Below are 60,948 nucleotides of genomic sequence, written 5' to 3' on the forward strand. Positions count from 1 at the left end.
CCGGCCGGAGCGCTGCCGCAGGGGCGAGAGCTGCAGTCGTTCGCTGCCGCGGCCGGTGGGCTCTGGAGGACGAGGGCCACCGTGTCCCGAAGACGGGACTCAGGATACTCAGCCGGGTCTGGTGTCCCGGGTCTGTTGTCCCTACAAGTGCCCGGCTTTGGGCAACCCCAGGGACCCCCGGCCCGGGGCTAGGGCTGTGCTGGCTGTCCTGGGGGTTGAGCCGAGGTGGCCCGGGCCAGAAATGGGGAATAGTCACAGCAGGAAGCTGAGTCAGCCGGGAGGCATGTCTGCTAGAACAGGAAAGAGTCGGGATGCCGGCGGGAAGTGAGGGCCATGGAGTGGGTCCGCACGAGGGCTGCTCCCGGCTGAGCCTTCTGTCCTGCAGCCCTCAGCCAGCTTTGAGTGACGACACGTCCGTGGTTCGAGCTGAGGGGCCCACTTGCTTCTCGTGGGGTGATGTCGGGGCCAATGGACCATCCATCCAGAGGCATGGAGATGGGTGGTCAAAGTGTCTTCCCATCTTGTCAGTGCTCCAGCTCTGCCATGTCCCAGCCAAAGTCTCTGATCTGAGATGGAGCTCCAGGAGCAGTGGGTTCCTGGTGTCTGGCCAGCCCAGGGACTTCATCGTGCAGCAAGCACTGCTTTTATGGATGCTTTTTCTTTGACATGCTGAGGCTTTGCCTCACCAGAGCACTGTGCTTGTGACCCACATTTCCCTGTGCTTTGTGACACAAGCTGGGGAAAGCCTCATCTGAGCTGGCGTGAGGCAGGGAAGGAATTATTTTTCTTCTGGTTAGGTTTTTGGCTCCACTCAGCTGGAAGAGGATTAGTCCATATAAGGGAAAACTGCCTCTCCCACTGCTTCCTCCCTTCTTCTGTACTCTCCCCAGCTCTCCACTCTGCCTTGCTTCTCCTCATTTCTCTCAAGTGACACCTAGGCAGCAGCATCTGATGTTCTGAGGGAAACTGAAAGAAGGAGGCTGGGGGACTTGAGGAGGTTCGTGCAGCCCCCTCACTCCTGTGCTGGCTGGGTTGGGAGCTGCCAGGAAACCTCTGCCCTGCAACTCCCGCCTTAGTCATCTGTATGATTCCCTCCCCAGCTTCCCATTGGGATCCCAGTCCCAGGGAGGCTGGTTGTGTTGAACCAATGGTGCAGCATAAAGGTGACCAAGGGCTTGGAGAAGCTGGAGGAGGAAGCTGTGGGGGATGGGGTGGGTGCTACTGGAGGGTGGCCCTTAGGTGGATGTCCAGAAACAAGAGATTGTTTGAGTGCTCACAGCTGTACTGAGCTCCAGGCTGAGGTCTGCCAGCTTTGGGCTGGGGAATGCTTCCCTCTCCCAGCCTCTCCAAGTCTTAGTTTGCTTGACTAAGGAGGATATAAATACCTTTGGAGACAGAGGCAGGGCAGGCTTGAGCTAGGAAAGTTGCTGCCATGAGATCCCCGTCTTGTTATACCCTGTAGCCTTTGGCAAATCTTCAATGGCCCTGAGAAGCCCTGCATCCTTGCCATATCCGTGTCATCCAGCATCCTTCCTGCTTTCCTCTGCTGAGGGAGCAGCCATGCTCTCCATGGCTCTTTCCAAAGGTGACAGTGAAGCTTTGGGCTGTAGGAGGTGCTCAATGTGCCAGGCTCATTGGATGTCCCAAAGCGGTTTCCCTGTGGCCAGGCTCCAGCCTCCAAATTGCTGTGTGCTACAGCACTCCAAAGAGCCGGATGGATGCCAGGCTAATTGCAACCCTTCTGGAGGAGCTGCCCACTGCACCAGAGCTCTGAGCGCTGCTGTGTTGGGCACCAGTGGGGAAGCAGCCTATGGGTGCTGTGCCAGTGCCCTTTCACAAAGGCACTCTCTGAGGAGGGTGTTTGCTTGGAACCATTAATTTGCTGGCAGCTGGGCAGGGCCCATGGGGCCCCGGCATATGCTGATCCCTGAGCCTTCCTGTGCTGGCAGGGCTGGGCCCCTTGGTCCTTCACAGCTGTTGTGGTTTCCGTCATGCTTTCCCTTGCTACTGGTTACGGAGCTTTCAAAGCTGCTCATTTGCCTCATTCCAGCTCCCTGCTGACCTGGGCTTGGAATAAGGCATTTTCTCCTGCCCTGCCTTTTCTCCTGTATGGAGAAGCCTTCCAGGACCTGGGTGCATGTCAGCTCCCAGCTGGAGCCTCCTGGGTAGGGCAGACCCCAGAGCTGGCAGGTGGGTGCCACAGAGCACACCCTGGTGCTAGCTTGTTTCCTGCACCAGCATCTGCAGGGCTGGTGTCCTATTGTGTCCTCCTTTCCTGGCACTTGTGACTTTTGCAGCTGCTGTGCACATGCCCCTTCTCCTCTCTCCCCCAACTTCCCCACTGCCCTGACCCAGCTGCTGGGGCCAAGCCACTCACTGCCAGTAGCTTATTTAGGGAAGGGCCAAGGCCTTGGCCACCCAATATGCAGTTGAGGATTGTTTTCCTGTCCTCAAAGCCTTTGGATGGCTGCAGGGAGAGCTGTCCTTACCACAAAGCTCTGCCTCCAGCCCCTGATTTTGAGCTGAACCAAATTCCACCGCTTGCCAGCCCATTGATGCTGCCCTGTTTGCACGGAGCCAGGCTTCCTGGCTGGCCGCCACTGCTGCTGGACCATGCCTTTGTCCTGGTAGTAGCTGTCCCCACAGTAGTGGCATCCTTGGGATGCCAGCAGCCATCTAGGGCAGATGGGAAATGAGAGGCCCATGAGGATGGAGGTGCTGATTTTCTCTCCAACACTCTCCACTGCTCTGGCAGTGCCATGGCTCCTGCTCTTCCCAGCTGCTTCCCTGGCCTTGTGGTGGCAGACATGCCTGCCCTGGATAAAAGCCCAAAGTGGGCTGCAGGCCTCAGGTCTGGCCAGGTTGCTGGAAGGGATGGTACTGCCTGCTGGCATGGTGGGGGCTGCTGGGGTGGGAAGGAAAGAGCATCTTGGCCCAAGGCAGCTCCTCCAAAGGTTATGTGTGGTTTTAGAGTTGATTTGCCTTGGGGGTTGGTAGTCTTGGCCACCAGTATCTTCCCAGTTGGGGAAAGATAATGCTCCCTCTTGGGCTTTGTGGCTGGCAAGGGTTGGAGGACAACAGTTTTGGCTGCTGCTGGGATGGCACATGGCATCTCTGTACCTGCTCTGTGCTTCCTGGCTTCACTAAGATGGGAATACCCTCCCATATCACCAAACTCCAAGCAGAGAGGGCAAAGGGTGATAGCTTCTCCGGAGAGATAGCTTCTCTGCAGAGAAGTCTTCCCCAGTGTGGCTCAATTCACGTCCAGTCAAGGGACTAACCCTGGATCCCTGCTGCAGCAGAACCCAGAGAGCCTGGATGGGTGGCCTGTCAGTGGCCCATGGAATAGGAAGAGAAGAGACTGATGCACTTGTCCTGTGGCACAGCCATGGCTCCTCCCAGCATGATGGGGCTTGATGCTGACAGCAGTTGCTGTTGGTCACTGGGTTTATTTTTAACAAGATCCATGGGAAAACACCTCCCGGGTTCCTGATGTCAGGGCAATGTGAGGATAGTGGGGCCATGCCTGCCCTGACTGGCCTTTCACTGCAGATCTGGCTGCCTTCTGCCTCTTGAACATCAGGAGGTGTGTTCATAGCACTCTGGAAAAACTGCAGCTGGTAGTGAGGCTGACCTGATCTGGAAGAGGGGAAGCAGGTGTGCATGCCCATGCCAGGGCTGGCCTTGGGTGGGCTGAGGAGCACTTGGAGTCCCTATGAGATCTTCATGAGGGGCATTTGTGGGGGAGTTGTGGCTGTGCTTCCCACACATAAAGGGTTGGACTTGGATTTAGGACAGATCCCACTCATGGATTTGGTTCCAAGAGCCACCTGCCATCGCTAGCAGTGAATGAGGGTGGGGAGGGCTGCAGGGTGGACAAGATGACTCCTTGGTGGGATGCTGGAGTCCTTTCAACCAGCACCTCCTGGGGAACAGCAGATGAGAAGAGAATGGGCTCTCCTGTCCCTTTGCTGCTGGAGGGGCTGGCGTGGGTAGGAGGACTCATTCCAGAGCTGGTGGTACTGGGAGGGGCAGAGCTGCAGGGTACCAACCCTTGCAGGCAGCAGGACCACTGGTGGGTGTTCATTTCCCATGCTTGTCCCTTTGACCTTTACATACCTGGAGGTCTCACTGCCACCATGACAGCCCCTCTTCACTATGGCTGGTTCCAGCATCCTGTCCTGGGGTGGGGGGGGGGGGGCATGCCCACTTCCTGCAGGACCTGGCAGTGCCAGGCAGCGTGCACTGGGCACGTGGGTGCCACACACAGACAGTGCCTTTGTCCAGAGCATGGGCAGCTCATGGCAGTGTGGGAGAGGGCGGCACCAGGGCGGAGATGGGGACTCAGTGGCCAGAGCCGGTGCTGAATCCTGCCCTGTGCACCCAGCTGGAGGCCACACTGGACCTGGCTGAGCGGCGCCGCATCCGCTCAGCTATCCGGGAGCTGCAGCGGCAGGAGTTGGAGCGGGACGAGGAGACATTGGCATCCAAGCGTTTCCGCCCAGAACGTAGCAGCCACCGACAGGACAACAAGGAGAATTGTCCACAGTGAGTCCTGTTGTGAGCTGGGATCATTCCCTGCCTCTGCCCTGGGAGATGGGGGATGTGGTACCTCGTCCCACTATGGCTGGGACAGATTTGAGTGAACGTGAGGGTGGGAGCAGTGTGGCACAGAGCAGCTTGGCGCATGGTGGGGCCTGTTGCCTGGATCTGCCAGCTGCCTACAAGGGGACTTTGCTCGCAAACGCCCATGACGCCTCCCAGATGGCCACCCCTCTCACCCTGCTCAGGTCCCGGTGCCTGGAAGAGGAGCAGCAGGCAGCCCTGGCTGCCTTGTCTGAGCAGCTCGAAGCCATCACCAACGTGGAGGAACTGACAAAACTGGTGAGCAACCGTGTGCCGGGACAGACTGTTTGCTGGGATGGAATTTGTGCTGCGGCTGACCATGGGTCACCCTGTGCCGGGGCTTCCTGGGTCCTTCCCTCTTGCAGCTACGGGCAGCAGGTGAGTATGAGGAGCGCAAGCTGATCCGAGCTGCCATCCGTAAGCTGCGGGCTGAAGAGATTGAAGGTGAGGTACCATTCTCATGTTCTGGGGGGAAGCCCTGGAAAGTGTGAGATGTGGGCAGTTCCTTCCTGAACACCGTTTTTGTTCCCACCCAGCTGCGACCCTGGCTGGGAAGGTGCAGAGCAGCCAAAAGGATGGCAGCAAGCCCCCCACTGTGCCTGGGGAAATGAAAATTTTCCGGAGGGACAATGCTGAAACACCAGCCCTTACTGAGAGTGAAGAAAGCTGTGGTGAGGGCAGCACCAAGCCTCCAAGCACAGACAAGAGTGGGGAGAGCAGTCAGCAGGATGATGCAGAGCCACCACTGGCTGGGCCAGAGGAGAGTGGGTATGGGGAGGCTGTGAAACAGGCCCCTGCTCAGCAGCCCAAAGGCTCAGCGGTGAGTGTGTAGAGTACTGCAGAGGATGGGACTGTTCAAGATTTCACCTTTTTCTGGGATTCCTTTGCCAGCCTGTCTGGAGCACAGAGCCCTGGGCAAGCTGTGGTTGCCTGCCTGAAGGGATTGAGACAGGTGCGGCTGGGGTCTTTGGGAACAGGGAAGACACAGCTGGGCTGTGCCAGCGTGGCCCGAGCAGTGGTCAGCTGGGACTGGGTCCTCAGGCCAGGGTGCCCCTTGGGCTTCTCCCAAGGATGCTACCTGATGGGGCTCTGGGAGCCCCTTGGTGCATGTGGTGCATCCATCTTTGCTCCAGTTCTTGGGAATGGGGCTCTTTGGAGGCAACTGCTATTCATCTCTCCTGCAGCAGTTCCCCTGCAGGGGTAGAAACATCAATTCCTTGTCCCCCTCCTCGTAATGGCTGCTCCTGCTAGCCTTTGAGGGGCCAGGGCTCATTCTGGATTGAAGCTACTGAGAGCTTTCTTCATGGGGGAGGGATAAACTGGTGGGGCAGAGCTGCAAGGAATGAGCAGAAACTGGGGTTTTGAGAGCAGCAGGAATGACACTGCAGAGACTCTGTGGTGGTAGGAGATGTCTGCATCCAACCCTGTGGGGTTGCCCTGTGAGGGTGGGTAGAGGAGAAGCAACATGTACCTGTAGCCAGGTAAGAAGGAGTGGGTTCTCCCATCTGCCTCTGTCCAGCCCTGCTTCTTCCTCTGCCTGCCCCAGGGCTGTAGCAGGAGACTGCCAAAGGCACGTAGCCTTGTGCCACCTTTCAGCACTGTCTCCCTCCTCATCTGGATGTGCTGGCATGCTGCCCCCAAGCCCTGGCTGGGCTGGGACATCACTGAGCAGCTGAGAGGGCTGTTCCACTCGATCTGGCTGATTTCAATCTGGCCATTTCCACTCTTGGGTTTGGGGCCTGGCTCTCCTGTGCCTCCTCAGGGTACGGGCCCCTCTTCATCTCCCCCTGCCCTAGAGTTATGGTGCTGCTAGAGGCACTGGCACAGCCAGGACTGGCACCTTGTTCCCTAGCTGACACCAGGACACCCTAGCCCTACTCAGACTTATGTCAGAGACAGATCTGTCACCTGTGTGTGGTCCTATGTTCGAAATATTTCATCATTTGCCAAGCAGAGCTGCAGGTGCTACAGACAAGGACAGGGTATTGTAAAACTGGATGTTCCCTGCATCACAGAGCCCTAGAATGCCTGGGCTGGAGGCATGGGGCAGGTTTGGGGTCCCCCTTCACTAGACACTGTCTCTCTCCCTGCCCACAGGATGCAGCAGGGTGTGGGGACACTTGTCCCCCTGTGAGCCTCTTGTTCTGGCCCCTGTGCAGGCATTGGCTTGTCGATTCCCAGCAGCATGCAGGCAGGGACCTGGAGTCCACAACCTATGCATCCCTGGCTGGAATGGGCCATGGTGGCCCAGTGAGAGACTGAAGCGGGGCTGGTTCTACTCCCCCCAGGCCCACAAGCAAGAGGATGTGGTGGAGCAGGAGCATATCCCAGCCGGGATGCAGGAGCTGTGCAGCCAGCAAGCGGGAGACCCCCAGAAACCTAGTCCTCAGGGTGAGTCCCCACAAATATCCATGGCAAAATCCTGTCTGTGTTGCATGCCTGGGGCCAGAGCTGTGCCTGGCCAGCTGCAGGATGTTGGAGGGTATACTATCTCACAATGGTGGGCAGGGCAGACGGGTGACTGGAGGGGCTGCAGGCATCTCAGGCAGCTGCAAGGTACCTGAGTAGAGTCTCTTCTCATGCGCAGCTGTGGTTTCGGGGACCCTGGTCCTCCTGGAGCTGCAGCCAGCCCCAGAACCCAGTCCAGAGCCTGAGGATGGTGGTGAGGACCTGCAGCAGGGTCAGCCTCAGGCAGCCTGGAAGGAAGGGAACCTGGGCATCCCTGCCAGCGCCCCAGAGCCCAGTGTGGCACAAAGCTCCAGAGGAGAGCAACTCATCCTGGGCCAGCCCAGTGCTGGCAGCAAGGTACAAAACCGGTGGCAGCTGCCGCTGCCCTCCTTGCCCAGGGCTGGCAGTCTGTGGGTGAAGCCAACTTGATGGGTAGACTGCATGTAACCCCCAGCTGAGTGCTCTCCCCCTCTACTCCGACAGCTTCATGTTGGGGTACACTGCCAGGTGCTGGGGCCAGGTGGGAGACACGAGAGGCCATCAGTGGGTAAGTGTAGCCTTGAGGGGGATGACATGAGAGGTGTGGTCCCTGCCAGCTGGGCAGTGCCACCCCAAGGCCCCCCTGCTCCCCTGTCCTGTAGCATGTACATCCCAGGCAGCCCTGGGCACATGACTCCAGCCCATGTGTGCTGGGCCAGGAATGTGAGTGCAGGACACAGCCAGGCCAAAGGCCACCCCTAGCTGGGGGCCGATTGCTGCCTAGCCAAGTGGTGGCAATGCCCACCCCAGCCAGTGAACTGGGTGCCAGGCAGGCTGTTTACTGGGGTTCCCACTCTGGCCGGGTTACTGCAGGGCCATGAAAGGGAATCGGTGCCAGTAGCAAACCCTGGCCTTTTGCATTCTTTGTCCCAATAAGGCTGGGAGCTGTGCATGGCTGGCTTTGACTACCCCCACCCTGGGCCCAGCACCCTTCAGGGCCTCCCCACAGCCCTGAGGGATTCCAGTGGCCAGCAATTGCCCTCTTCCTACTGCTGGGAAAACCATCCCCATGGCTCTGCTAAGAGGAAATGGGGAAAAACCAAAAAGCAGTTCTCTGCTTCCAGGGTCAGGGGTGCTGCCCTGACAGGCGGAGGTTGCTGTCCTGAGGAGCCCCTGGAGGCTGCTGGCTCCTGGGAAGGAAGAAGCCGTGGGAAGATGCTAGGGTTGATGGGTTGCGGCATGGCACAGCCCTGGGGTAGAGGCAAGTGTGCAGGATCTGACTCCCCCACCCTTGACTCACAGGGGGCTCAAACCTGGATTCTGAGGAGAAGCTGAGCCCCTTCCCTCCTTAGGCATCAATGACTCCAGCCCAAGGGCAGAGCTCTGCCTGCACCCTTGAAGGCTGAGCCACCTGGCCCCTTCAAGGTCTCTCTCTCCAGAGGCGATGGTATGCCAGGGCCTGGTGAGGACATGGGTGATCCCAAGCTTTCAACACAGATCCCAGGGACCCCCACTGCACTGCTGTGCACAGAGCCTACCCTCCACAGTGTGGTTTTGCATTGCAGGACAGCGCCCATGCCTGGGGTGCAGGGCAGCCCACAAGTGCTGATGGATTTTGGCACTAAGCTCTGGGGAGTATGGAGTGATGGGGGGGGAGACTGCAAGGGTGCTGTGCTGGGGGGGGGGGGGGGGCTGCCGTGCTCACCCTCTGCGCCCTTTGCATCATTCTTTCCCTGGCCTTTCTCTTTCCAAGCATCAGTGCCCACCCAGGAGGTCATAGGGACCCCGGCTCGCCTGAATACTCACCGGTGGGAGCTGGTGCCCTCCTCCCTTTCCCTGTCAGGCCCCACGGGTAAGGTGCTAGTGGTGGCTGCCTCCATTCTCTGCTTCTCGGTGGCGGGATGTCCCTAGTGGAGCCCGGGCAGGTGTGGAGCTCCGCAGTGCCAGGATGCCGCAGGATGCTGCTGGCTGCCCACCTGCCCCTTTTGCTTCCTGCCCAGAATCCCTCCCTCCCTCCCTCCCTCGTATCCATGTGCAGTGGAGGGAGGGAGCAGAGGCTTTGAGGGGCTGCAGCCGCCCTGGGAAATGCTGGCTGTATGATGGGATCTCTGGGGGACAGCAGTACCTCCCGTGAGCACGTGAGGGATTGCATGCTTGGTCAGGCACTCCGGGGACATTGTGCGTCGTGTGGGCAACCTGAGGGGGGGGGGGGGGGCGGGGGGGGGGGGGCTGCATGCGCAGTGGGCATCCTGGGGCGGGGCCAGCATGCATCGCAGGGGGCACCCCAGGATGGGGGGCAGCGTGTATCGCAGGGGGCACCGCGGGGCGCTGCATGCACACTGCGGGGCCAGGCCGGCGGGGACACGCGCGGGCGACCGCAGTCCGGTGACTCCGCGCCCATGCCCGCAGGGCCGCTCCCCGGGGGACCGCTGGCTTCCCCCGCCGCTGGCTCGGTGCGGGAGCGCGCGCAGCGGTTCGGGCCGGCGGGGGCGGGCGGCGCGGGGGGGCGGGCCGGGACCGGGGCCGGGGCCGCCCAATGGCAGCGGGGGCCCCGCACGGCCCCGCCAGCGCCCGCTCAAAACGCGCGGGGCAGCGGCGGCGTAGAGCAGCGCCCGGCCCCGCGCCCAGCCGGCTCCCGCCTCGACGCCATGAAGACCTTCTTCACCATCGAGATCAAGGATGGGCGCGTGCAGCCCCTGGCGCCCCGCATCACGGCCGCCCCCGGCAGCCAGCGGGCAGGTGGGCACTGATGGGATACGGGGTGTGCAGGACAGGTCCAGTGGGCAGATGGCATCTGTCATAAGGCTTGACACTGTAGGGGTGATGGGCATGGGTGTCATGCAGGGAGGTGGGACTGGAAAAGGTGCGGATCTCTCAGGAAGGTGGGCACCACAGGGGAATGAACATCCACCGGGCTGTAAGCACTACAGGACTGTGCCCTAATACGACAGTGTGCACAGCTGGGCAGTGGAGCAGGTGGGTGCCAGTGGGCCATCGGGCACTGACATTTGGTGGGCACAAATGGGCAGGTGGAGGCAGGCAGGCTGAGCCAGCCTGGGTGGGTGCTGATCGGCAGCAGGGTGGCAGCAGGGGTATTTGAGTGCTGCCAGAAGAGCAAAGCATGCCTGGTAGCCCTCATTCTTTGGCATGTACTCTCATCATGCTTGGGCATCTCAGTTCGGGGAGACCATCTGGCCCTGCAGCCTGTCCCCAGCCCCACCGTCTTACTGTATTTATGTTTGGGGTCATTCCCCAATCCCTGCCCTGCCCCTGCAGCCCTGCCCCATCCTCTCCCCACTGACCTGCTGGTTCAGGGGAGCCCACGTGATCCTGCTCTGTCCCATCCCACAGCTGTACCATATCTATTCCAGCTCTTCCCCAACCCTGCTTGCCCGCAGATATGGCTGGCTCAGAATGTTCCTGCGGCCATCCCTCTCATTGGGGGATCTTGGCTCCAGCTGAAACACTGGCAAAAATGCCCTTCCTTGGGAAGGATGATGAGCCAGGGCAGCGAGGGGGTCTCAGTTGCCCCATCTCTTGCTTTCCCCCAAAACCCTTTCCTTGTGCCAGAGCTCAGTGTTCACTGTCAGGGCAGAATGTGTGGGGCAGGCAGACAGCCCAGCCAGGGCCACTCCCCAGCTGTGGGGCTGAGCCTGTGGACTGGGTCAGACCCCACATGCCTCTTGCTCCCCTTGCAGAGGTGACTCTGGATCTGCGGAGTGCCCCCATCCGTATCACCACCATCCCCAGCAGCGTCTGCAACATCAGCAGTGTCAGCAGCAATGTCACCAAGGTGAGTGCCCAGGGGGTCTGTGGGGCTGTGCCCCACCTGGCCATTACCTGGCAGCTCCAGGGCTTGGGATGGGGACCAGGTACCAATGAGTTAGTGTAGGCATCATGCCCCAGAGGCTCTGTCTGGTTTTGGTTGGTGCTTTTGTTTTGATAGGGTTTTTTTCAAGAGACCCTGGACTTAGTGTGTGGTTGCACAGCCCTAAATGAGTCTCCTGCACACTGGACTGTGCCAGCATGTACTCAGACACTTGGGGAGGTGGGCAGAGGGGGACAAGGAATCTTTTGTGGGTCTTGCTTTGTTTTAAACACCTTTAAGGGTGGCAGCAGCTCAGGGAAAAACCCATTGCCAACCACCCCTCTGTTTTTCTTCATGGGGATGGACCTTGGCCATGCATCTGGGGAGCCTGCCTTGGAGGGGGGCTACTCCTCAAAGGTCTCTAAAGCACCCTGGAGCTGTGGGTTGTGGTCTTTCATGTTTCTGCCGTGCCGTCCTGAGTGGAGAGTGCCCAAAGCCCCAGCCTGCTGAGGAGGGATTCTTGGGTGCAACTGGAGAAAAAAAACCTGAAAAAACAACCCCTCTGCAGTGTCTTTATGTGGAGAGCAGGCTGTGGCCATCCTGGGGCTGGGTGCACACAGGAGACAGCCCTTCAAGTGCTTTAATCTGCTCCTGCCCATCTAGGGTAATGCAAGGCGTCTGTGTGCCGCCTTGGCAGGAGGCAGGATGTCAAACGTGGCTCTGTTTCACTCATGGCCCTGTGCACGCCTGGCTGCCTCTGCAGAAACAGCGCTGTGGGTGGCCTGTGTCACTGCCAGTGGCTGTGGCACCACCCATGACCTGGGGCATACTGGTAGCTGTGGTGCCACTGGCTTCACCCCATCCTCAGCCCAGTCCTTGCCAGCATGAGGCAGGCAGTGCCCACAGGTGCTGCCCACACCTGCCAGCAGGTCCTGCCTGTGGGCAGCTGGCTGTGCTGGGGTGACTTCCCTGTGCTGATGCACTTTGGCATGCTTGGCCTGAGCACTTGTCAGCCCTCATTAAGGTATTAGTGGGTATGTCTGCTGAGGTGGAGGGCCTGAGACCCATCGGCTGCCTGGCAGGAGATGCAGCCTCCAGGTATGCTCCCGGTGGGCAGTGAGGAGGAGGATGAGGCGGTGGTGCTGGCAGCCCTGCCACACAGGGCTTGGTTGGAGGACCAGCAGGCTGTAGGGACCTGGGGGCAGTAGCCACGGTGGCATTGTCTTCTTGTTGGTGGGCTGCTGCCTGTACCTGTGCAGGGACCTGCTCCCCCTGGGGCAGGCATTGGGGAACACAGGGGTATGAAGACCTAGAATCCATGCTGTGACCAAGGCCCTTGCACCAATACCAGCCTGGGGCTGGAGATGTGCTGTGGGTGATGTTAGCCCAGAGTGGGAAAGCGCTTGGACAGAAGAACACAACAGTGGTTGGCTTTTTCATTCACCCAGCACTGCTGTGGTCAGCCCCTATGCTGGTATCTGGCCTTGGAAGCCTCCAGGGGCGGGGGGGCCACTTGCAGGGCTCCTCTTGCTGAGCCACCTGGTCCCACAGTCAAATGTGCTGCCAAGTGTGGCGCCTGGCTCAGCACCCCTGCACGGGACCCCCGGCTGCTGGGACTAGAATAGCCCACAGGCAGGGAGCGGGCCAGCCTCCAGCTGGGGGGGGTGCCTGGGCTCCTATAAAGGGCAGCAGGACAGCTGAGCGGGGCTCGCTGCAGCGCCTGCACCGCGACCATGCCAGGGCTCAGCTTGGAGGGCCTGGCGCAGGCTGGGGTGGTGGAGCTGGCAGAGCTGCGGCAGGAGCTGGTGGCGTTCCGGGGGGCAGCAGAGGGGCAACTGGAGCAGGCTCTGCAGCGAGTGCAGGCGCTGGCGCAGGCACTGCAGACATTGGAACAGGAGCACCTGGAGTTACAGGCAGAGCTGGGGCGCCTGGGCCGCCGCCTCGATCTGCTGTCACCAGGGCTGCAGGTGCCCCCCGGGGAGGACATCAGCACCCTCTTTCTGGAAGCACAGGACCCTTGTGCTCACTTTGAGGGCACTGAGGAGCCCAGTGGTCCTGTGGCCCATCCACCCACTTTCTCCAGTATGCGCCAGCAATCGACCCTGCATCTGTCTCGAAGCAACAGCAGCGTGAGTGTGGGCAGCCCTGCCCCATGACAGGGGGAAGGGAGGGGGTCACCAGCCCCCAGGGCTCTTGGGGATATCTCTAGCCCTGGCACAAGGGCGTGACTGTGGCAGTGGTGCATGGGGACACGGCACCATGGGGATCTGCCACTCCTTGGGCTCACTGTGGTGGGGTGGTGCACCTACCTGTTTCACATTCCCAGTGGGCCAGGTGGAAGGCCCCAGGCAGCAGTCTTGCCTCCACCACAGCACCAGGCACAGGTGGTGGCATGGGTACATGTGGCCAGTGTTAACTCCGGCTGATGGCTTTGCCACGGATTAGTTTACCAGGTCACGGGATGCAGGATGGGGCCAGGTGTGTGCATGGCTGCTCTGGCCCCACTCTGTCATCTCTGGTGCCCTGTGCCCTATTCTGGGCCTGGCCCATTGCCTGCTATGCATTGCTGGGGGGTTGTGCTGAAAGGGACTTGGCGTCCTGGCTGTGCTTGGGCAGGGGGTGAATTGGCCAAGATCCTGGCACAGATGCAGAGGAAGGCTCTTGACCTGCAGCAGGTCAAGCTCTTCTCTACACTAAGTTCCTTAATTCCATGGAAATCCCTGTGCTGCTAAAGGTGTGCACTGGTCTTGCCAACACCTTGCCCACTGCTGGGTAACAGCGACTGCCCAGCCCAGAGCTGTGGGCAACTCCTGCCTGCTGGGGGACCCAGCCACCTCCTACCAGGGACCAGAGAGGCTTTGAAGATATTATGGCAACCAGACTTAAGGAAGAGAGGGACTGCTGGGCCTTCCTGGGGCATGGGGCGCTGCAGATTGTCATGTTCTCCTGCCTGCCTTGCAGATGCTTGCAGCACCCACCAGCTGAAAGCACTTGGGCCCCATGTGGCACATCCTCTCTAGGGTTCTCACTGCCTGTAGCACTAGGCAGTTGTCAGGGTGATGAGGGCCTGCACCCTGAGAAGAGGTAGGGGTGTGGCCAAGCTGGCAGGGGGCTCAGCTGCATGGTGATGTTCTTGCAGATGGAGCCAGAGGTGGTGGAGCAGCAGCAGGCACCAAGGCGAGAACCAGAGCTGCCCAATGGCATGGAGAAGGTGCAAGTGAAGGAGGTGGAAAGAAGGAGCAAGCTGAATGTCGAAGAGCTGAGCAAGATTGAGGATGAGGATGTTCTGGATAAGATGGTACTTCTTCCTCTGGTTTGGTGTCCTGCAAGAAGGTAAAGGGACCTCAAGGTGATGGCAGAAGACTAATGATGATTTCCCCCTCCTGCAGTTGGATCAGACAACAGACTTTGAGGAACGACGGCTGATTCGAAATGCTATGCGGGAGCTGCGCCAGCGTAAGCGAGGTACTTGGAGATGGTGATCCCTGCTGGGGTCAGTGTGGTGGTGGTGGCAATATAGGGTGCTGAAGTGTGGCTGTCCAGCTGTGGGGAAGCAGTAGGAGCCAGTGTGTGGTGGCTCCTCTGTTGCCCCCTTAGCTTTGTGATGCCAAGGACATCATCCTTCCCACAAACTAGTTGTGGGCCAGCAGCAGCTGCAGGACTCCTGGTGTGGCAGGAACCATGCCCACCACCCCACTTCCCTGCTGATGCTATCTCCCACTCATGTTTGCAGACCAGCGGGAGAAGGAGCGGGACCAGCGGCTGCAGGAGGCTAGGAGCCAATCTGTGACAGGAAGGGCTGGCCATGCCACAGAGACCACCACCATGCAGAGCACTCAGTCAGCCGATGGCTCGGCATGCAGCACCGTCACCAAGACTGAGCGTCTCATCCAGTCTAGTATGGGCTGGAGCAGGAGGGGCTGTGCCAGCCCTTTGGGGGACTTGCAGAATCCTTCCCAGTGCTCTGCCATCACAGCTCCTTTGCCATTCACTGCCTGTCCTGAGTCTGGCTAGACTGTCGTGGGATCAGGACAGTGTTTCAGAGCTGAGTCTCTGGCTTGCCCAGTGTTTCAGAGCTGAGTCTCTGGCTTGCCCAGTGTTTAAGAGCTGAGTCTCTGGCTTGCCCAGCCTGCCTGGGGATAATTAAGGGTTTTGCTCTGGTGACTTCCCTCTGAATCCCCAACCCTGTCAGGATGGCAGGGCCTCATCTCCACCTTTGGCCTGTGTCTTGTCTCCTATATCCCTGCTCTCGCAGTGCCTGGATGGCTCAAGCTGAGTGGCTGCAGGGGCTGAGGGATGCCCCAGCTCCCTGCTTTGCACTTGCCTCTGTTCTCTGACTGGGGGGCACGTGCCCTCTGTCCTCCCTCTGCCTGCCATGCCCATGGCTCTACCACCTGGGACTTCTCCCTGTTGCAGTGAGTGGGTGTGAATGCTTGGGAGCAGCAGATGTCTGTGGGTGCTGCTCCTCCCAGCCCAGCAGTTGCTGTTGCTTTGTATCTGCAGGTGATGGCAGCAAGACCTCTCGTACTACAACCATGGAGTCAAGTTATGTGAAGAGATCAGACAGTAAGAGTTTTTCTTGCCCTTTCCCCATAGCATCCTTAGGCTGTAACCCTGGGGCATCACTGCTGCTGAGCTGTCAGTGCCCTGGTGCAGGCAGATTCCTGCCTTCCTGGCACAGCTGTCCTCAGCTCCTGCCCAGGGCCTCTTTTGTTCCTTTCTCTCTGCAGATGGCAACAGCACTTTCGTTCAAACTAAATCATCCTACAGCTCCTCATCCAAAAAGACAGGCAGGTGAGTGGACGTGCCTGTGGGGACAGCTCCACATGGTTCCTGTCACTAACCTACTTGTACAAGCCCTCTGCCCAGCTTGCAGTGTCCTCACGCAAATGTGACTCCAAAGCCTCCTGGTCTTTGAGATACATCCACTGTGTTCAGAGGTGCTCATGGGTCCTTCCTTGGGCACAGAGACAGGTCTGCCAGCTGAGGACATTAAGGCACCTCTCTCCCAGGGACATGGAGGTCTTCAGAGTTCCGGGGCTGGCCATGGGCTGAGACCACTGCTTGCCCTCCTCTGGGCTGCCCACAGCCCCTTTAGCATTGCCTGTCTCTCTCCCAGCATTTTTGACCGTGAAGATGAGAGTGCTTCTCGGCAGAGCAGCCTGGCTGCACTAGAGCGGCGTCAGGCAGAGAAGAAGAAGGAACTGATGAAGGCTCAGAGCCTGCCCAAGACATCAGCCTCTCAGGCACGCAAGGCCATGATGGAGAAGCTGCAGAAGGAGGGTGGGAGGTGAGGCTGGGCCTGGGGCAGGCTGGCCAGGGCAGTAACTGCTGCACAAATAACAACACCCTACAGCTATGGATAACACCCCATGTCTCCTGCCACAGTTCAAACCCTGCAGCATCACAGACCACTGTGCAGCGTTCCTCCAGCTTTGGTGTGCCTAACGCCAACAGTATCAAGCAGATGTTGCTGGACTGGTGCAGAGCTAAGACCCGGGGCTATGAGGTGGGTGCCACCTCCTCTTCCTGTCCCAAAGCCAGTCACTTTGTCCCTTGGTAACTTTGTTGTTCTCTCAGCATGTGGACATCCAGAACTTCTCATCCAGCTGGAGTGATGGCATGGCCTTCTGTGCCTTGGTCCACAATTTCTTCCCTGATGCATTTGACTACAGTAAGCTGACGCCCCAGAACCGCCGCCAAAACTTCGAGGTGGCCTTCTCTTCTGCAGAGTACGTACCTCTCTTGCCATCATATGGACTTGGGATGGCTTGGAGCAGCTTGGGGTGGCTCTCCTGCTCGCTGCTGGGGCGAGGGGGTACACATGGAGTTGATGGTGCTGGAAGTGGGTGCCTGTAGGGGTCACTCCCCCCCATGCAATGCAACAAGGTTAGGTGCTGTGGGGGCAAAAAGCAGCTGGTATGGGCAGAGTCACAGGAGGCTAGTGCAGCCCAGCCTGGTGTGGCAAGGGTGGGTATGGGGGTCTGGTTTCCTGAATGTGGGGCAGAGCACCCAAAGGCAGAGCAGCAGCCCCATGAGCCCACCTGGCTTCAGGCAGTACTTTCCATCCTGGGGTACCAGGTGTGGGACTACAGCCTGTGGAGGGAGCAGGGTTGGCCTATGCCAGGTTCCTCCTTTCACAGTTGTAGGGGCTCAAACACCATTGCACCTTCTCCAGTCTCTTTCTTTCCCTTTTTGCTTCTGGTTTTCCTGGGTGCTGAGAGATGGGAGTGCACCTAGCTGGAGGGCTGGCAGCCAGCCCCTCTCTCCTTTCTTCTGTCTTTCTCCCACCCACCCACTCTTCTCCTCCAGCACCCTGCCAGGGGGCAGGGCTGGGGGTGGGGGTCCCATCCTGCTGATGTCCAGAGTGGCAGGGTGAGATGGGGATTCCCGCAAGCTCCCAGGGTGCCGTGGTGCTGTTTGGTGGAGCGAGAAGGGGGCTGTGGGCCTGGCTCTTGGCGCTTCTGTTAATGGATTTTTTGCCTTAATTGGGAAACTGGTGCGCGGACTTGAGAGAGCCATCGATCTCTCCGGCCTGGAAGCCAGGTGGCCTCTTGTCCTTCCTCCTCCTCCAGCTCTTGTGAGCGTCCTTTCCTGAGCTTCCTGCACCAGGGCTGTGCCGCGTGGTTCCAAGTGGAGCTGGGCAGGAGGGCTGGGCTTTCCCCCTGCCATCCTCCCAGCGGTTCTATATAGGAGCTGTATAGAGTGCCGCTCCACTCTGGAACCCGCACCCCGAGCACCTGGCGCGCCAGAACACCTCACTCATCCTCCTACTCCTCCTCCTCTTCCGTCTGTCTTTCCCTCTGGACTTCACGCCTCTCCACGCCACTCACCTGCCCCTCTCCCCCTTGCTTGTGCCCCCCCAATATCACTGAATGGCCTTGGCATGGGGTGCCTGGAGACCTCCTGGCCCTGCATTGTGCATCCCCAGAGCATGCCAGAGCGGAGCAGCTGCCAGTGGGATGGGAACTGCACTGATCTGTGTCTCTTGTTTTCTCTTCCTCCCCTCCCTGACTGGGCTGCGGTCACTGGCTTGCCCCTCTCTCTCCCTGCACCCAGGAAGCACGCGGACTGTCCACAGTTGCTGGACGTGGAGGACATGGTCCGGATGCGCGAGCCAGATTGGAAGTGTGTGTACACATACATTCAGGAATTCTATCGCTGCCTGGTCCAGAAGGGGCTGGTAAAAACCAAAAAGTCGTAGCCCATTGTCAGCCCCCCCCAGGACTGATGGTGAGAACCTTCCCCTCCAAGTACCTGCCCATGTGCCCACCACCACCAGGGCTCGGCAGGGAACTGACTGCCCCGGCTGTGGATGAGGCTGGGGGATGCTGATGGGTGAGGGGCAAGTCCTGGCAGTGCCAGACATGGCCCAGCACAAGACTGGCAGAAACAGTTGGCTGGGCTCTAGCCTTCTGGAATAGCACCCGTGGGGGTTTGGCCAGGGGGGGACTGTTTCACCTTGGAGTGCTGTTTGTTCTCCAGGTGTGGGGAGGGCAGTAGTTAGAAGAGAGCCATGCCCCCAGGGATCAGCTGCTGGGGATGCCACTCAAGCTGTTCTGAATGGTGCTGAGTGTGGGTGGCCCCTCAGGATGCTGCAGCATCACTGCTTCCACTTGCTGCCTCATTCCCCTTCCCCAGGGTGCATGCCCAGTTCCAAGAGGCTGCCTGCTCATATATGGGCAGAAGCAGGAGCCTGGAAAGTGTGACTCAAGGCTCAGGTCCTGTAGTGTTTGTGCCTGTCTCAGGGCATCCTGGCTGGTGCTAGAGCTGTGGCTCCCCTGGCTCTGCACAGTGCTGGCACACCAGGGCCCAAACAATGGCTTTATAAGGGCAGAGTCACTCTCTGTGCATTGCCATTGCTCCACCACTACCCCCCAAGCCAGGCTGGCAGTGGCAAGGGCTTTCCCAGGGCCCCAACCATCATCCCCCCCCCATCCTCACAGTGGCCAAATCATGAGGTGGGGGCTGGTGCCAGCCAGGCTGTGGGCTTGGAGCCCACTGAGCAGGCAGCAGAGACCTAATGCAATGGCTGGGGCCATGGGACCCAAGGTCGGGGGCTTTCCTGGGCCCTGGTGCTCCCCAGGGGCTGGCACTGGCTGGGGTCACTCCTTGGGGTGGGCCTCTTCTATGGGGGTAACGTGTGCAGTGGGGCCACTGCAGGAGGGGCGAGGGGAGATTCAGGGCTTGGGGGTTGAGGCCGTTATGGTGGGTGACAAGTATAGGGTTCAGACCCTCCTTGTGTACCCCGTCTTTGGGGGCAGAGCCCTGCCTTGGGAGATTCTTCTTGTGCACCCAGAGCCTTGGGGCAGAACCTTGAGTAGCCCAGGCCAAAGCAGCTGAACTGGCCATGGCAGCAGCAGGTGCTGCCAGTTTGTGTCAGCACCGCCCCCAGTGCCAATGCAGCCCTTGCTCCTGCAGCAGCTTGAAGGGGAAACTGCCTGGTAGGGGTGTGGGTCCTGGGCAGGGCCAGGAGGGTTGGCAGCAGTGGTGGGGTTGCTTCTGTGCTTCCCCACCCCTTCTCTCCCTGTGGAAAGGAGAGGACAAGAGGTGGCCAGATCCCCTCCAGGCCCTTCCTGGTTGTCATCATGACTCCTAATTGTGTTGTCAGTCCCTTTGAGCACCCAGGGAGCCCCACCTTGGGCAGAGACATAGCCCAGGGAACTGGATGGGTGGCAAGGCAGAGTGGGCCACCCCACCAAAAGAGCAGCAGCAGAGCCCCAAGGCTGCTATGGGGATGGGGATGCAATCACAGCTGATCTTCCAGGGCGCCACAAGACTGGTGGCTCCTGGAGCCAGGTCTGGTATGGACCCCTGCACTGTGGTGGAGCAGGGAGAGGAGGAGATGAGGCAGGGCAGTGCCCACTCCACAGTAGGGTGTGCTGGGCCTGGTGCAGGTAGCCCCTGGGCTCCAGTCCAGGTCAAGGGAGGGAGCTAGATTGGCAGGGCTTAGGGGAAGGCAAAAGAGCAGGGCCGGGGCTTGAGGCAGGAGTAAGGGGCAGCACATAACCAAGACCCCCCCCCCGCTTTCCCTGAACCACTTGGTAGGGTTTGAGGCAAGGGCACAGCAGACACCTGCAGCCAAGCTGGGCTCTCCCTAGAGGACATCAGCATCAGCTGGAGGAGCAAGAGGAGGAGGGTGGGCATGGCTTTAGCAGGGGTTGATTGTCAGCACCAAGAAGTGGGATGGAGAGCATGTGGAGAGCCATGGGTGCAGACAATTGGGCAACCCCTGCCCTGGGGCAGGCACTTCCCAGGGCAGATAGCACATGCTTTTCCCAGTGAAAGGAACAGAAGGACTGTGGTACCAGGGTGGGGTGGGGGGTGTGTGAAAGGAGCTCAGCAGGTCTGAGGGCAGCAGTGCCCACACCAGCAGGCCCTGGGCAGTGTGGGGTGCCCATCCCAGCCCCCACATGGGGCAGCCTGCTTGAGGCCATGCTGAAGGCTTCATCTCTCCAGGACGCTGGTGGACTGCGTGCCGCTGGTGGAGGTTGAAGACATGATGATCATGGGGAAGAAGCCTGACGCCAAGTGCGTCTTCACCTACGTGCAGTCCCTCTATAACCACCTGCGTCGCCATGAGTTGCGCATGCGGCAGAAAGAGTGCTAGAGCCTGCCCTTTTCACCCCCACTGCTGCCTTCACTCCAGAGCTGCCTGCGGGCAAGGGAGCTGCTTGCCTGGGAGGGTCTGGGTGGCCATGGGTCTGGCACTGGGGACAGGAGAACTCTTCTACCAGGGCATCCCCACACCTCTGCCTTGGCAGAACTGCTCCTGCCTCAGCCACCTGTGGGCTGACCCTGTGGGAAGAGCCAGGTGGGCACTGCTGGGGCTACTCCCACGTTGGCTTGTGGCCCCCCCGCCCCCTCCAGCCTTTTAAGTTATTTGTTCTTCAGGAATTATTTGCCCTGCAGGTACCATCCCTATGTCCCTGGGGTGGCACGGGCACAGCTGTGCCCCCAGACTCAGGCCACCTCATGGGTCTGCAGCTGAGCTGGCCTGTGCAGTTCAGCCAGGGTCATAGTACATCCTGCAGGCAGCACCTGTCAGTGGTTCCCTTGGTCCCCTGTAAGGAAGCCTCTCCACCCACTGCAGGCCCTGCTTGATGTCACCTCCCTGGGGACAGCTCCACAACCGTGCCAACTCCCTGCTTCCCACCACCACATGCACCTGAGGCACTTCCTCATTAGGGGCACCTGTGGGCTGGGGAGGGGGTAGCAGCAAGGGGTCCCGGGGGAGAGCAAGGCGAATGGTGCAAGCTGGGACAACTGCCCCCACTCTCCTCTCCAGCTCAGGCCACCTATGTGCTCAGCACTGCTCACCCCTCTCTCACATCTCTACACCTGTGCTGACATGTGTACCAACACCAGCCAGATAATAAAGATTTATCTAGGGCAATGCCTCTGGCTCAGGTCCTTCTGCCAGTGGCATATTGCACACCACAGTGCCTGGGGAATGCTGGCAGTCCAGCTGCTGCAGGCCCCTCTACCTGCAACTCAACTGCTTACCCAGCCCAGAGGGACACTGGGGCATGTACTGCTCCTCAACTCATTGATGATGTTCATAGCTGAGCCACCCTGACCAGAGTTCACTGCCCTCTAGTGCCCCATGCTTGGCACAGGGAAAAACCCATGGCCAGCAAGACTGTGGTCAAGTGCAGCTCTGCTCCACTGCCTTCCATGCCTGAGGGCCAAAGGTCCCCACTGGGCCAGTGCAGCCATGGGGCTTTGGTTCGACACTGCAGGACTCACCCATAGGCTCATGCCCATCCCCCTGCACCCTGTGAGAACAGCTCATCCCATGCCATGGTGCCCACCACACTCACCCCTCTATCATGCTGGGGAGGGGAAGCACAGGAACAGCACAGTTGGTCTGTATGTTGGTATGTGGCTCACCAGCAGTGACTATGACTGTGCCATCTTCTCCTACCTCTGTGATGAGCTCTGGGGCACCCAGCTGTCCTTTGAACAGAGCACTTTGGGATGCACATGACCGAGCTCCCTCTGAAAAGGTGACACAGTGGAGATGGCTGCAAATAAAAGCTTTACTAGGAGCTGGATATGACATAAACCCTTCTGGGGGGTAAAGCCCCCTTCTTGGGACAGCTCTCCCACCTCTGGGACTCAGCACATCTACCCTTAGCACCTGGCACTTTCTGCTGAGGGTTTCATCCTGTCCCATGCAGGCAGGATACTGCTGCCCAGTGCTGGGAGCAGCTCAATGTCTGGGCACAGAAAGAGACTGCAAGAAACGCTGCTCCTCCTGACTGGCAAAGGATAATGGGCTCCAAGGACAGGAGGGCATCAACCAGCACACAAGCAAGAGTGCCACCCTGTGACACCATGTCCAGCTGCCATAACGCACTCATTCCCTGCACTGGGGACTGGCTGCAGGACCCTGTCTTAAGGGTGGCACTCCTTGCTAGAGGTCTGGGTGTTCTTCCTTGTCATGTTTGGGTGGGGTCTTGCCATCAGCAGTGGTTGCTTGGGGGGGCTGCAGTATTGGCAGAGACTTGGCAGGGGCAAACTGGAACTCCTCTGGTACAGGGGCATCAGGCATCTCCTTGCGGTAGAAACCCAACTCTTGCACCAGCTGGTTGATCTCTTCCCGGGTCATGTCGCTCAGGGGAATTCTCTGCACCCAGACAGGGGCTGAAGCCTAGCACCTGTGGGGCACTGAGCACCCCAGGCACTGTGGCAGCAGGTGCTGCACTGCCCACTCACCTCTAGCTCCTCGTACCGGAGGCTGAGGAGAACAAGCTCAGGGTCAGCACCAGGCAGATGTTTCATCTCCAGGTTATGGCTGGGCAATGTGTCAAGGAGTGGGTAGCACTGATCAGGCCCATGCAACCCTTATCCCATCCCATCCTTCATCACATCCCCTTCTGTCCTCTGTCACATCCCATTCCTGTCTATCCTGTACCATTCTCCAACCCAACCCATCTTCTCTCATATCCTTTTGCCTTCCATCGCATCTGCTCTGTCCGCCATCCCATCCTTCACTGCATACCATCCCATCCTGTTTCCCATGTAATACCATCCTATCCTTTATCACATTCCCCATTCTCCACCCCTCACCAAACCCTGTCCTTCATTCCTCACAAAACCCCATCCTGTCCCCTAGCCCATCCCCTCCCATACTTCATTTCCTTGCATCCTGTCCCTCACCCATCCCATCTCATCCCCCACCCATCCCATCCCGTCCCGTCCCACTCCATCCCATCTGGACTCCAGCGCTGCAGCCGCTGCCGGCAGGTACTAGAACGGGATGTCCTGGGTGACGAACGCCTTCACCTGCGGAGAGTGGCCAGTCGGGCCCGGCTCAGCGACGGGAAGCCCCGACTCCTCGGCCCGGCCCGGCCCCAGTACGTACCTCCCTGAGGCGGTTCAGCCGTCACCCGCCGCAGGTCTGCGGGAGAGAACAGACACCCCGTCAGGCACTCGGCGGGCACCGGTTCTCCCCCGGCGCGTCCCGCGGTCCCCACCCGCGCTCACCTCCACCTTGCCGCGGGCCAGGTCCCGCAACACGGTCTCGCGGAGCCGGGGCTGCTCCGAGCCGCTGCCCGCCGCCAGCGCCGCCGCCAGCAGCCACAGCCACAGCCCCGGCCCCGACAGCAGCGCCAACATCGCTCCCGCCGCTGCCACGTCCGGCGCGGCACGGGCACGCGCACGGCACCGCGCATGCGCGGCGGCTCGCGCGCAAAACATGCGCGCGCACGAACGCAGAGACGCGCGCACGCGTGAATGGCACGTAGGAGCCGCGACTGCTCAACGTGCACAGACCGAGAGCGACACGCACACAGCAATACACACAGAGCGACACACACAGAGCAACACACAGACAGCAACATAAAAAAAGCGACACAGCAGCATACAGCAACACACACACAACGACACACACAGAGCGACACACAGCGACAAACGCACACAGCGACAAACGCGCACAGCAACACACACAGAGCAACACACGCAAAGCGACACACAGCAACACAGACAGCAACATACAGTGACACACACACAGCGACACACAGCAACACACACACAGTGTGAAAAACGCCAATCACTTGTTTTTAAAATTTTAAAAGTTTAGTAGTAATAAAATTATTATAAAAATGGTAATACAATTAGAGTAATAATAATTTGGACAATTTGAATTAGGACAATATGAGACAATAGAAACAAAAGTTACAGACGTCCGGGTACCTTTTTCTGGGCAGCATAAGCCTGAAAAAGGACACCCGTTAACAGAGGATTAACCCTTAAAAGCAACAGCCTGTTGCATATTCATACATTTCATACATGATGCATAAATTCCATTCAAATACAGGATTCTGTCTTGTCAGTGTCAGCTTCTTCCTCATAAGCCTAACGGCGTCCTGCCCAAGCAAGGTGGGAAGAAGTTCATTTCTCCTGATAATGGAGCAATAAATTCTCTTTCTCTGAAAGATTTAGGTGTCCTGTGACTGCTATCTCCATGCGAGTCCTTCCTTTAGAAAAAAAGTATCCTACGTAGCATAGTTTCTATGTTAATATTTTGTTATAACCTAAAACTATACTTAACACACTACTTAAGAGAATTAATACAGCATTACTTTCTAACACAACACATATAATATTAATTTTAATTTTTGCGAAAAGCCAATAATAAAATACGCATTTTTCACACACAGCGACACACACATACAGCAACACACAGAGCAACACACAGCAACACACAGAGCAACACACAGAGTGACACACACACAGCAACACACACACAGCAACACACACACACACAGTGACACACTGTTGTGGTTAGAGAGGGAGATTTTGGGATGCTGTGGTCAAACCAATAGGTGCTCAGATTTGAATATTGGCACCTGGTGTGGCCACTGAGGACATGGATATGCCTCTGAGAACATAGGGGGGTTAAAAGCTGAGAACTCCCAGGGGAAGCTCTCTTTTTGGTTCTGTCTGTGAAGAAGAGATTGGACTGTAGTATATGATAGAGATAATTCATGCTTTGTAACTGTAAAAAAATTATAAGATCCAACCATGCCTCTGACCCCCATGGCCAGAAGCAGGGCCTTCTTTCTATTTAAAGATTTCCTGGACTCGCCCAGATAAAATCATACCTATTAATGAATGAATGAGTCCTTCTCAAGCAATAAGAGGCCATTTCCCAGGAATGTCCAGAACATTCACAGAATGGCACCTGGGAGAGATTACATCGAGGACCGGGCAACATCCGGCTACAACTGAAAACTATTTCGAGGAGCTCAGACAGCCATCCAAACCTGTGGACTAACTTTTGTATGGGTCTGAATCTGTATAGTCCCCATTATACATATGAAGGGACATACAGAAATCTTATGTAATTTCTGCTTCAGGCAGAATAAACTGTATATAAGCTGGCCAGCAGGAGCAGTTTGTGTGAAACACTGGGGAGATGCTGACACTACATCCGTCTGATCCAGGTTCACCCAGCGTCAAAGTCCGGGGTTGACACTGTCTTGGCTGTGGCGGTTTTATAATATTCTATTTGGTTGTTGATCTAACAAATTTATAATTTTTTTTTTTTTTTTTTATAAATTTGGCTGCCGATTTGATCATTTTTACAACAAGACCTACCCTGCGCAGCTCCGAGCTGGGTGGGGGAGGGGAAGCCACAAGACCTGACTGAGGTAGGCTGGGCCTGGGACAAAGAAGGGAGGTGAAGGCCCCTGCGAGATCGAAGGGTGGAGGAGCACTGAGAGGCTTCGGGCAGCCCCCTCAGGAGAGAGAGAGAGCCAGTGTCTGTGCCTGTGCCACCTTGAAATTTGATAGCACGGCCGGCGTGAAAGAGAAGAGGGTTGCTGTGAGAAAGTGCCCAGCAGGGCAGCCGTGGGAGTTCTGGACAGGCAGAGCCTGAGACTTTTAACCCTTTTCTTGGATGCTGGAAACCTTACAAATGCTGATTCCTCCTGGAGTTGAATGAGAAGAGAGATAGAGATGAGATAAGAGGAAATGGGCCACGAGAGAAGCTGAAAAGAATCTTAGGTGGGAAGAGGTGATGGAGTGGCCTTTGGCTGGACTTTTCTTTTATGGCCATGGACAGAACCATTTTTCCTGTGACACAGAGACTGCATTTAGTGAGGAGGCAATGGCTTGGAGCCAAGAGAGGGCAGTGATATGTCATGAAGGGGTGGTGTTAACAGAGACGACGGGTGAGGAGAATGGTGGTGGTGGTGCCCTCCGTCTTCAGGGAAGAAGAAGATGATCTCTGTTCTCAAGACCCCTTGGCCCCAGGGGGTGAAATCTGGGGGGGGACAGGTGTCCCGAAAGTGAGAGACTGTGCTCTTTTTAGAAGTGGGCAAAGCACCCTGTAAAAAGGAAAACCCTAGAAGCAGCTCTGGTCCATGTGCAGTGGTGAGAACACTGGGCATGGAAGGAAGATGTCACGATGGCAAAATGATCTCCGGGCGGTGCCATGTGTGACATGGAAACACAAGAGGTTTCAACTATGTTTCCTGGGGAAGCCAATGGTACAAGAGGGACTCCTCTCTCCTTGATGAACTGAGAATTGATTATCTGAAGGGTGGTGCTGGACTGAGAGTTGGTGATTTGAGGGGTGGATGTATTCAAAATTTGGTGGGGGGAGGAGGAATGTTTTTGGAAGGTTTTCATCCTGAGTTCTGTGTGTTTTCTTTTATAGTTGTAGGTTAATAAAGTTTTTTCCCTTTTATTCCTAAGCTGGAGCCTGCTTTGCTCTATGTCTGATCACATCTCACAGCAGACACCGGGGAGGAAGCATTTTCATGGGGGCACTGGCATCACGCCAGGCTCAAACTATGATACACACACACAGCAACACACAGCAACCATGCACAGGCCCACACCACACAGACCGACAGCACCGCCAACAGCACCACACACAGCAACACACAGACTGTTATGAGTAGAAAAATTACCCATTTTTTTAAAGGTTGCAGAGTTCACTGGTTGGGCCAGTTGCTGCCAGGGTGGAGTTGTAACTGTTCCTTGTTGATCTTGTTGATAGTTACATGTTGTAATCACCTGTTAATAGTTGGTCGTTACCTCCCTGTAGTTGATGGTTGAGAATTCCCCTTTTTGTCGAGTACCACCCTGCTGCTGCCTGGAGGATGGCAACCGCCCCCCCACCCCCGCTCCCGGGACAGTGAAGAAGAGGGCACAACCGGACTGGCATGCAAATGAGGACGCCCCTCACCAAACCTAGCAAAAACCCCTAAAAGCAACGAGCCAACACAGAATTAAGAGATCGAAGTGATGTCTAGATTTGAGGAACAGAATTCAGTGTCCGCTGAGACCCTTTTTACCTTTCACCGGGCCCCATCGGCTGCGGGGCAGGGAGAGGAGAGGCTGCGGGGCCGAGGTGGGGCCGTGGCTGCGGCTGCTGACATCTTGCTGCTACCGAGCCCTGCCCCCAGGCCAGGCTGAGCTGGGTCCGCTGGGCCCCAGGAGCAGCTGGGTCTGGGCTGGCTTGGCCAAGATTGTGCTGCTCTTGAGGGGAAGGAGAATCCATCAGCCCCTGGTGTGCTGCTGCTGTGTTCTGGCCTGGCTGCCGAGATCCTAACTGCTTTCGCCCCCCAGCCCAATGGCAGCTCCGGCTGCAAGCTACAGAGACTGGCCAGGGCCATGTAACCGTCTGCAGGCCCCAGGTGAGATTAACTCTTTCAGTGCTTCAATCATCCCTTGAGTGAGAGAAAAGGACAAAGTGCAAACACGTACAGAACAGCATGAAGACACTGAGGTCAGTGAAGAGGAAGTCCCAGATGGGAGGGATGAAGAGATGCCTTTAGTTTTAGGCTCAAAACACTCTTATAAAAATATGGAGAAGAATATAATTGATACATCAGGCTATTTTTCCCTGTAATGGATTGAAAAATATGGGGGAATGAATTGTTCATGAATTGTTCAAATGGTAGATATCTAGCAAAGGTCTCTGTGCTAAAGTAAGCAGATATTGAAGAAGCTGTGATCCAAAAAGAAGTTTAAACAGTGTAATATATGATAGAGATAATTCATGCTTTGTAATTATAAAAATTATAAAGCTCCAACCATGCCTCTGACCCCCATGGCCAGAAGCAGGGCTTTCCTTTCAATTCAAAAGACTTCCCAGACTTGCCCAGATAAAATCATGACTATTAACCAATGAATGAGTCCTTCCCGGTCAACCATTTCCCAGGAATGTCCAGAACATTCACAGAATGGCACCTGGGAGAGATTACATCAGCACAGCTACAGTCTTGGCTACAACTGAAAAGAAGACCATTTTGAGGAGCTCAGACAGCCATCCAAACCTATGGACTGACTTTTGTATGAGACTGAATCTGTATAGTCCCCGTTATACATATGTAGGGACTTACAGAAATCTTAGGTAATTTCTGCTTCAGGCAGAATAAACTGTATATAAGCTGGCCAGCAGAAGCAGTTGGTGTGAAACTCTGGGGAGATGCTGACACTACGACAGTTTGACCCAGGTTCACCCAGCGGGGTTGACGCTGTCTTGGCTGTGGTGGTTTTATAATATTCTATTTTTTGGTTATCGATCTAATAAATTTATAAATTTTTAAAATAAATTTGGCTGCCGATTTGATCATTTACAACATACAGAGAGAGAGAAAAGAGTGATGAAGACCCTGTGTGCCTAGGGAGAGAAGAAGACCTCTATTCCCAGAAATTATGATTTCAAAGATAGATGAAGAGAACCTTTGCTCTTAAACAGCTCATCTTTAAAACAGTACCCTATAAGTTGACAAGGCCCATAAACACAGCTGTGGGAAAAGCTGTGAAAAATGGGAAGGACTTCACAATTGCAGATTTTCCTGGCAGCTACTATTCACAGAAATTCGAAGTCAGGAGAGAACTGTTTTCTTATAGAGCAGTCTTCATAAATTAACAAGAGAGACTTCTCTCCCTAAGTAAACTGAAGAAAGACTATTCTAAAAGTAATAAACTGACTGAATTGTTTCTGTATATTGCTAGAGAGAAAAAAAAGGTTATGGGGGGAGAAGTGTTCCAAAAGTTTTATTATAATTCTTATTTTTGTTTCTTTTAGTTACTATTAATAACTTTTCTTTATAACCTTTTTAAGTTTAAGCCTGCTTTGCCTTCCTCCTAATCCTATGTCACAGCAGGAAATGAATTCTAATAAGTGCCCTGGCATTTAGCCAGCACTGAAACCCACCACACCAACTGTGCATAGATGGGCACCACGCAGACCAACAGCACCACACACACAGCAACACACACCAACCTTGCCCAAACCAACACACAGAGACCAACAGCAGCACCAACAGCACCACACACACACAGCAACACCAAGTGTGCATGGATTGACACATGGAGACCAACAACACCAACACACACACACACTCTGCACAGACCGGCACCACACAGATCAATGGCACCACATAGACCAACAGCACCACCAACAGCACCACACACACACAGCAACACCAAGTGTTCATGGATTGACTCATGGAGACCAACAACACCAACACACACACGCTCTGCACAGACTGGCACCACACAGATCAACAGCACCACACACACAGAGAGCAACACACACCAGTAGAGCACAGATCAACACACAGAGACCAACAATACCAACACACACAGAGCAATACTCACCAACAGCATCAACACACAAAGCAACACACGCAAACAATAACTACACATACACACAGAACACACCATTGCACTGACACAGAAACAACGCATACCAATGACAGCAACACACACCCCAGCACCACACACCAACACACACACATCCCCCCCCCCACACACACACACAACCCTGCACACCCTGACCCTCATTGACCATGAGCTCACCATCTCCTCAGGGCAAAACAGGTGAGTGACATCCTGAGCTGCACTGGGAGGTGTTGTCAGCAGGCCACAGGAGGTCACGGAGGTTCCTATGAGGCCACCCCTGGAGTGCTGTGTCCAGTGCAGAGCAGTAACATCGACTCTCCTCAGTCCTTTCCCAGTTGCCACCACTGATCACAAATTATTGCAAGCATCCCTCCAGGATGGCAGGGACTTCCCACAGTTCCTTTGGCTCCTGACTGAATCCCATGGGGATCCAGGGATCTTATACGCTCTGACCAGTATCCTCCTCTGCCTCACTCCTTAATTCACCAGGGTCTTCCTCCTCCTCAAGCTCCAGCCTTCCCCAGACACTGTAGCAGACAAAGGATGAGGCAGACCTGTCACCCAGACTCCTGTGGATGTGTACACCCCGAGTGCAGGTGTTCAGACCTGCCTGTAAAAAGTGCTTCACTGGAGCACATGGGCACTGCCACACACAGATACAGCAGCACCTACACACAAAGCCACATACACACAGCTGCACACACAGGCACACACATCCCCAGCTACACACACAGCTGCACAGAGCTGCACACACACAGCTGCACACTCAGACCAGTACACACACGGACATGCACATGCAGCACACTCAGCTGGACACAACCACACACACACACACAAACACGCTCACACACAGCTGCACGAGGGTGTGTCTGCTCACCAACAATGCAAACACTCTGCAGCAGACATATCCGGCACAAGCTGACACAACAGCTGCAGTGTTGAACAGTCATATACACAGCAAGGCACCAGGGCAGGCATTCATTTGCAGGGGCAGATGTGCATGAGCAAGGACAGATGGGCACTTGTAAGGACAGGTGTGCAAGGACAGGTGTTCATGCACAAGAACAGGTGTGTATATGCAAGGACAGGTGTGAAAGGGGCAGCCACACGCCAGGAAAGGCTTTCGGGCGGCGGACGGGGCGAGGCACGGGCCGTCACGTGAGCAGGGCAGGGCGGCAGGTGAGTGAGGGGCGGGGCCGCTCCTGCGCCTTTAAGGCGCCGCGCAGGTGGCGGGCTTTGATGTCACTGTATGGATACGTCACGGGGCGGGGCCGCAAGGTACGCGGGGCCGGGCCGGGTCGGGGCCGCGGCCGGGGCCGCTCCGGTCTCCTCCCGCCGATGGACCCGGCTCGGCGCGGCAGCGCCGACCGGGGTTTGGCCTCCGGCGCGGGGTCTCGACCCGGCCCCCCGCGCGGCCCCGGGTGCGCGGCTCGGCTCCCGCCCGACGTTGGGGTTTCGGCGGCGCCTCTCCTCGGCGGCAGCGTCCCGGGCGGCCGTAGGAGCTCCCGACCGGACGGGCACGGCTGCTCGCGGCGCGCAGGAACCGAGGGGCGACCCCAGGCCCAGACCCCGCCCGAGGGTCTCCTGCCGCCGGCCTTGCTGTCCCCCGGCCCCGGTGGCCCCCCGTCCCCGGCAGCGCCCGGCCGGGTCACCGCGCCGGGCCGGGTCACCTTCCCCGCGCCGGCCCCGCCGGAGCGGCGGGAGATGCTGCCCAAAGCGGAGTCCAGCGACCACATCGCGGCCTGGGCGGGCCCCGCCGTGCCTCGCGCCCCCACGCTGCCCAAGGCCGTGTCCAGCGAGTTCCTCACCGGCGGGTGGGCGGGCCTGAGCCCCCGAGCGGAGCCGGGCGAGCTGCCCGTCCTCGTCCGGCCCCTCGGTCGTCTCGACCCCAGCGACGTCTGCGATCTGCTGCCGGACTGCTCGGGACGAGCCCCGGAGGACGGCGCGTTCCGGTGAGTGGGGCCGCGGGGACGGGGCTCGCAGTGCCGTGGGAGCAGCATCCGTTGTGCCCCTTCTTTCCGCTGTGGCGGATTCAGCAGGATTGGCGTGCGGGGCTGCAGGCAAGCTGCCGGCGGGGAGGATGTCTGGCGCACACTGTTCGTGCGGGATATCGTGATAGAGACACCGACTGTGGAGCGAGTGCTACCTGCCCCGGCTGTCTCCGAGCACTGGGGTAGCGTGGCGCTGCTCTCCTTCCTTATTGAATCGTCTCCCCTGTGACTGAGGCTCTTGTCACTACCAAAAGAGCCTGCGGGCCCTTTGCTGGTGCCCGTTGCGCAATGGCATTGATGTGTTGTGACGGATGTGGCTTTGCGTTGGTGAAGGACACCGCTGCGGGGTTGCAGCACTGCTGTCACATGCGCTGCCCTGGCCTTTGTGGCTGGCAGGGGCTGGGAACGGAGATCCGGGTCCTTTTCCCCAGGAGCCTGAGCCTTCCTGGGGAACGAGGGGGAAGCAGTTTTCCAGACACCGTGTCTCACAGCCTGTCTGTGTCAGCTGGTGGTGATGAAGACGAGGGCTCTTTGTGTTGGTTTCTAGAATTTCAGGTGCAGATCCTGGGGGATCTAGAAGGCAAGGATCTATCTCTCTCATATAAGAATTAAGGACCTGGTGTATATGCCATGACTAAGCTTCAGCCTTGGCTACTTCTGTTGCCAGCAAAAAGCTTCTTGGTGGATCTGGGGGCTGAACGGTGTTACAAGGAACCCCTCTGAGCCTTCATGTTAGCCTGTTCTTCCTTTGTCCTCCCAAGCATCACAGTGGTCACCTGGAACGTAGGTACAGCCATGCCCCCAAATGATGTGACGTCCCTGCTGCACCTCAACACGGGCGAGACAAACGATGTGGACATGATCGCCATTGGGTAAGAAGATGAGGTGCAGCTCCTCCTTTTCCTTCCCCTCCCCCCTCTGGCGAATCCCCTTTTTGGGGAATCCCCAAAGCCCTGGGGGACAAGGAATGGAAGCGCTGCAGCCCCAGCCTCCCTTGGGGCATGGGGAGCAGGGAGGGATGTGCGTCACAAATGATAGCGTGTCAGAAAAGGTGATGGAGAATCAGCTCCTGGTAAAATGGGAGTGCTGAGAGAAACTGAAACACTCTAGTACTGATTAGATTTGAATACTTATTGAGCCTGAGGTTGGCTATTCTGGACCAAGTTAGCCCTGCGCTTGCTGTGAGCTGTGGCAGTCCTTGGGTCAGGTCTGTCAAGGCATTTGACTCACCTAGCCAAGTCCTCTAGGAGCATTCTCCTCCTCTGTGCTTTTGCATGTGCTATGCAGGCGTCAAAGACATAGATCTGTTGTTCTCCTGAGGCTGGATTGGCTCCATGCCCCTGGTACACAGACCTGCTGACAGGGCAATACCACAGCACTGTGGTGCAGCTGGTGAGGTGAGGGTGGCTGTCCCTTGAGAACTGCAGTGGTGTATGAATTCCTGCTAAGGCCAGGGATGTGCTGTCTTTGCACAGGGAGCAAGAAGCACTCTCTGCCTATAGGTATGAGGTGGAAAAGCTGGATCTGCCTCCAGGACTGCCCCCAAGCTCCCAGCTGCAGGGGCATATTGGTGTAAAGGCTGACACTGCTGGAGCCATGTTGGAGCCAGCCCCCCAGTCCCCTCAGCCTTACAGGCCAGTAGAATGGGTCTGTGTGGTTGGCAGAGGTCAACCTGAGCTGGATGGATGGGGTGAGGTGTGTAGCTGATGGTAAGGGACCTGCTGGGACCATGTTCTTGCCAGGGCAGGGTGTCCTGCTACTGCTCACTTCCTGGCATCTCTGCCTAGCTGTGTCCTTCCTCTGACCTGTGTCTTTGTGCTCTAAGTGCTTAATATTTTTGGGCAAGACATTTCCTGATTGTTCTGTTCTCTGTGGACATTTTTCCTTCTCTTCATTAATTGCCAAGCTGGGAGGAGCACTATTAGCTTTCTGGTTGCTGCTGCTCTGAGCTACACAGCTCAAATAAATCTGGACACCTTGTGTTCTTGGGACATGACTTCTCTGTAGAGACTGAAAGGCCCCATAAACCCCTCTTGAATACCGAGATGGGCTTTAGGCTTCTGCTCAACCCTGTGCAGCTTAACTGCTTCTGCTTTAGAAAGGGCCAAAGCTTCCTGGATTCAGGGCCACTTGTGCCTCCTCCTACCTACCACATGGCACAGAATCACTGGAGCAAGGATATGGCTGGTTCGTGCTCCAAAATCAGTGTCCTTGAACTGCCCTTCCCACCCTGTCCTGCTGCCCAGCATTGTGCTTTGGCACCTCTCCCAAGTTCTCACTAACTGGGATGCAGATGGTTTCCTGGTGTGCTGAAGGACCTGTACGTTTTCTCTCAGGCTGCAGGAGGTAAACTCCAAAATAAACAAACGCTTGAAGGATGCCCTCTTCACAGATCAGTGGAGTGAACTCTTCATGGATGTGCTGAGCCCCTTCCACTTCATCCTGGTAAGGAGTTCTGAAGGAGTTGGCTGCTGGTGTTCTCTCTGCCTGCCAGGCAGGTGGGTCACAGGAAAGGAGGGAGGTACAGTGGGAGAGCTGGCTGGAGGTACAGCCTGCAGCCATCCAGGCCACAGCGACTGCTGCTGCATCTCACCCAGCAAGTTGGCTTGTGCCACCCAGCTGTCTTTCCTGCACTTATGCTTCCCCTCTGGTGCTTTGGGGTGACTTTATGCTGCCCCCTGCATTGAGCCAGGGTAAGGAGGTAAGTGTGGGAACTGGCTGGTGCTGCTGGCAACACCCTGCATGACTCAGGGCGGGCTCAGCTCCCCCAGACAGGTTTGGCTCCCCAAGGCGTTTGCTTCAGAGCAAATGTAAGCTCAGCATCACTGAGGTTCAAGTTTGATTGTCAGTGCTCAGGAGGGTATGCACAGATCGCTGAACCAAATTGCTGTTAGTCACCTGCAGGATGGAGGGGCGCACAAAGCGTGGAGGTGCTGCCTCATGGCCTGGAGCAAGGGGAGTTGTCCCCTTGTCCCCAGGCTACCACCCTACTCCAGCCCTTGCTCCAATTCCAGGTCAGCACAGTGCGGATGCAAGGTGTGATCCTGCTGGTGTTTGCCAAGTATTATCATCTACCCTTCCTTCAGGACATCCAGACAGACTGTACCAGGACAGGGCTGGGGGGATACTGGGTGAGTGTGGCCCTGGGGAGAGATTGCAAGGGGCTGGCTTCCCAAGGAGTCATGGGATCCTCTTGGTGCAGGGCAACAAGGGTGGGGTGAGTGTTCGTCTCTCCATCTTCGGCCACATGGTCTGCTTCCTGAACTGCCACCTGCCAGCACACCTGGAAAAGACGGAGCAGCGCAAGGAGGACTTTGCCACCATACTACACATGCAGCAGTTTGAGGGGCCCGTGGCTAACGGCATCCTGGACCATGAGTGCGTACCTTATCACTTTGCTTCCCAGTCTGGGCTCTAGTGAAAGTCCCAGTCCTTGACCACCTCCAAGTAGGGTCTGGGGTCTCCCCTGCATCTCAGCACAGCTTGGAGGTAGGTCTTCCCGGCAGAGCTGGCCCAACATGGACTCAACATGGCGGTGTAGGTGTTTATAGAGGGATCTTAGTCTCACCACATTCTCAGGGCTGGTACAATTCCTACCTTACTAGCACTGTTGGGGTTTGGGACCAGTCAGAGGGCCCAGCTGTTTCTGTGTCCTGGCTTTGTGATCTGAATCCCATGGGTGTCTCACTGTGGAAATTTCCACCCTTGGTTTCAGCTTGGGGAAGTCTGGCCCATTTGGCTAATGGTGCTTGGTCCTACCTACAGAATCCTGGCAGCTGGCCAGGCTGCTGGCTGAGCAGGGACTTGTGCCAGTGTTCCCAAGAGCACCTGTGCTGTGGGCTAAGGCTGCCCCCAGGCTGGGGACATCTTACCCCTGCTGTCCCTGGCTCTGGTAGCCTCAGCCCTTTCAGCCTGTTGCCCTTGCTACCATCCACAGCCTCGTGTTCTGGTTTGGGGACCTCAATTTCCGCATTGAGAGCCTGGACATCTGTTTTGTGAAGTATGCCATTGACAGCAATGTTCTGAGCCAGCTCTGGGAGAAGGATCAGGTGAGGGATGGGTGTGCTGCTAGCCTACACTGGACCCCTAGCAGTGATTGACTCTCCCCAAAACTGCCCATGCAGCTGTGGGACAGGGCGTGTCCTCTTGCAACCCATAGGACACAAAGGGCCCTGGCTCTCATGTCTCTGGGGGAGGATGGGACAGCAGAATCCCAGGTCAGTCTGGATAGAGCTGGGCGCACTTCCCTCATGAGTGTGTGAAGAAGAGCTTGAGGTGTTGGGTCTACACACTAGCTGCTGGCATAGATGGACAAACCCTGAGAGCTGTGGGAGCTGGCAGGAATGGGACTGGGATGTCAGTGTGTGAGGGTGGAGAGATTTTGGCAGGATTTGCAGAGGGGTCTGGCTATGGGGGTTGCTGTGCTCCTTGATGCGCTCTCTTCCCCACAGCTGAACATTGCCAAAAGCACGTGGCCTGTTCTCAGAGGCTTCCAGGAGGGACCCCTGAACTTCCCACCCACTTTCAAGTTTGATGTGGGCACCAACAAGTATGACAGCAGGTAGGAGAGCAGAGCTGGGTATGAGGTGGGGCTGAGAGATGCAGGAGCTGTGGGGCTCAGAGCCAGTGTAGGTGCTGGTGTGGATGGGTGGGGAGAGCAGCCATGCTGGGGTGGGCAGAGGCTGGACTGTGATGTGACGGCAGTGCTGCTGCCAGCACAGATCTGTCCCTGCAGCTGTGCTGAGTGCCAGGATGAGCTGCATCCTCTGCCCACATGTGCCATAGTGCCAGGGGGAGGCAGTTTGGGTCAGAGCCCACTGCCCCTGCCAGGCAAGAGATGCCCCTCTGTGCCCTGCAGTGCCAAGAAGCGAAAACCTGCCTGGACTGACCGCATCCTATGGAAGATAAAACCTCCCAGCAAGGGGTTGGGCACAGGTGGGCATCGGCCCAGTCAGGGTGTGCTGTCAGTGAGCCAACTGTGCTACTGCAGTCACATGGAATACACTGTCAGCGACCACAAGCCAGTAGCTGCCATCTTTGCTGTGCAGGTGAGCACTGTCCAGGGCTGCTGGGAACACAGGCAGGAGCTGCAGTAGTTGAATGTCCAGCCTTGTGTGTGGGAAACTTACTTCGGTTTGGCAAGCTCAGCTGCCTTGCCTCTTACTGGGGGCTGCTGTGGGTATATGCATGGAGTCCCTGGGTAGCAGAGGCAGCTCTTTGCCATGCCCTTTCTCTGGCAGTTTGCTTCCAAGGTGGACAAGCCCCTGGTTGAGATTTATGTGGCTGACGAGTGGACCAGGCCTGAGCAAGCAGTTGTCAGGTACAAGATGGCTGTTGGCTTCCACCGGAGCTCCTGGGACTGGATAGGACTCTACCGGGTAGGGGCTTGGGGGCTGCTGGGGCTGGAGGGAGTGGGGAGCACTGCACAGCACTGCGGGGTCCCTTCTGAGCTACCCCCCACCAGTGAACATGGCGAGGGCATGGAGCTATGCCCTCCCTTCCCCTGGCATCATGATGTGGTCCTGCTTCAGGAGGCTCTGGTCCAGCACTTCCTCCTTCCCCCTGCTCTGTGGGCCCCACAGGGCCCCAGGGCACACCTGCAGGGGGGTGCAAGGCAGCTTTGGGTCACCCTGTGTGAGCAGAGCAGGCTGAGCAACAGGAGACTGAAGAGTGACTGTGCCGAGTGGGGCTCCCATTCACTTGTATTGTCATGTGTATTGTGCACAGGTGGGGTTTCGGCACCCTAAAGACTATGTATCCTATGTCTGGGCCAGGAGTGATGATGGGGAGCGCTGCCTAGAGAAGCAGCTGTGTGCACAGGTGAGCTGGGGCCAGCCCTGCTGTCCTGCTGGCACTTCTGCCCCACAGTGGGGGGACAATCACCCCTTTGTGCCCCTGGATGGGGGAGGCAGGCACCTTGTTACTGCTTTTTGCTGAGTATGGGGTAGGCTCATGCTATTGTGCTTTTGGCTGGGATTGGAGGTGGCAGGGGGGGCACCCCTGTGCCAACCCCAGTGCCCATCAGATGTCTCTGGGCTGCAGGTGATGTTCTCTGAGGAAGCACTGCCCAAGGGGAATGGAGAGTACATCCTTGGATACTACAGCAACACGTCCAGTAGCATCGCTGGTGTGACTGAGCCCTTCCAGGTGAGCACAGCCAAGAGGTGAGGGGGGAGGGATATGGGGGCGGGGGGTGTTTCTGGATGGGGGAGGCCAGCTGGTGTGATACCCAACAGTCCCCTGTGTGGGTCAGCTAGCAGTGCTGATGCAGGGGTGCAGATTTCCCTACCCAGGTCAGAGGAGGGCAGCAGCTCTACAGACAGCTCAGGCAGCAGCTCAGAAGAGGATGACAGTACACTTGTCCTCCTGGCTCCCAAATCCCGTAGTCCCAGCCCAGGCAAGATGAAACGTCACCGGAGCCGAAGCCCCAGCCTGGCCAAGTTCCAGGGCCTCATCCTGCGGCCATCAAGCCGGGACAGGGGCACAAGCCGCAGTCCCTCACCCCAGAGCCGTTGCAGCCTCCCCAGGAATATCCCCACCATCCACCTGCCCCATGATGAGCTGAGGCACCATGAAGTCAAAAGCAAGGAGCTGGGGCAGGCAGCTGAGAGCCCAGATGGGAGCTCGTTCTGCCAGACTGTGCAGGAGCAAAGTGGCCTCCGGCATGTCTCTGCTGACAGCTCCCTGACCAGGGCTGACCCCCGGAACCTGGGCCTGCTGCCTGCACTGCGCCTGGAGATGATTGACCAGGCCCTGGGCCAGCGGCGGGAGAGTGCAAACCAGGGCTATTATCCCTGCCAGAGAATGAGTCCCACCAGCCCCCCAGGCTGTGGCCCCTCCCCAAAGGAGGGGCAGAGCCCCCAGGAACTGAAGAGACATAGCTGTGCCATGGGCCGCTGATGCAGTGGCTCCCTTCCTCCTCCCCACAGTGCGCTTGCTGTGTGCTTTCCTCTGCCACTTCCCTGCTGAGACACCCCCTCCCTTATTTATTGCACTGACTCCTCACCCCTGTTGTGTGCCTGGCAAGTAGAGGCCCCTCCTTGCTGGCCCCAGCCCAAGCTCCTGCTCTGGGCTGTGAGGTGACCACACATGGGTGGGTGGGCAAAATTGGTCTAATGCAGTTTGGGGAACCTCTCTTGAACTTTAAAGTGCAGGACTCTTGTCCCATGGGAGGAATGCTGGCCTCACACCTGAGGTGGCACAAAAGGCCAGGGCAGGGCTCTGGCAGGAATGGTAATAGACACAGAGCAAGGACCACCACAGGGTACCCTAGAGATGGGAGATTAAAGCTTGCTCCTTCCCTGCTCTACTACTGTGCCTCAGCCTGAACATAGTGCAAGTGACAAAATAAATGATCCTGCCCACCCCAGCTGCACTGTGCTCACTGCTGGGGGCAGGATCAGCCCTGGGGTGGGAGCCACTGTGGCAAGAGGGGGCAGCAGGCTCAACTCTTGTACCATACACCATGCTCTGACCACCCACCCTTTATTTTTTCTGTTGCATTCAGGTACTGACCTCAACCCTCCTACCCCACCTGGGCAAGAGGGTCAGGATTACACCTCACTCCTCAGGCCCCCCAGTTCAAGGGTCACCAATCTAGGGGTGGGGTCCCCTGCCATCCCCCCCACCCCAGAGCACACCAGGGAAGGACAATGGGTTTCCTCTTTCCTGAGCCCTACTATTTCTTTCCCCTTGCTTTTGATACTCATGGATGGCAGCCATAGCTTCTGGAGCGGCTTCTCAGTCCCTCTGCCTGCTCTGGCTGTGGTCCCCAGCTCCATGCTGTCATGCCAACAACCATGCTTAGTGCCATCCTTTGAGGACCCAACCCCAAGCAGATCCCAGCTGCAGCTGCTGCACAGCACATCTTTCTCCCCCAAGACAGCGCTGCTTCGGTGTAATCAAAGCACTGTGTAGGGCCAAGCTGGTGTCTGCTCTACAACCAGATGCTGGCAGTGCTTACAGAGGGTGCCTCTCCTGGCATGTCTTCCAGTGTAGATGCTTGGCCTTGGAGCTCACACGCAGAGGGCCCCAGCGTCTTAGAATCTTTTTGAGCTGCCTTGCAGGTACAAGCACAGCCCTGGTCACCATGGTACAGCTGTTGGAAAAGCAAAGCTGTGAGCATCACTATAACCCTGCAGCACCAACATCCACTGCCCCTGCCCTGCAGCCTGGTTGTGGCACTGCAGAGCAGGCACCAATGCTTGCACTACGGGTTTCCTGCCCCACCCAGCCCCTGGCCTCTTGACTTCCCCACTTACCTGTGCTCTGAACCCCTGCCTGGCCTGCAGGCAGCAGGCAGCTCTAGCACAAAGCAGTCCATGGTGAGGTGGTCAGCAAGGACAGCCACATCCATGTCACTGCAGTCCCTTGTCCTGTTGAGGCACCGTGCCAGCCTGCAGGCACAGGAGGGTCCATGTCACCAGGTGCTGGCCAGGGCAAGCATCCCACCTCCTCTGATCCCCAACTCTATGCACACAGTGGCCTTTTCCTCCTGGACTCACACCTGCGCGTGCAATTGCAGTGAAAGAGTGTCTGGCTGTCCACGTTGTGCAGCTGGTATCTCACCTCATGGGGTGCAATCTGGTGTTCACACTTACCCAGGTGCTTGTTGCACCTGCACCCCCTGCCTGGGCCTGAGGAGAGTGGGGAGGTAATGGGCACCCCCAGTACATGACCCCACCAGCCTGAGGCCTCAGGCCATCCCAGCTGCAGCGTACACAGCACATGCTGCCCACAGTACCAGCTCACCCTGCTGCCAGCGCCCCTTCACAGCTGGTACCGGGGTGGCTCCACACTGTGCTGTGGCTGGGCTGGGTCCAAGGCTGCCATACCGAGGACGTGCTGAGATTCCATCTCCTTGCTCTGTTCCAACCAAATCCTGTCCTGACACTGCTGATGCTGTTGCACGGCCAGGCTCTAGCCCCCACTGCACTGCTGACTGCCTGGTTGTGAGTTCAGCCTTAGGCCTGGCCGATGCAGGGGTACCTGGGCCCTGTGGCTGCTGGGCGGTCTTAGGTCTCCGTGCCTGGCGGCGCCCAGGTTTTGCCCTCAGTTCCTGTCGAAACCGCTTACGCCCTGTTCTAGAGAAATTTCTTCCCTTGCCTGGGGGCTGCACAGTGGGGCTGCCCCTCTCCTCTGCTGGTAGGCTGGGGTGGTACTGATTCTGCTGCACCATCCTGGCCAGAGGCAATACTCCATAACGCTCACACCTGGGGACACCACGTGCTGTGAGGTCCTGCACAGCAACCAAGCCAGTGGCCTAGGAGACAGCCGGGCAGGAAACGCTGAGGGCCGGGGCACCCCCGGGAACTCACCCGCCCCACCAGTGCCACTGGATGCACTCCTCGCTCTCTTCCAGCACAAAGCACGGCACCTCCAACAGGTTGAAGAATGTGATGCCGATAATGTTGGAGACGGTGTCGTTGATGGCGAGCAGGCACCGCCGGAACCTGCGGGCAGGGGACCGGTGAGGTGGGTGGGCTCCCCAAGCCCCCCGTTTCCTCACGCCCCGGGCTCACCTGGCGTCGCAATCGCAGTGGGACACGGTGTGCAGCCGATAGTTGCGGATACCGTAATTGAACTGCAGCGCCGTGATCTGAGCCCAGCACTGGTCATGCTCCCGACAGCACCGGTCGGGGCCGCGGAAGAGCCCTGCGGAGGGGCCGATAAGCGCGGCCTCGCGGAGGGAGACCGGGTGCTCCCGCCGCCCCCCGCCGCTCCGTACCCAGCTCGCTCCAGTTCCCCGCCGAGTTCCCCGCGCCGCACCATAGCGTTCCTGGCAGCGTCCAGCCCCGGCGGCGGCGGCGTTGCGGTCCCGGCGTCAAGGGGTCGGTGCAGGCGGCACGACGCCGCCACAGCGCAGACAGGGCCCGGCGCAGCGCTGCCCCGGGCGCGGCGGGCTGGCGTTGCGCGCAGGTGGCACGGAAGGCGCGGGCGAGGCGCGGATCGCGGCGGGCCCAGCAAGCGCGGAGGCGGCCGGGGGCAGCCCAGACGCTCTCGACCAGCGCGGGTCCGGTGGCGGAGCCGGCGCTCAGGAACGCCACGTACCGCGCGCCGTCCGCGCCCGCCGCCTCCCGCGCGCACACAGACCCGCCGAACCAAGCGCGCGCGCATGCGCACAGCGCCACACACGCCAGGACAGCGCGCGCCCACATCCCACACACCGCCCCGCCCACCCCTCCGCCCGCACCCGGCTTTAACCCCGCGCCCGACGGCGAGCACAGCGCTGATTGGCCCGCGCCGCGCACGTCCCGCCCCGGAGTAGAACGGCCGGATGCAGCCGGGGCTCCCAAGCCTGGCCCCGCATCCCGGGTACTCCCCCCGTCCAGGGCACCCGCCATTTCCGGGCAGCCCCCATCCTGGGCACCCCTTGCTAGGTGCGCCCCACCGCACGCGCTCTCTCCCTGGGCACTCATGAGTGTGCTCTAACGTCCATGACCCTGGATGCAGGTGTGTGTGCAGGTGTGTGTGCAGGTGCCTGCACGTTCACCTTGAGCACACGTGTACACACGTGTGCGACTGTATGCCCATGTGCCGTGCGTACCCAGCCATGTGTGTGCCCCGCACAGGCTGTAGCCATGTCCCTGCTCAAGTGTCCACTGTGTGCAGTCAGGACACACTGTCCTGTCCCGCCCCTGCAGAAGCTGCCCATGGCCCAGGATCACACCTCTTTGAGAGCTGAGGATCCCTGAGGATGGAGCCACCACAGCCCCCCAGGACAACTCCTGCGACCTGTATTGAGGCCTGACTCTCACAGTGCAAAGGTTTCTTGATATTCAAAGGAACCTGCTATGTCCCAGTTTGTGCTTATTGCATTTTGTTCCAGTACTGGACATCACTGGGAAGAGATGAACTCTAATGTCCTTGCAGCCTCCCCGCCTGTGTATTAGCAGGATCCCTCAAAATTCCTCTGCTCCAGCCTCAGGAGACCCTGCTCCTGCAGCCATCCCACACAGTACAGGTGCTCCAGTTTCTCCACCACCATCTGGCACTTTGGTGGACTCACCCCAGCATGTCTGTGCATTGCCCAGGTAATCCCAGCTGGAGCAGCACGGCCTCCCCATTGGTGCTCCCTGCCCGGCTTCGCCTGGTGTCATGAGGACATATCCCTGGCTTCTGCTTAGCTGGTGCCCAGCAGGATCCCAAGGATACCTGTGGAGCTGCTTTCCAGCTGGTGGCACAACTTCTGCTGGCACAATATCCCCTGGGAATCAGGATCTCTCTATCCTGGAAATACCTTGTGAGGGTAGCTGGGCTGTGGAGCAGAGCTTACCCCTCCACCTATCCTGGAGCCCCAATGCTCCAGGGAAGTGCTGTTTAGGGTGGCCAGTGTGTCTGGGAATCCTGCTGCATCACTGCTGCATCCCAAAAGGATGCTGGCCCTGCTTTGGAGAATTGGCCCACTGAAGTCCAGATGCACTTCTGTGTCTGAAGGGAAGGGGAGGGGAGGGAAGAAGGTTCCTCTGGTGTGTTTTTTTCTTCCAGGGCTAATCTGAAGTCATGTCTGTGTCCAGGCTTATGCTCTGCTGAGCATAAGCCTGAACTGGGGTTCTGGTGGAGGGAAGGGAAGGTGGTCTGTGGATCCCCATGTGCCCTAACCCTAACCGGGAGACACTGGGGCCTGATGGATGGCGCTTGGCAGTGTAGGCTTATCTCACCTTATCAGGATTTCCCTGACAGCAATGCACTGCAGACAGGGCAGAGTCCACTCTATGGTTATGATAGGGCTGCCATATGCAACCCATGACATCACCCCACATGTCTCAAAGGTCTCCCCTGTCCTGGGAGCTGTGTTCATGAAGCTGGATGAGGGCTGGCAGGACTGGCATGCCAAGGCTGGGGAAGGGCACTGCTTGGGGGTATCCCAGAGAACCAGCTTTCCACCCATAGGGATCCACAGAGCCCTTCTGCCATGGGCTCTGACACACTGTGCTGTGTTCCTGTCCCAGTGGCCCTGGGGCTGCCCTGTGCTTGGGATGTGTTGGCAGCCCTGTGGGGCCCTAGAGGGAGGGATCCATGGGGCAGCACAGGACAGCCTTGGCTGACAAGTGAATGACTGTGTGAGAGACAGAAAACCCAGTTTGAGTTTATCTGGAAGATAACAGGTGATAAGGAGGCATGCCTAATGCTCTGGCCTTCACCTCCCAAGCAGCTAGTGGCTTACAGGGCCTGCAGCAGATCTCCCCGCTGTGTAATCATGCAGCTACTGCCTTGCTGCCAGCTGCTGGCACAAGACTGGTGTCTGGCTGGACAGTGAGCCCTGGGCTACCCAACTCAACAGGCAGCACTGCCAACCCTGCACCCAGTTCCACTGACGTGGCTCAAGGCTGTAGACAAGGCCAGTGTGTGGCTAAGCTCCCAAGGACTCAGGGCTGAGCCTGCAATGGGGGAGCACTGATCTCTGGTGAAGATGCCAGCAGTCATGGTCCATGCAGGGAGTGGGTCCCCGCCTGGGTCAGCAAGAGTGCAGAAATGGACTGGTGAAGCATTTCTTTCCCCTCCTTCTTCTGTATGCCATGTTCCATTTGGGGCTCCCCAGTACAAGAAAGATCCCATACTGGAGTGAGGTTGGTAAAGGCTGCTGAGCTGGTCAGGACTGGAGCTAGGCTTACTTGGCTGAAGAAGAGGAGAAATCAGACTTTATCTACCCTGAACTCTGAGTCATGCAGGACTAATTTCTTCTCCTTTTGCACTCCCCAGGCCAGCATGGGCATTGGGGTGATGCCTCCTATGGAGACATCCTGCAGGCAGCAGCTGGATGAACAGACTGTGTGAGTGGCTGTCAGACCTGGAGCCTCATCCATGTCTCATTGCTGACACAGCCCCAGATGTTCCCATGTCCAGCCTTGCCCTTCACTCCAGCCAGCAGCAGCACTGGCTTCCCACTGTACGTGTATCATGCATGCTGCTGGCTTGCTCGTGTCACCTGGGGACAGGCACCCTTGGAGGAGATGCACAGCTCTGTCTTTTGGAAAAGGAATTGCTGCAGCACTGATACAAGCCTCCCTGCTTTTTACTGATCTAAGCTGGAATTTACAGCTTTGTGGAAGGGAGCAATAGAGCATCCAGGGCATCCATGACTCTGAACATGAAAGGCAGAACAGGGAAACAACTTCATGAGAGAAAATGTCTTGTGAAGGTTGGAAGACAAAATTCAAGTTGGAATGAGCAAAGGAATGGTGCAGTTATTTCATGCCTGAGTTGAGATTATCAGTTCAAGTACTTTGCAGACCCAGGGAGACCTTTGAGGGCTCCTGTGGACTCTGGCATGCATCCACATGTCCCTCTACCCCATGCTGGTTGATGGGCACTCCCCAGACTGGCAGCAAACACAGCCACCACCTGTCTGCCTAGGAGAGCCTGGGTCAAGCTGTGGCCCCATGTGACATCTCTGTCCCATCTGGATCCCATCCTTTGGCACCAAGACTCCACACTAGTGCTACCCTATCACACTTGTGTGACTTGGGACCCTCATCACACAGCAGCCAGAAGTGCCCCAGCCTGCTGCATCAGCCTACTCAGGCTTTTCATCAGTCTGATGGAGAAGGGAGCACTGGGATGTGGTGAGAGTAAGGCTCTTTTGCTGCTTTCGTGGCATTTGCCTGCTCCCTGGCTACCCTGTGGGGCCAGAGGCCAGGGTGGTAGGCTTAACTCACCTGCACTCAACAGTCCTGGCTCTAGGGAAAGAACTGGTTCAGGTTGGGGTGGCACTGGTGCCCATGGGTGCACAGGCCACCCTGGGCAAAGACAGGCCACATGCCTGGCCCCGGGCTCTGGGAACGCTGTGCTGGTTGTCATCATGTAGCATCTGCCCAGACTTCTTCAAGGAAAGAGCCATCCCTCTAGGATATATTGTCTAATTTTATAGGGGGAAGGGACTACAGGGGCAGACTTTTCTTCTCTCTTGCCAGATTCTCATTGCAGAAGTAGAGCTGGCTCCATCAGCTATTTTCAGTGTGAGGCTGGTCTGTAGCGACGATGGAGGTGGTCAGGCTCTGCACATCTGCAGGTCCTGCAGCTCACGAGCCATCTCCTGCTTTGGGTCCTTCTCAAGGTCTTTTCCAAGAGTCATAGAGCATCCTTAAGGCCCTGGGCAGCCTTATCTGGGTGACCCTGCTTGAACCAGGGACTAGACAGCCTCTACCCTCAGCAAGAGTTGTGCCTTGCTTCCAGCAGTAAATAACCAGCCTTGTCTATAGGAGAATACAGAAAGCCCCAAGACTTAAGGAACACAAAGGAAACCACCCCAAAACTATCACAAGGCACAGAGGTTCCTTGTAAGAGAATGATACTTTCCTCCTACTGATGGTAGGAGGAAATTCCTACCCTTTTCTGTTTTCCCTTAGTCCCTAGGCATTTCCCCATGCCATTGTGATCAATGCACCTGGTTTTACTGCCGTGGTGAGCATGTCCCTTTAAATTATGGGAACTATCCAGGAGGAAGCAGCTCTGCAAGGAGTAGTACCTGACTGGTGCATATCACTGCACTCCAGGTGAAGGTCAGGTGATGAATCAGCAGGAGCTGGGGTTTACCTAGAGCAGGAGGAGCAGCAGATCAGAGAAGGGACCCCCTTCCCAGCATGCATGGGGGCTTGGCAGGAGCTATGGGCTGGCACGTTGGAGAGAGGAAAGTTCATGGGGTTGAGGCATTTTCTTTTCTTTCCATGTCGAAGGAAAACTGGGGGCTGGTATTATCTCTTTGGAAATGAGATGAAGGGACCAAAGTAGCTTGACAAGAGAAAAAATTCCCACGTGCTTCAGATTTCCTTCCCATTGTGTGCAACAGATGTGACTGAACTCTGCCTGTGACAAATGCTGGGAAGGTTTGGGTGTCTGCAGCAGGAAGTTTGTATGGCACTGGATGAATCATTTACTGCAAAGTCAGGTGAACAAGCCACAGCACATGCGTGCTTGTTACTCCCAGGTGGCAGAGCAGGGCCCAGCTCCACCCCGAGCACCCCACGGGGACTGGCAAGGCTGCAGCCTGTGCACCCTGGCCTGCAGCCTCCACACCACATCCACATCATCGTATGGCTCAGCAAAGAGAGTGCAGAACAAGCTTAAAAATTTGAGGATTCCTCCTTGAACTCCCCACATCTCCCAGTAAAGCCAGTTTCCCTGGTTTTGGTAAAGGAAGCAGCTAATTTTAGATGGCCTTGGGCCCCAGTGAATTTCTCCTTCCCACTGGAGCTGAGTCTGGTGCAGCTGAGTCTGGGCTTCTCCTGGCTCAGTCCAATGAAATTGCTGTCCTGGCTCTCATTTGTAGTCCAGCCTAGACACAAGGCAGGACTTCCAGCAATTTCTACGTAGGGCAAGCCTCAGGACCAGTCACATCACAGAGCCTCTGCAGATGTTGGCCAGCAGCAGGATGAGGCCAGCTTTGTCCCAGGCTGTTAAAGGTTGTCAGCAGTAAAAAAGAAAACAAACAGCAGTTACACAGACCAGCAATTCATGGAGTGATTCCTGGAGACATGGCATGCTGCTGACACAAGAGATTCTGCAAAGGAAACTGGGACTTTGAAGCTTCCTTGTCCCCTGGCCAAAGATGGTAGCCTGGGCCTGTGCTGCTGTTGTCACCACCCACTGGTCAGGGGAATGATGTTCAGCATAAATTCTCACCAGGTTGAACAAAGCCACTGGACACATGTCAGGAACTCCTATGTTTCATTGTACAGTCACCGTAACTCTGGCAACCAGCCCACTGCTTAGACTCAAAAGGTGTTGACCAACAAGCCTGTAAATTCTTATAACACACTTCCACAGGGTGCTGCCTAACAAGCTACAACACATTTCCATAAACTTCCCACTTGCACAATGAAGTTCAGTACAGAGTATGGGGTGGAAAATGATAAGTGTGCTTTGCCCAGTAGAGGAATAAACACAGAAGAGGGAGAAAGAGAACAAGGATTATAATCAGTATGTAGATCCCATCTTGGTCTTGCTGCATGGGTAGTCCAGAGCTGGGGTTGTGAGACAAAGAAAGTGAAAAAGAAAGGGAGGGAAAAGAGAATGAGTGGGCCCAATCCACTTTATTTTCTAATTAACCTGGTACAAACCTTTTTGCTAACTTGAATTTTTATGTTTTGTTCATGCATGCACAGCCAGCCATTTCAGCCCTCCTGCAGGAAGTACGTTGGAGGAGGGAACTGAGCATGAAACTCAGGGGGAAGCAGGAAATTGGCTAAGAATGCACTGCTCAACCTCCATGGGACTTGCTCCTACAGTCATATCTTTCCTGTTGTAAATCAGAATGATTGAGATAAAACATGCCTATGCCTGGTCTAGTACAGCCATCAGGAATGGTGACTCTGCAGAAGCACCGAAGTTTGTAAGTAGCAGGAGCCCAGCCAGCAGGCTAAGGAGTGGATCTGGTCTAGAAAACCACTGAGTTAATTAGCAAATCCATCTGCTCTTCCAGAAATCTGCACCTGGAACATCTCTGAAGAAAGGGCAGCGCTGGTCAGGAGGCTGCATGTTTTTGTTTTGGATACTCATAGCACCTACAACTTTGCTTTAATTCATCCTAGTGTCCATGTCAGTAATTTTGGAGCACCAGAACAGCTTCACAGGCTCTCAAGCTTCAGGACTGCCTCTACCATGTGTCCACACCACATGCACAGTTACCTCATGACGCATTCTTGAGGCTGATAGTCACCTTTCCTGTGCCTGGTGGCCAGAGGTTCTCCAGGAAAGGAAAAGGGCAGATTTTCATCAGTTTCTTTTGGATTCACATCATGGTCGAAGCAGAACTGGCCATTTTCCTTGGAAAGCACAAATTAAAACACAGGAGGAACCCCTGAAGCATTGCCATGCACCTCCACCTGCATAGATGTTCTTCAGAGTTATGCAGGGACATGGGCTTCCTGAGTTCTGTTGCAGGAACACTGAGCAGATTTGATTCCACTCACATTCCAGTTAGTGATGATGTAACCTATCAGGTCCTCAAGCCGAGGACCTGAAGTGGTGACTGAGGCACAAACCACAGCTCTGGCAGAGAGCGTTCCGCTTTCACTGCAGGCACGTCCTGGCAGCAAGCGGTAACTCCTTCCTGGTAGAGTGTCCCTCCAGAAGCCTTACCAAGTCGACCACATTCTGCACAGGGCAGAAACCCCCCGGGTGACCTCATACATGGAGATTCTCGGAGCTGGAGTTCACTTGCCAACCTGGCACAGGGAGGAGAGGGAGAGGGATGGAAGCCAGGGCTGGACTCCCGGCCCTGCCACAGTAGGGAATCCCCCACTAGAAGTGGCTCCAAGGCCCGCTGTCGCGCGTCGTGCTCAGAGCTGCGGGAAAAGCGAAACGCCCCCGGGCACCTGTGCCAGTCTGTCCAGGGAGCAGCACTCCCTCCCCGCCGAGACAAGGCTCCCTCCTGACCACGAAACGGCGATGAGCTACTGCCCGAGCTGGGCCCAGCCGAACGCGGCCGAATCGCTGGAGTGTCACCGACATGTTTTAGGAAAAATCCTTTCCTTAGGATTTTTCCCTCCTGAGAAGCTGAGAGGCCTCAGGAACAAACTGTAAACAATTCTTATCTGCTGCTGTGGAATGCAACAGGGGGAATCTGTGATTGGTCTCATCTGGTTGTTTGGAATTAACGGCCAACCACAGTTCACCTGTCCAGACCGTCTCGGTCCGAGACAAGCCTTTGTTATTCATTCCTTTATTATTCTTAGCTTAGCCTTCTGATGAAATCTTTTCTCTCTGTTCTTTTAGTATAGTTTTAATATATTTTCTATCATAAAATAATAAACCTAGCTTGCTGATACATGGAGTCAACTTTCTCGTCTCTTCCTTCATCCTGGGACCCTTGTGGACAATACTACAAATGGTGACCCCGAGTGAAAAAAGGAGCACCACCACAGAAGGTGAACACCGAGGACAGAACTGACAGATGGTACCTCGAGTGAAGGAATCACCACAATTGGACCCTGAGTGAGGAAGAATTCTTCATTTGGCTGGCCGCAGAGAGAACCTTTTGAAAAGTCTCCGAGACAAGATGTCCAGAAGTCTTTGCAGCACAGAGCAGTCTGCCGAAGCCCAGAGGACACTGTCACAAGGTACTGTTTACACTTCCCTTCCTGAAAATGCTTCCCTTCTTACAAGGCAGATTCGGATCTGGACAAGGGTGCCTACGGAGGCGGAGGTTCCATTCTCTCCCTCAGAGGAGAAACTTATTGGCCTCTGGCAAAAATGGGGTCATGAGGACAGAATTCCTATGCTGAAGATACATTTCTATGAGTTTTTCAGGTGGGCAAAGCACCATGGCTTTTTCACTGATGTGCTGTATGCCCTTGATTCATACATATGGGAATGCATGGAATTCATTATCCGAGACCTTTTTTACCGGGGACTTGGATTTCCTCGGGTTTATCCGTCATTCAGAACTCTCTTCCCAGTTTTGAAACGGAAAGCGTCTGCATATCAGTGGATTTCGGATTGCCGAGGTATGTCTCCCTTCTCGCTGGCGCTGGCAAGAGGGGAACCAGTGCAAATCCACAGCCTGCAGGTTCCCAGCCCCCCCGAATCGCGGCGGGGGGGCGAAGTTTTGCCCGCGATAGAAGAAAAGTTTTTTTCTGCGCCTTTGGAGCATGCTCCGACGGAACCGCCTCCCCCGCCTCGCTGCTCTCAGGGGGGAGGTGAGTTGGCTCCACCGCCCGAGCCGGAGCCGCGGGCCCCACCCCAACCCGCCCCGCAGGAGGTGCCAGTCCCCGCGGCCCCTCCCGCGGCACCGCCTCAGCCCGGACCGGACCCGTCGCCTCCAGCGGAGTTTGTCGGCGTTCCCGTGGCAGAAGCACCGCCTCCCGGGGCTTCGCCCGAGTTGCTAGGCGACGCACTCGACAGCAATCGCCAAGAGCTCGCGACTGCGCTGCCGCTCCCGAAGCAAAGTGAGACAACAGTGCAGGCGGCACCGGTGGGCCCCGGCCCCGCGCCCCTGCCGCCCCCCGCGGCTGTCCCGCCGCCTCCCGTGTCGGCTCCGCCGGCTTTGCTGTCTGCGCCCGCGATGCAGCTTCCGGTACCCGGAGAAGACGCGGCTGCTGTCCCCAGCCCGGCGGGGGTCGATGCCGCGCCGCCCGCGCCGGTCGAATCCGCGTTCGACCCTCCAGCAGAGCCCGTGAGGGCTCCGAACGCGGCGGCTCCGCCTTTGCCTGCCATGCCAGTGGAGGAGGCTGAGGTTGAGAACCACCAAGCGGAACCATCATTGGAGTCGCCCGTGGCCCCGCCGCTCCCCGCGGCGGCCACCGCGGCGCCTGCGATCAGCCTGGATTCCCCCCCGAGCTTTTCGGGCTGTCCCGAGGCTGCCCCTGCGGGGGGAGCTGGGACAGGGGAAGGGGATGCCGGTCTGCCCCTCCGTGGGGGGGTTGTGGCTCGACAGCTGATTGCGGGCTCAGCCCGTCTGCCTGCTTTCAAACTCAGCGTTTTTCGCGGGCCGGTTCGGGTTTGGTTCGGAGGTTCCCGTTGGGGGTTGGAATGCCTGACTCCCCCTGCGCACCCCAGCACCGTGGGGGAGGTGGCTCCTGAGCCTTCTGCTTCTGGTCCCCAGCCCGCAGGGAGTGGGGGTGGTACCGAGGGGCAGAAAGGAGGAACACCTTTTGCATTTGCGTTGCAGAGGCAGGAGAAACAGTGGAAAGTGAGCGTCGCTCAATTGCTCTGGGGACAAAGCACCCCCAGATCTGGGGTGATGATCCCTGGGAAAGCTTCTCTTCCCCAGCTGCTGGTCTGCACCGGTTCAGAGGGGATGAAGCGTTCGGTCACTCGTGCTGCCCAGGCATTGGCAGCAGAGTGCCGGGTTGTGAGACCACGGAGCCCGCTCCGCGGGCCGGGTCTGGGCCGTTTGGCTCGGTTCCCTGGGCCAGGGCCTCTGCCCGGCCAGCGGCTGTTTGGTTTGTGGGCTTTGCTTCCCCTGTCAGGACCTGGGCCACCGTTCTGTAGGCCAGGTCTGGGATCCCTGATCCTTCCACGAGGACCTGGGCCACCGTTCTGTAGGCCAGGTCTGGGATCCCTGTTCCTTCCACGAGGGCCAGGGCCCCCGCAGAGCCTCAGTGGCTCCTCTCTGCTGCTGCTCTTTCGTCAAAAAAAAAAAAAAAAAAAAAAAAAAAAAAAAAAAAAAAAAAAAAAAAAAAAAAAAATTTTAAATAAAAAGAGTTGAAAGAGCTAGCAGCTCAAAAAGCATTGAAAAGCCAAGCAAGCCTGTTTCAGGACAAAAAGGGACTTTCAGCGATGTCAGAGAGGAACATCTTCAGTTTGGACTTTCCCTGAAACTCAGCTGTTTGGACTTGAAGCAATGAACTTTCTTTTCATTGTCTTTGCATTTTCTTATATCTTAAGATTGTTTTGGTGTGTGATGTAATTTGATGCTTTGCAGGTGAAGAATTTCCCTGACGGTTCCACATCAGCACTGATTGATGTTTTGATTGGCAACATTAAGCCTCTCAGGTGCTTGTTCTTTCCTCTGCATGGCCCAGCAGATGAAATTGCAAACACTTTTCCTTTTAATTTATTTAAAATAAAAAGGGTGAGATGTCACCGACATGTTTTAGGAAAAATCCTTTCCTTAGGATTTTTCCCTCCTGAGAAGCTGAGAGGCCTCAGGAACAAACTGTAAACAATTCTTATCTGCTGCTGTGGAATGCAACAGGGGGAATCTGTGATTGGTCTCATCTGGTTGTTTGGAATTAACGGCCAACCACAGTTCACCTGTCCAGACCGTCTCGGTCCGAGACAAGCCTTTGTTATTCATTCCTTTATTATTCTTAGCTTAGCCTTCTGATGAAATCTTTTCTCTCTGTTCTTTTAGTATAGTTTTAATATATTTTCTATCATAAAATAATAAACCTAGCTTGCTGATACATGGAGTCAACTTTCTCGTCTCTTCCTTCATCCTGGGACCCTTGTGGACAATACTACAGCTGGAGCCGCTTGGTGCTGTCGTGCAGTGCCCCCTGCGGGCCGGAAGGCTCCTGCAGTCGCCGGCGCTGCTGAGGGAGCGGGCGGGAAGCAAGGCCCGGGTCAGAGCTGGCTCCTTGTCCCGACAGAGCTGGTTTCATGTTCCTGCGGGGTACGGGAGCTCCTGGCAGCACGGACGGTCCACTGGGTTTGGATCGCTGTGGTTGCTGTGAGGGAGCCCAGCACCTCTGCATTCTGCCAGGGAATGGCACCCAGCCATGCTGTCGTGTCAGAGCTGAAGGCCCTGCTTTGAGAAAAGGGGCTTGGAGCAAAGACCTCCAGAGGTCCCTTCCAAGCTAATCCACTTACTTTGTGAAGAAGCTGTTTGGAAACACAGACCCTACCTGGTGGATTGTCAGAGTTGCAGAGAGATGAGCAAATCTATGCCTATGTGCACCCAAATCTCTGCAAGCTGGGCAGTTTTTCTTTCCACACGGGCTTCTCGCTGCCACTGCTTTGAACCTTCCAGCAATACACTTCCTGCTTGTCCTTATTTCTCCAATTGCCTCACCAAGTGCCTTGTCCAGCTGCATGTCCTCCACTGGCCCAGCAGTTGGAAAAGCTCGATGGACTACGGAAGGAGGCCGTGAGGGGACTCCACAGCCTGCCCCCAGCAGGCTGGGGACAATGGACAGACTGTCTGCACTTTGCCAGAACAGCTCAGGGTGAGCTGGAGTGAAGACATCTGCTCTGTGCACCTAGTAGACTCCTACAAGGTATCCTCCAAACAGACCTAAACAAAACTCTCCCACACAAAGGTGTGAAGTACAATGAGAAATCTGGAGGGTGGGCTGGGTTTGTTTCAGTTACCTTTTAGCACACCAACCCTCTGTCCTCCTCTCCCTTTCTTGTGGGGTGTTCCTTTCACCTGGTATCATCTGTGGGCAGGGCTGTTTTCACCTACTTGGTTTTATTGAAGTCTTTTGCAAGTTTTCTTGCCTAATCTGTGCTATCACTGCTGCTCAGTGTATCACAGAACAATGTAGGTGGCAAAGGACCTTCAGAGGTCTCCAGAGCAGCCTCCCACTCCAAAGAGATTCCATTAGGGGTGGTGTTCAGGTTCTCCTCTAGTTGAGCTTCTAGTGTCTCCAGGGATGGAGATCCAACAGACTCTCTGGGCCCTGTTCCAGCACCTGAGCCATCTAATGGTAGTTTTTTTCTCTTGTGTACCCAGCTGTAATTCCCTATGTCCTATTGTGTGCCCATCAACGCTTGTCCTGTCACCATGCACCTCTAAGGACACAGCACTGTCCCCTTGGCATCTTCTCATTAGGCAGGTGCTTCTGAAGGCAGCAACTAGGATCCTCAAAGCCTTTGATACTCCAGAATGAAAAAACCCAGTTCCTCCCCTCATGCTTCCCTTACTTCCAGCCCCAGCAATCCTGGTGGCCTGCACTTGATTTGCTTCTGTGTCAGTGACATTCTTTATGTGTTTACCTGGAGTGCCAGCCTGGACATAGCACCACAGAAGTTCCCTCAGGATGGACCAGGGTTTATGGGGCTCCACATTCACTTTGCCTCCTGTCTCTGCTTGCACTCTACAGTGGTTTTGGATAATAAAATGCAAGCTGTTCTTCAGAAGCTTAAGAACCTCCCATTGCCTGTATCCCATTGCCTGCAGCTCAACATATATATATATATATATGTATATATATGTATGTATGTATGTATATTTTTTTTTTCCCAAATGAGGATGCTATTTGGGATCTATAGACATTTTCTGAGAGGCAAGTGGGGTCCAGGTGCTTCTTGGGAGCACTGAAGTAGTGCAAGCACTTAGCTGAGCTGAGCTGCCCAGGCTGAACTGCTGTTAGAGCCTGGTGAGCACTGACTGCCTTGTGGTGCATTCCAGAGCTCTTCATTTTGATGAGAAGGATGTCCTTTACAAAGCAGAGGGACATTCTGGCTTCCTGCCCCAAGAAGGCAAAACAGTATCTGCTCTCATTGCTTGTTTATATTTTTATTTGGTTAATCAGAAGCTTCTTCTTTTGTACCAAAACTTTTGTGTTTGGCACAAGAGAATTTATTGGGATGCTATTTTTCCAACAAACATCACTATTAGGCTTCAGTGGGATAAAGAGTGTTGTTTTTTTTTGATCACTGCTCAGCTAGGTTACTGATCATTGGAGCTTTTCAGTTGTGTCATTTTTAGGAGTAAAACCTGGCTGCAGGAAGGCTCAGAGCATCTGTCTGAGAGGGTGTTCCCTCTATAAACCCCAGAGGAGACTACCGCTGCTGCTGTTGCATTTCTGCAGCCCTCCAGGAATCACTGTGTGCATAGTGGATGAATGAAAAAAATATCTGGGAATCTTTGAAAGAAGGGTAACTAAACCAAAAACAGGCAAAGCTGACATCATTGCAGTTTGGGAGAGGAAGGGATGAGCTACCAGGGTCACTGTCAAGGGACTGTCATTAGGCACCAAATTTAGTGTCAACTTGAGACGCTTTGTGTGCTGTGGCAAGACTTGTCACAAATTAAAGGCCAGCTTCTCTGAAGCTCTGGGCTCCCACTGGAACCCAGAGTGTTCTAGAATCCAAAAGGGAGGAGCAGCAGCAGCAGCCAGTGCACATGTCTGGGGGGAGCTGGTGCAGAGGGAGGCAACCCCAGCTGGCCCAGAACAGAGGTGGAACAGGGAGCTGTGTGGGGCAGAAAGGGAAAACAAGGAGGTGCTGTGGCAGCTGAGGATTGTGCAGAAAAGCCACTCTCTGAAAAGCCATTGTCCATAAAGGAAACAGAGGAGTCCTACAACTTTATTCAAGTAAAGGGAGAGAATCCACTGGGACATAACCCTGTGCAGTTTCCTGGTTTTGGAGGATGCTGCCTCCTTTTATCTTAAACTCTTGGCCGCATGTTACCCTCTTCCCTTCCCCGTTGGCTGAGGAACTAGGAATGTACAGCCTTCCTGAGCTGCCTACCACATATCCCTCTTTGAATATGCATTGACATTTTCACCCAAAGTTTGGAAGGCCAAATGTCTGGGTTCTGCAACAGACTTGCATCTTGATGTAGAGACATTAACACCTCTTTCTCCTAAAGATCCTCACCCATCAAGTCGTTTGTAAAGACATTAGTACCCATATTTCCTGTCAGGATTGAGCCCCAGCCTCCCTTTAGCAGGTTTGAGGTCTCCTAGAGCCTCCTTCACACCTGTGATGCCATCTCTGCTGCACAATCCTGGCCTTCAGCATCCACCAGCAAATGCTGCCCCTCAGGGAAAAAGGACTGCAGACCTGGAACACCCAGGTCACAATGTACCATGTCTCATTCCACCCCAACTCATCCCCCTTCCCCACCTGTTGGACCAGTTCCCAGTGCCCTCAGGATCAGGTCCTGGGTTCAGCAGTGTGAGTACTGTGGCCCTGTGCTGCTGAGCAGGAGCAGAGCCGGGGGCTCTGACATGGAGTCTCTGATTAGGAAGATGCTGACACAGTCACATCCCTGCCTGATGTGGGATCACATCTCCTGTCTGTGGGGATGCCAGCACTCTGGCTGGGCATCCCCTCCACTGGCATTCTCCCAGATGCAGCTCTGGCTGGGCCAGGAGTGCCCTGGCAGTACCATGGGATGGGACAGCTCTCCGCAGAGACTATTCCCTGACCATGTACCAGGGAACACAGCAGGAACTGGGTCACATGCTGGCCCTGCTCTTGATCAGCTTAAGGCACAAATACGCCTGCCTGGGGGTCACCCCCAAAACAGTGGAAGCCCTCTACCTCTGGAAGGACATTGGTATGCAGGACTGCCACCCCACCCTGGGCACCACTGTCCTGCCCACCAAGCCCCCATGAGAGCCCAAGCTCGCCTATAGCCACCTCCAGTTCTGTCTCTGCCAAGGAAGTTGTGCCAGAGAACCCACCAGCCCTGGAGGTGACTGCTCATAAGCCAGAATGTCCCTTTGCCCAAAATCCACTGTACCTACCATGTGCTGAACTGCCCTGGAGATGGGCCACCCTGCCCTTTGGTCAGAGAGCTGGTGCCACTTCTTCCATCTTGCCCTTCCATCTTGCCCCTCCCTTTTCAACACAAGCAGGACTCCAAAGGGGGCTAGTTCAGGTAGAAAGAACAAGGGACATTCTAATTAGCATTGCTGTCAGAGGTGGAAAATCTACCTTAAAAACAGCCCCAGCTTCCTGTTGTGTCCCAGATGAGTGCTGGGATGGCCAGAGGCTCAGTCCAGTCCTTCTGGACTGCTAGTGGGGGTTTCTCCTCTACAGATAATGCCCAGAGCCCCAGGGTAAGGATTGGTGGGGAGGGAGGCAACATCAGGTGGTCTGCGGACTAATCAAAAGCCCTGTGGTCTGAAAGGGCTTTGGGAGTACAGACAGTCCAGGACTGAGCAGAACATTCCTTTGCCATCCTGCATCCCAGATACCAGGAGGCCCCTTGTGAGAGACTAAACTGGGAAGGGATGATGACTCAAAACATTCTCCCATTTGTGGAGATGCTAGGGTGATTTGTTAAAATGGAGAAGGAGAGCTTTTGGATGTGTAATGGCCAATCTCTGATCTGAAAAGACCAAGTCTGTCTTGAGGCCTTTGGGTGATGAGATCTTCCTACTCTTGTCAGATTACTGTAGATAACAAAAACGACTGCATACCTACTTGTCTGTACTGTGAGAAACAACAGCTCACTTTTTAAAATTTTAAAAATGTATTAAACCTTAGCAAAAATACAACAAAAGGACCAAATGAGAAAAAATTACTCTGGGAAAAAAGTGCTGGGAACCCCAACATGACTACCAGACATGTGGCTCATCTTCAGAATGGATGCTCTGCCTTTTATATCTGTAGCCTCTCCTAGAGCCTTGTTAGTCAACTCCTTCCCTGCTGTCCAGTGGTGGAGATCACTTTCTTACATTCTGATTGGAGATCAGGTATTACCATAGTAACAAGCCAACCCTCCGAAATGTCTGGACTACCCAGGTCATTCCATGATAACAATACTGGGGGAACACATTGCAGTAACATAACTATACATCTATAAAACTTCTCTTAACATACCTATAATATTCACCCCTTAATTGTGAGAGCCAATTATCTCATTACTCATCCATAACACTGTGCAATCACATTTTTCTACAATAAACCCTACTTGTGCATATTTATACAAACACCAGTCATTCAGTGTCATTTCACTCTAATCTGCTCCAAAGAATCTAGTAACAAGAACCTGAGTTACCTTTGCCTTTAGGGGTAGGTTGTAACAGCCCTGGTCCAAAGATAGCTCTGGCTGAATAAATAAATCTATCATGGAGAAGAGACCTCGCAGTCATTTTCCTCCCAGCACCTTACTAGTGGGGCCTTTAGTATATGATAGAGATAATTCATGCTTTGTAACTGTATAAAAATCATAAAGATCCAACCATGCCTCTGACCCCCATGGCCAGAAGCAGGGCTTTCCTTTCAATTCAAAAGATTTCCCATACTCGCCCAGATAAAATCATGACTATTAACGAATGAATGAGTCTTTCCGGGGTGATCATCAACCATTTCCCAAGAATGTCCAGAACATTCACAGAACGGCACCTGGGAGAGATTACATCGAGGAACGGGGGATGTCCTGGCTACAATTGAAAAGAAGACTATTTTGAGGAGCTCAGACAGCCATCCAATCCTATGGACTGACTTTTGTACGGGACAGAATCTGTACAGTCCCCGTCATACATATGCAGGGACTTACAGAAATCTTAGGTCATTTCTGCTCCAGGCAAAATAAACTGTATAAAAACTGGCTACCAGGACCAGTTGGTGTGAAACTCTGGGGAGATGCTGACACTACGCCAGTTTGACCCAGGTTCACCCAGCGTCAGAGTCTGGGGTTGACGCTGTCTTGGCTGTGGTGGTTTTATAATATTGTCTTGGTTTGGATAAGACAGGTGCCTGCTAAAGAAGGCAGGAGCTTCCCCTGAAATGGAGAATGCAAACCCTCCCCACCCCTCCAAATTGCTATGAATTTTAAATTAAGGGGCTCTCAGGCAAAAAAAATACGGGAGCAGGAAATAACAGTTCTTTAATAGGGAAGGGGGGAAAAAACATAAAATGATAAAATAAAAACAATGCAGTACACTAAAATGACAGAGTCAGAACTCAACCTGACACCCTGTTGGTCAGGGTGCTGGCAGCAGTCCAATTGGAAAAGTGGCTGCAGTCCTCCTGAGGTGTCAGGTGTGGTTCTGTTGGAGCAGGGGGTCCTGTAGAAAAAGGGTGATTCTTCCTCCGCAGATCCGTGGAAGTAGAAGCAGCTGCTGTTCCTCTGGTGAATCCAGTGGAGAAGCTGTGCTGGTGTGCCAGAATCTCCTGATTATATCTGGATAGCAATGTTCGGCTCCTCCCTCTGGGCGGAGCATCTCACAATGGGATGTTACAGTTCTTATCAGCCATGCAGTGACATTCAATAGCCTCTTATCACGGGATGCCCCCTGCTGAGGGAGGAGTGATTGTGATCTCTCAGGGAGAGAGATAAGGGGAAATTGCCCACTTAACACCTAGACAACTGCCATACAGATGGTAATAGAATACATCCTGCCTTTCAATCCAGAACAAATATTCTATTTTTTGGTTATTGATCTAATAAATTTTTAAAATTTTTTTATAAATTTGGCTGCCTATTTGATCATTTACAACAGGCCAAAGGATAAAATTACAAGCCAGCAGGAAATAAAAACTTGGAGAAAAGAAAGAAGAGGGAAATGAGATTAGTGTTTAAAAAACTGGAAGCTTCTGGAGGTGACAGTGATCAAAGGACAGACCTTTACAATTGCTACTTTTTAAATTATTATTATTATTATTATTGTATTTCTCCACTTTTTCCTTTCACTAACTACAGTCTGTGCTTTCAAAGAGGAGGACACACAAGGCTATGTTGTGGTACCTGCTTCCATCATTTTGGTTTACAGCCTGAAGAGACAATTGTATTTGCAGCCTGAGGCAGAAGCAAAAGAAACAGCACAGTTGGTCCACTTGGAAAGGGAGAAAGAGCTTTCCTGAACTTCCAGTGGTAACAGGGGCTCACAGTGGGAAGAGACGGGATGGAGTTAAGCTGCAGGCTGTGGGACATGCCTGCAGAAGCACATGGCAGCACAAAGAAGCACATGGCAGTACAGAGAGGCTTTTCTCTGCCTCACCTTAGTAGGAGGAGGTGCCACATGGCAGAGTCCTGCAGAGAGGAGCCTGCCAGAAGCTGACAGGTGAACAGCATGGGATCACTCCATAGATGGATATTTAGAAAGTGTGTTGCTGATGTGGCAACATGTGATATGTCACATAGTGAGAATTACCAAGTAAAGAAACACTGTGCCTTGAAAAAGTGTATAAAACCAGCTCATTTCTTTGAATAAACGATTCAGATTCCCTTCCCGTCTGGGTGTGTGTCATGGTCATTACAGCTCACTGCCAATCTGGCAGCACAAATGGCTTCTAGAAAGTCAGTTTTGTTTATTTTCAAATACACCCTTGAGGCTCTGCTGCTGGCACACATTTATTGTGTTCTGAAGTGTAACAAAGGCATGTCCTGAACACCAGAGGGCTGGACATGGCCAGTTGCTGTGTTAAGACTGTGGCAGAGGGGCCAGGGGTAGGAATTGTGTCGATTTTCTGCCTCTAGACAATCGTAGTTGTTATTTTCACTTCCATGTGTGAAATTCTTTTTGTTGATGCAAGTGAAGTTTGTGAAGATTGTGTCATGAATATTTATATTACCTTAGCTAAGAGCTGAGAACAGTTCCATCTCTTTCTAACAGAAATCTTTTTTGGAATCTGAGATGTCTCTGAAGCTTTTCTTTTCTGCTAGACTGGGGAAGACAGTCCTGGACAAGATCTTTGGACACAGTTGTTTGTCTGCCTGGGTTAAGCTTTAGTAAAGATGTTCTTCTTCACCTCTGCGTTTCTGAACATGTAGATGAAGGGGTTTAGCAGTGGTGTTATAGTTGTGTTTAAGATGGTGACTGTTTTGGTCAGTTCCAGTGAAGCTTTGATGGATGGCTTGACATGGAGGAAGATGGTGGAGCAGTATCAAATAATTACTATAATGACATAGGAAGAACAAGTGGAGGAGGATCTTCACTGCCTTGAGCTGATAGGATGATGTACTGTGGAGATGACAGAAATAAAGGAGTTCAGGGTAATGACACGGGAGCCAAGGATAACAATGTCTTAGGTGGGAAATGAAAGATGTGGCCAGGGGTGTGTATTCTACTGCCATCTGTTAGACACAGGGCAGTTATCTTCCGTTCACTGGGCCACCTGTAGAAACCAGGTGGGGCCATTTTCTTTATCTCTTCCATGACCCATCCTCCCTCCAGGAGATCTCTTCTGTTCATGGCCAGTGAGTGTCCCTTCATGGCTGATAAAATTCCATCATCCCATGGGGAGATGCTCCACCCAGGGGGAAGAGCCAAGTGTTCCTACCTGGATCCAATCTGACCAGGGAACAGCATAGCAGCCTTTGCCCACTGCATTCCCAGAGGAGCAGCTTTCTTCTGCCCTGCATTCCCAGAG

At 55.6% G+C, this 60,948-nt stretch overlaps 4 protein-coding genes and 1 long non-coding RNA gene across 15 annotated transcripts in view; 2 read left to right on the forward strand and 3 right to left on the reverse strand.

The window, feature by feature from the left end:
- Positions 1-21,257, forward strand: part of SMTN (smoothelin) — a 21,995-nt gene extending 738 nt beyond the window's left edge. The window contains exons 2-22 of one of the 4 annotated variants that reach the window (XM_059863890.1): positions 4,388-4,548; positions 4,791-4,884; positions 4,992-5,070; positions 5,163-5,446; positions 6,915-7,017; positions 7,214-7,431; positions 7,558-7,621; positions 8,807-8,905; positions 9,463-9,792; positions 10,752-10,846; positions 12,874-12,990; positions 14,001-14,159; positions 14,251-14,326; positions 14,595-14,759; positions 15,365-15,427; positions 15,592-15,655; positions 15,981-16,151; positions 16,250-16,370; positions 16,442-16,593; positions 17,921-18,094; positions 20,321-20,403. In XM_059863890.1, the coding sequence (XP_059719873.1) occupies positions 4,388-4,548; positions 4,791-4,884; positions 4,992-5,070; positions 5,163-5,446; positions 6,915-7,017; positions 7,214-7,431; positions 7,558-7,621; positions 8,807-8,905; positions 9,463-9,792; positions 10,752-10,846; positions 12,874-12,990; positions 14,001-14,159; positions 14,251-14,326; positions 14,595-14,759; positions 15,365-15,427; positions 15,592-15,655; positions 15,981-16,151; positions 16,250-16,370; positions 16,442-16,593; positions 17,921-18,065 (2,760 nt within the window). In that variant the 3' untranslated portion in view covers positions 18,066-18,094; positions 20,321-20,403. Of the gene's footprint in view, positions 1-4,387; positions 4,549-4,790; positions 4,885-4,991; positions 5,071-5,162; positions 5,447-6,914; positions 7,018-7,213; positions 7,432-7,557; positions 7,622-8,806; positions 8,906-9,462; positions 9,793-10,751; positions 10,847-12,873; positions 12,991-14,000; positions 14,160-14,250; positions 14,327-14,594; positions 14,760-15,364; positions 15,428-15,591; positions 15,656-15,980; positions 16,152-16,249; positions 16,371-16,441; positions 16,594-17,920; positions 18,095-20,320 lie in introns of all 4 variants that reach the window. The other 3 variants (XM_059863889.1, XM_059863891.1, XM_059863892.1) reach the window with 3 other exon arrangements.
- A 628-nt stretch (positions 21,258-21,885) lies between these two features.
- On the reverse strand, positions 21,886-23,523 carry SELENOM (selenoprotein M). The gene is made up of 5 exons (XM_059863895.1): positions 23,354-23,523; positions 23,232-23,267; positions 23,118-23,152; positions 22,583-22,661; positions 21,886-22,493 (listed from the first exon to the last, which is right to left on the reverse strand). Exons 1-5 carry the CDS (start codon positions 23,483-23,485, stop codon positions 22,281-22,283), a joined length of 495 nt encoding a protein of 164 aa, XP_059719878.1. The 5' UTR covers positions 23,486-23,523; the 3' UTR covers positions 21,886-22,280.
- A 3,159-nt stretch (positions 23,524-26,682) lies between these two features.
- On the reverse strand, positions 26,683-30,653 carry LOC132336431 (uncharacterized). The gene is made up of 3 exons (XR_009488865.1): positions 29,693-30,653; positions 27,175-27,358; positions 26,683-26,893 (listed from the first exon to the last, which is right to left on the reverse strand). It is a non-coding gene; the product is annotated as an uncharacterized LOC132336431 (long non-coding RNA).
- Positions 30,654-30,789: 136 nt separating this feature from the next.
- Positions 30,790-52,355, forward strand: INPP5J (inositol polyphosphate-5-phosphatase J). Of its 7 annotated transcripts, none has more exons than XM_059863885.1 (12): positions 30,790-31,467; positions 32,268-32,378; positions 33,843-33,951; positions 34,521-34,637; positions 34,709-34,884; positions 35,444-35,555; positions 35,958-36,067; positions 36,242-36,554; positions 36,747-36,884; positions 37,234-37,326; positions 37,549-37,653; positions 47,610-52,355. In XM_059863885.1, the coding sequence occupies exons 1-12, from the start codon at positions 30,854-30,856 to the stop codon at positions 47,691-47,693; spliced, it is 2,082 nt and encodes a 693-aa protein (XP_059719868.1). In that variant the 5' UTR covers positions 30,790-30,853; the 3' UTR covers positions 47,694-52,355. The 7 variants fall into 7 exon arrangements, with proteins under 7 accessions (XP_059719868.1, XP_059719870.1, XP_059719864.1 ...); XM_059863887.1 differs by lacking the exon at positions 47,610-52,355 and adding an exon at positions 37,800-38,002; XM_059863881.1 differs by lacking the exon at positions 47,610-52,355 and adding an exon at positions 37,786-38,875 and having other exon boundaries at positions 30,793-31,467.
- PLA2G3 (phospholipase A2 group III) lies at positions 38,976-41,664 on the reverse strand. 2 transcript variants are annotated; one of them, XM_059863893.1, is made up of 7 exons: positions 41,234-41,664; positions 41,028-41,160; positions 40,824-40,958; positions 40,258-40,718; positions 40,013-40,142; positions 39,768-39,902; positions 38,976-39,604 (listed from the first exon to the last, which is right to left on the reverse strand). In XM_059863893.1, exons 1-7 carry the CDS (start codon positions 41,661-41,663, stop codon positions 39,466-39,468), a joined length of 1,563 nt encoding a protein of 520 aa, XP_059719876.1. In that variant the 5' UTR covers position 41,664; the 3' UTR covers positions 38,976-39,465. The 2 variants fall into 2 exon arrangements, with proteins under 2 accessions (XP_059719876.1, XP_059719877.1); XM_059863894.1 differs by lacking the exon at positions 40,013-40,142 and having other exon boundaries at positions 39,398-39,604.
- Positions 52,356-60,948: the final 8,593 nt, after the last annotated feature.

Source organism: Haemorhous mexicanus, chromosome 19 (assembly GCF_027477595.1).
Source record: "Haemorhous mexicanus isolate bHaeMex1 chromosome 19, bHaeMex1.pri, whole genome shotgun sequence".
Classification (NCBI taxonomy): Eukaryota; Metazoa; Chordata; class Aves; order Passeriformes; family Fringillidae; genus Haemorhous; species Haemorhous mexicanus.

Bases quoted from the DNA above. Each gene is read 5' to 3' on its own strand.
- INPP5J (XM_059863881.1), top strand. From the start codon at position 30,854: ATGGACCCGGCTCGGCGCGGCAGCGCCGACCGGGGTTTGGCCTCCGGC. The intron at 31,468-32,267 runs GTGAGTGGGGCC...TGTCCTCCCAAG, and splicing joins CCGGAGGACGGCGCGTTCCG to CATCACAGTGGTCACCTGGA. The intron at 34,638-34,708 runs GTGAGTGTGGCC...CTCTTGGTGCAG, and splicing joins CAGGGCTGGGGGGATACTGG to GGCAACAAGGGTGGGGTGAG.
- PLA2G3 (XM_059863893.1), bottom strand. From the start codon at position 41,663: ATGTGGGCGCGCGCTGTCCTGGCGTGTGTGGCGCTGTGCGCATGCGCG. The intron at 40,143-40,257 runs GTGAGCTGGTAC...CACTCTCCTCAG, and splicing joins GAAGGGGCGCTGGCAGCAGG to GCCCAGGCAGGGGGTGCAGG. The intron at 39,903-40,012 runs GTGTGAGTCCAG...CTGTGCCTGCAG, and splicing joins CACTGCAATTGCACGCGCAG to GCTGGCACGGTGCCTCAACA.